Source organism: Abrus precatorius, unplaced genomic scaffold, assembly GCF_003935025.1.
Source record: "Abrus precatorius isolate BTA unplaced genomic scaffold, Abrus_2018 Scaffold11, whole genome shotgun sequence".
In the NCBI taxonomy this organism is placed as follows: domain Eukaryota; kingdom Viridiplantae; phylum Streptophyta; class Magnoliopsida; order Fabales; family Fabaceae; genus Abrus; species Abrus precatorius.
The window spans coordinates 22,768,269-22,827,203 of record NW_020874303.1 but is presented as its reverse complement, the minus strand read 5'-3'; the positions used below and the strand labels follow the sequence as shown (position 1 = coordinate 22,827,203).

Genomic DNA, 58,935 nt, shown 5'->3' with positions numbered 1-58,935 from the left:
TTTTGTTTTTGTAGTTAATTACAATATAGGAGTTGTTTGAATAAAAAAATATTTTTTTTATAATTTTATTAGAAAAAATTATAGCCACCTAAAAAATGTATTATTTTAAGAAAATTATTAATATATGCTTTTATTTTGTTTATTACATTTTATAATTTTTTTAAAAGCCTTAATTTCCTATTTTGCTTAAGGTCCCAAAAAGGTCAAGAACGGCCTTGTATATCCATATATTATATAACTAAATGGTTAAATTTATTAAATTTGTTAAACGAAATAATAGTTTTAATTTTTCTCATTAATAGATTCTTGTCCATAGATATAAATGAAATGTAAGATTAAAAGAAAACATGAAAATATAGTACATTATTCTCTTTTCATTTCTAAAATATTGTACTATCCTAACCTCATTATTCATAATTTCTTTAATGTCGAGAACAGTGTAATTGTCATTATTTAAACAGTGGATACATGCATGACTGGATTAAATTATACAAATTTTGAAAAGTGATTCCTTTCAATTGGTTTTGCTGGTTACTGGTAAGTGACATGCAACATGGGAGAGTATCTTATAATATGATTCCACGATGAGAAAAGGTAAAATCGTTGGTAGTTTCTTAAGCAAACATAAGAAACTGTTTCTTAAGGCCTTTGCATATGAAAGGTAGAAAAACCTTCATCATGCATGTCCACGGCGCAGAATATCAAAAGCAAGTCAAAGCTTGCATTTCTCTCATATCATTAGTCTTCCAACTTTTTGTTCTTTTATTTCTTCCCTTGCATAAATTTATTCTTTCGGTTGAAATGTCAACATGGTCGTACATAGCATATAATCACAATTTTCAACATTTAAAGAAAAACTAAAAAAAGTAGCCGTTCAATGTAGCAAGAAAAATACTAACAATATATTGTTTTAAATATACTATTTAACATACTTTATATTATTGATTGTTTTAAAATATGTTAAACAATCCATCTAAAAGAATGTATTATTAAGGTACATTGTGATCTCTTCAAAACTATCCCCACAGGTTCATGTTCAACGTTACATTGGTACAAAGGTTGGCGTGCCATTCATGATCAATCACCAAAAGCTAGCTTCTGGCCCCATTTACATCTTCTCATATACCAGAAAAAGAAGATGCACCACCATCTACCCTACATGATTCCTCAAGCTAATCCATTCATGAATCGTATGCCTATATCCTACCATGCCTCTACCCTTTACAATGCTGTTGGTTAATCTTGCATATAGAATGTGCTCTTTCTTCATTGTGGCATGAAGTGCATGTGCTTTATCAATGATTATTAGGTGGTCTCCACAGTCGTGATTTTAGGTATTGATTTTACAGCTATAGTTTGAGCACCATTGCTTCGAGTGTGCATGTTAATTTCCAGATTTCAATTGAAATTTCAGAACTTTATATGCATTATATATTTTATTATGTATTAGTGGAAAGTTATATTTTTAATGAGTGCACTAATTATCTCACATAAATATGTGAAGTGGGGGAGTGCACTTAACCTTTTTATAACAAATTAAATTATATAGGCTCTTCTGTTAAGACTTGAGAGTAACTCATCTTAATAATTTAAAGTTGACTATGAGAAAGCATATAATTTTATTGAATGGAGCTATCTTGAGAAGATTTGAATTTAATGACAAATAGTGTAAATAGATTAAAGTTTGTGTGTGTGAGGGTGATCTTTCGGTGTTGGTGAATGAGAGTACGTCAAAGGAAATTAGTATCGGTAGAGGACTCAAACAAAGAGATCCACTAGCACTGTTCCTCTTTGTGATGGCGGCCAAGGGATTGGGTGGCTTAATGAAACAAGTCGTGGATAAAGGTGCATTCAAAGGGTTCACTATTAATGATGGACCTATGATCTCACACTTACTATTTGCGAATGACACCATTTTGGTGGGTGAACCTTCAATGGAGAACCTTTGGGGAATAAAAAGGGTATTGAGGAGTTTTGAAGTGGTGTCAGGAATGAAGGTGAACTTCCATAAGAGTAAGATTATAGGAGTAAACATAGATCCTATTTTTATAGCACAAGCTTCAGAATTCCTAAATTGTAGAAAGGGTTCTATACCTTTTAAATTTTTGGAATTTCTGATTGGGTCCTCCCCACTCAAACTTGGAAGCATTGAAGAAGAGATTGGGGTCTTGGAAGCATAAACACATTTCCATAGAAGGACGAGTTACACTATTGAATTCGATATTGAATTCCATATCATTGCATTACTTGTCCTTCTATAACAAGCTAAAGACGATTGTGATAGAGGTAATAAGTATACAAAGTCGGTTCCTTTGGGGAGAAGGGGTCGATAATAAAAAGAAAATAGCGTGAGCGAAGTGGGAGGTTATGTGTAGTAAGAAAAGTGATAGAGGGCTTGGTGCTAAACATGTAGAGAGATTTAATTGGGCACTACTAGCAAAATGGCATTGGAGGACATTACTCAAAAAAGACTTGGTCTGGGGACAGGTTTTAGAAGCAAAGTACGTGCCAGATTTTGCTCATTAGGAAGTGTCACTGTAGGGGTCTAATGAGTTATTATGGTGGAAGCACATAAGAATAGTGGAAACTTTACCAAATTCTTAGTTTCCTCAAGGAGTCAAGTAAAAGCTAGGAAAAGGTGACACTATTAAATTCTAGCAGCATGTATTGTGCGAGACTTCCACTTTTGCCTCCCAATTCCCTCAATTATTCTTGCTGGCCTAAGATAAGAAAGCTACAGTGGCTGCTTGTGGAGAATGAAGTAACGGTGATTGAAGGTGGAGTTTAAGGTGGAGAAGAAGGAGATTAAGAGAGTAGGAGAGAGAACTTTTAGCTGACTCTCTTTCTGTTTTGCAGGTTTGTCATCCACAACAAGATTACAATGACAAATGGTGTTGGCTTAGTGACCCTATTTGTGGTTTCTTTGTCAAGTTGGCATATCAACTCATTCAAGCAGAAATTGGACAGTAAGTGCAGATTGAAGAGCTGGCGAAGAAGGTGCTCATCAAGAATTGGAAATCTTGGTCACCACATAAATTAATGGTGTTTATCTGGCAAGTGATGCTTGACACTTTTCCAACTAAAGAAAACTTATCCAGGAGAGGTTGCACAGCATTAATAGGAGATGAAACGTGTGTCATATATGGGCTTCATATGGAATCAATTGAACACTTATTTCTTAATTGCAACTTTACTAAGAGGATTTGGAAAGAGATTATGAGCTGGTTGGATTGTAGTATATGCCGCAATATACTACTCTGGCTGAACACGCATTGAGCTTCTTAAAGTTAACAATGATCAAGAAAGGCTGGAAACCAATGTTTGTGATATGGTTAACGACAATTTGGAGTGTTTGGAGATATAGGAATGACATTATTTTTAAACAGAACACTACAGATGTTGATGACAACCACAAACCGTATCGTCGAATTAAACGATCTTGAATTGGATTTCACACAATAAAAACAAAATTATTAGGGCATAAATGGGAATTGAAACAAGAAGAAAATTAATAAAAAATGAAAATAGAATAGAGATGGAAAATGGCGCCACAATCACAAGATTGATAAGCCAAAAAATGATCGCCACAAGAGTCTTGGCCTCCTGATAAGATCAAAGAAAATTGGCTCACTCAAGAACCTAAAGTTACACGCTCTCACAAGAGTGTTCAATATTAAGTTGTATTCAAAACTAATTAAAAGTGTATTTACAAGAGCTTATATATGTCTAATGCTTATAAATCAATACTAACACAAACCCTAATGGGCCTTTTGTACTAACAAGTCTAAATTTAAATAAATTAAATAATGTAATAAGATTTTACCCTAAATAAAAATTTAAAATAAGTAATGACTAATATTAAAATAAATAAACTAAATATAATAATTAAATCCTAATAAAACTTATTAGAATCCAAATTTTCTAAGCATATGTAATTGACCATATTGGGCTTTTCTAACTCCAAATTAAATTCTCTTTCAATTAGAACAGTAACAATTTTTTCTAAGTCACTATTTATTTTCTTTGTTCTTATCTTTATCATTGGTCCTTGAAGTTCTTCTAATGTCTTCAAGTCTTTGTCTTCAATGGGTCTTTCTTGATTTTCATCATATGTGGACTTGATTGTGGAGGATATTAAAAGAAAATCATGAAATACTTTGTATAGCCATGCAACTTCATCGTGCCTCTCACTCAATGCATGGATTTTGGAACCCATTGTCTTTGTCCCTTGTATTGCCTAAATAAGTATTGAAAGGAATGTGGGGTTACGAACTATTAGATCCTCTACTTCATTCAAAGATGAGAAATTGTAATACATATTACTTAGGAGGTTATAATTTGTATGTTTTTTGTGGTTATCAAATGATACAAAAGGCATCAACCATTAGCTTTTAGTATAGAAGATATACTCTACTCTACTTGGTATCTCCTTCCTTTAGCGGTGACATTGATCTTAAGGGAGTGAATGTCTCATAATAGACTTTTGAGACCTGTAATCAGCATGTAAAAAGTTGTAATGTGAGTACAATTTGTGCTCAATTATTTATTATAATATATATTACATTTGCTTATAAAAAAAATTTTAATATTTAAATACATTTTTGGTTCAATTAATATGATTTTATGCAATTTTTTATTTTATTAAATTTTAATAAATAATTTTTATTATTAAATAACTACTATTATGTGAGTTAACATGATTATTTTTATATCTTCAATTAACTGTAACGACTACGTGACGCGAACTATTTTAAAGTGTTTTAAAATTTATGAAAATTGGAGTTAACACAAAAAATAAAAAATAAAAATTATATGAAATTATATTTATATTGAGTGAAAATACATTTAAGTCTATTCCACTTTATACTCTCTTTAACAATAATTATTATAGTAAAATTTTAAAAATGATATATTAACAAGTGAAAATAGAGTATTGGTTAAATATAAACGTTTTTCATAATTTCAATATAATTACTAATTAAAATTTGGCTTAAATACATTTTTTTTATTTCTTTTAATTTGGACTACATGCAATTTTGTTCCATCGCTTTTTGTTATCTAATTTAAATTCTTTTTTTCTTTCAAATTTAAACAAACTTTGTCCTTTTTCATAAACAGGCAAAATTTGTCCACTTGTCAATTTTTTCACTAAGTTTTTTATTTGTTTTTTTAATCAAAATTTTTTAAGACACTAATAATAAGATTTGAACTATAATTGATCCTATTAAAAAAAGTCATTGTGTAGATGAGCTTCTAGCAAATACTTACAAGATGAAAGCTTCTGTTTTTCAATCTATGATTGATTTTTATGTTTTGAATTGTAATCCTCAGCAATGGATTTGTTGGACATTTCCTCCTGAAGGTGTAGTGGCATAAGAGATGGATGCAGTGCTCATGGAAATTCTCACCTTGTAGGATTTGGAGGTATGCTACTTAACTTTTTAGCCTTTTGGTTGTGTGATTTTTCTAGTTATAAATTGACATTAAATAATACAAAGGCTGAACTTGTTACTTTTTATTATGATCTCTTAGCAATCTAGAATGAAAGTTATACCAATAAAAAAGTGTTATAGCGATTGTTTAAAAGAAAATTATTTGGTGCAGAATCATACTTCTCAATGCAATTTTATATTAGCTTTTTTTTCCTAGTTGAAATTAAATGGTATAGTGTTTATCATTTAATGTAAGTACCACATACTGTATACCATTTTTAGTGGGGTAATTAAAATTTTAATCCTGTAAAATATCGGTATTTTATATTAAATTGCACATATTATATCATTTTTTGACTGAAGAGAATCTGATCCCTCAATTAGATAAATATAATTCCATGATACCGAATGTTCATGACTTCCTTGCTAAAATGGAAGCTCTCAACATCAAAAGTTTCAAATATTTCGTTCTCCTCTTTATGGCTTCAGATTGATGTTGCTGATATTTCTTAATTGATATTATAATTGTTGTTTTCTTTTCTTTTTCCATAATTATTGATGAAATTATGGAAGTTGACCAACATTAAAAGATAAAAAAAAAAAAAGCTTTAAAAAAGTTTACGTATCCTTAGTAACTTATTATTGAAAAAAAGGTGTTGAGAACATATTTTTTTAATATATTTTAAATTCTTGACTCAGTTTTATTAAAAATTTAAAAACAAGTAAACTCAAATAATTTTAATTAATAATTAAATGTGTTTAAAAGAATGTATTGATAATATTTTTATTATAACTAGTCTTTGACAGGTAACAAAACCATGTGGGACCTCCATGTCAAGGAGTTCAAACGAGTCTAGACTAGTAACAAGCCACCACCCACTGCTTCAAGGAAGAGGATGCAAATTACAACTACTCTTCTTAGATGCATTAAGAATGCTAATATTCCAAACACTATAAATTAGGTGAATAATTTCACTTCATCACTCATTTTGGACATAATAGACATTTTTTAAAGGAGATATATTCTTTTTATAAGAGATCAATAAAATTACTTTTTCAGAAGAAAAATATTTCTCTTTTTTCTGTTATTTTTGTCTTCTCTTATTATTTATTCTCCTTCTTAATTTGGTGAAAATTGATTCATACAGTAGTTAGATATCAATATATTCATTATTTATTTGGAGCAAAGTTAAATCGAAAGATGTTAAATACTGTGCAAAGCAATTCCCCACGCCTTGAACATATTTTTTTTCTTTATTTTATTAATCAAACAGGGTATAATTAATATATACAATTGATTTATAAATACTCTTTCCATTTTTCTTTGATATTTTAGTATTTTTACTTTGTGTATTTTTTTATATCTTTATTCTGAATCATTAATGTGTATTTGGCAGAGAATAATAAATAAGATATAAATTAGTATATAGTTGAAAGTTATAGTAAAAAATTTAAACAATTTGTTTATAAAGTTTATATCACTAAATATTTTCTGAATTCAAACCTTAAAATATGAATAAAGTAATTATAAAATTTAATAATTTGTGCTGATTTGGTCTCCAAAATATTGTGTAGATAATTGAGTTCTTAAATTTATCAATTTCATAACAAATTTTAAGATAACTTATTTCTTGAGTGTTTCAACTTCATGGCATATTTAATTTTTTAATTGGTCAATTCATAGTGGAAAGACTAGTAGTCATAAAATTGACAAGTTACCATTTTCAGATATAAAATTTTACATTTACCCACTGATTTTTAAAAACTAGCAAAAGGTACGCACACTAAAATATTAAATTAAGTATAACTGTGTTATAAAGCACCGTTTAACTATTTGATATTTATGTTTAAGGAAGTAAATACTGACCAAAAAACTTTAAGTAGCATTTGATGAGTTTATCCAAGGTTATCTTATCTTTGACTTTTAATATAATATTCTATTTTGTTCTCCTTAATCCCTCCTTTTAAATGCCAAATATTCTATAAAATTTTATGTTATATATTGTTTTGGATAATATTTCTTATCATTGTCGATTGTCATTTTAATTAAAAAATATAAATTACTTTTATATAAAAAAAAATATATTTTAGACAAAAAAAAAATTAAACAAATGATAATAAACAAATAAGTGTAGTAATAAACATATTTTTTGTTTTATTATAAAAAATAATATAAAATAAATTTCACGTATTTTATTCTGTCTTAGTAACATAAAATCATAATTAAGAGATGATTTATTTATTTAAAATAATTAGCTGAAAACGTATTTAAAATTATTTTTGATTTTATTTCTTTAAAGAAAAACTTTAACAAATAAAAAAATAGTAAGAATAGAACGAAGGAAGAAAGCGAGTCTCCTTAGTCCTTTCTACGAATCTTCATTCCCTCCTTAGTTGATCCCCACTCAATTCAATTCTTCGTTTTCCAAACATTTCCACCGAACTGAACTAACGAAACCGTTTGCGAACGATAACCATGGAATCGGCATTGATATTTCTCGGAACTGGTTGTTCCGGTTCCGTTCCCCGCGTAAGTTGCCTCATCAACCCTTCACGTCCTCCATGCCCCGTCTGCGTTCACTCTCTCTCTCTCCCACCTCATCTCAACCCTAACTACAGGTTAACTTCACCTTCTCTCTCTGTCCCGCTCTGCATACTTTGAGAACTCGCGCGCTATTTTTTATTTTAAATAATAATAATTGGACTGGTAAAATGCATATTCAGAAACTTACGTGCTAATTTTGATTTTAATTTTTAATTATATCATGTATTATAGATTTTAACTTTGCAGGTGTAATACCTCTTTGTTAATCGATTATTACTGTGAAAACGATGGCGCTCACAAATATGTATTGATTGATGCTGGAAAGACGTTCAGGGAGACTGTGCTTAGGTGGTTTGTTTTCCATCACATCCCAAGAATTGATTCTGTTAGTCACTCACTTAATTTCCCTTTTTATTTACGTTTTTTTTTTTTTTTGTTATTATTTTCCGAATTTTGATTTATGAATGTAACCTTGTATGTGTTCAGCTGTGTTATTATTCTTGAAGCTTAATTTGGTAATTGTTATCTGGTGTGATGAATTGGCTATTTCTTGCTTGAATCATTGCAGATTGTTTTGACTCATGAACATGCTGATGCAGTCCTTGGATTGGATGATATGCGTTCTGTGCAGCCTTCTAGTCACACGAATGATATCGATCCTACGCCTGTGTACTTATCTCAACATTCAATGGATAGGTAAACTCGAGTCACCTTTCCCCTTTTTATTTGATTTAACTTGTTTGATTTGGCTGAAATTGCATGTATTCCTTCCTTTATTTTCTAGACAGACAGAATGACCAAATTTGGGTGCTTGTATGCTTGTAATTTTTTCTTTTTTTTTTCTGATTAGAATGAACATGTTGGCATTATTTCCCTTTCATTTGATTTTATGGATGCATTTTGCTTTAGAGTAGTTGATTTCTTGTTTTACATATTTACAACAGCATGGAAAAGAGGTTTCCTTATTTTGTTCAGAAAAAACACAAAGAAGGGCAAGAAATACGAAGGGTACCTCAGTTTTGCTGGAACATAATTGCCGATGATTGTAATCAGCCATTTTTTGCGTCAGGCTTAAAATTGATTCCTTTGCCGGTTAATCATCGCAAACCTTGTCTTTGATGGTAAGAATGCAATACCCCTTTTACTTTGTAAGGATTTCAGTGCTCATTTCTGGATGTAGGTAATGCATGGAGAAGATTACATTTGCCTGGGCTTTCTTTTTGGTGAGAAAAATAGGGTGGCGTATATATCTGATGTTTCACGGATTCCAGCCAGTACAGAGTACGGTGCGTTTTGAAGTCATTTCTTCCTGCTTGGACATTTGTGTTACTTCATTAATGCTATCTCATAAACTTTATTTGATTGGAGAGAATTTGGGGAGAAATAATGTGGAAAAAGAGAAAATGTAGATTTTGATGTTTTCTCTTGTTTGGATCCACCTGAAAGTTATCTTCTCACTTCTGGGAAGAAAATTTTTCTTTTCTTTTTTTTTTTTGGGGGGGGGGGGGGGAGGGAGATGATGTTATGTCATTTTATGAAATTACAATTTTGCCCAGAAAAACACATTCAGTTTCCTTTATAAAGGGAATATAGGTCATTTTATACAACTACATTTTCTTTCCTCTCACTTTCTAAAAAACCAAACAAGAAAAATATCATATATTCTTTTTTTCTCTTTAGCCAAACTTTAAGTTAGACCATTTAAGCTCAATAAGTGACTACTTATCTGTCTGTTTTAGTCAATTATTTTGAAATTAGAAGTTAAACTTCTCCAACTGTCTTTGGGTGCTTTGTGCAACATGTCACATTGTCTTTGTAAACAAAAGAGCAACATGACTGCATAGTTTATGCCACAAAGAACTATCCTGCTGAGAGAAAATATTAAGGTATTGCAATTTATGTTGAATACATTTAGGACAACCATGAAGTACCTTTGATTCCAAATTTCTTATGATGAGTACTGCCCTGCTTTTTCTTTGATGAGGAGGCTTCAGCTCTCCTTCGTTGTGTAACTTAATGTTCTCTGTAGTTAAGACCACTCTAAAGTTCTTTTGAAGAAGCTGCTGAAATAGTGTAACTTCAGCCAACTATTTTTACCTTCTATGCCCAATGTTATCCTTCTCTTTTTTCGGTCAAGTGATTTGTATGAGGTTCAAAATTGAGAGGATTTTGTTTTTCAACTATCTCCCATCTCATGCTAGTGACTGATAGGTAAAGAGGGAAGGTGTGATATTTACCACTAGGTTATATGAAAATAACATACAAGTTACTCATGTAAAGAAGTATTTCAATATTGATATTGATTTTTGCAACTCATCAATGATCAACCAGAATTTAGTTTTCAGACCTGAAAAATTAGCCTCAAAGTCTCAAGGATGTTATATCATATTACAACAAGCAGTAAGCAAGCATTATTTATTTCACCCTAAACAAAACCAGAGATACTGAGTAGCTTAAATTTTTAGCCTTGTCTTCCTCAATGAAACAATAGGTAGGCAGCTCACATATTTAGTAGTTTTTGAAGCATCTATACATCATTGTAAAACCCTCCACAGAAGTGTGCTTTTTAACATCTAAATATATTGGCAAAATGTTCTTTTTCTACAGTTATTTCAAAAAGTGGGGCTGGACAGTTGGATCTTCTTATATTGGATGCATTGCGTAAGGTCAGTGATTCCATTTTCAATTGTTTTTGGGGTGTGTGTGTGTAGTGTAAATATTGTATTCCAGGTGTATATGTGAATTCTGCTACAGAAGGTACATAATAATCATGACGTGTGACAGGATTTTAAACCGAACCTTTACACACAGTACACAAATGACAATCGAACAAATCTGGTAGATAAATTCCCTACCAGCATGAGCCAAGGATCTCCGCTCTCCTTTAGAGCAAAAATGATATTTAATTTACCTACTTGATAATAATTTATCAGGATTTCCTTTTCTTTAGTTTTCTCAAAAATGTTTTTGACATGTTTTTATTGTTCATATTTTAATATTGGCAAGTGATCATGATTGTGGAGCTTCACCTTATTTGATTAATTTTTCTTTGTCTTGCCTTTTCTGATATATATTTGTCAGTTCCATTTTTCAGTTTTCTTATTTCTTTATTTTCTCAGAGATAGTTGTTTCCTTCTTCATATTTCTCTTACTGTTTCCACAGACTGGATCACATAACGTTCACTTTTGTCTTCCACAGGTTAGTTCTGCATTTTACAAAATAAAGTTTTGGCCTACTATCTCTCTGATGGTGAAATCTTGTTATTTGTAATTTTACAGGCTCTTGAAGCTGTAAAGAGGTTATGTCCAAAGCGAACCCTATTGATTGGAATGAATCATGAGATTGATCACCACAAGGACAACGAATTTTTAAGGGAGTGGTCCAGAAGGTACAATTCCTGTCCGTTTCTCAAAATAGTCCAAACTTAACTGTTAAAAATACAATATGTAATATTTGATCCACAACACCCATGTTAACAGTACTACATGAATGGTGTTCAACAATTTACCTTTGTAGCTTGTACTCGGTGGTATGTTATGGATTACAGTTGATTCTTCTATATTTTCGCTTAGGGAAGGACTATCAGTGCAGCTTGCTCATGATGGTTTGAGAGTCCCCATAAACTTATAGTAAGGTAATACTTGTGGACCTGAATCTCCTTTCTTCTTATTTGAAGTAGTATATGTACTACCAGTACTATGAATTCTTCACCATGATCAGTAGCATGCATTAGCGTGTGAGGTCTCACCCTTCTTGGAGGGTGCGCTTCCTAAGTTATCACATTTCTGAATACCGTTTATCTTTTGTTTTTGGTTTTCTTTTCTTCTCTGCTTTGCAAAGTTTGCATTGATAAATTGTGGACTGAGAGAGCGTGCTTGTTTGGAAAGGTGAAAAATGAGTAGCTACAATGTTTGTTAGATGGGAAGTGAAAACAGAATGGTAATAGTACGGTCACTTTGAATTTGGAATCATTTAAATAGGAAATTATTTTATTTGATTTAAAAATAAAAAAACTCTCAAATCTGACCAAATTTCAGTGAATTTCTACAACAACTAAAATCAGAATGATTTCATTATCTAATTATTTCTAATTTTTTAACTTTCCAAACAAAGAAATTCATTTGTCAATTTGTATTTTTTGACATCTCAAGAAAAATGTTTCATTTATAAACAAAATCTATTCCCAAACTTTGAGGTTTCAAACAGATTGTCGTTGTTGCTTGATTTTTAAAAAATTACTTTCAGCTCACTTTCATAGGAATAATGACTTGCAATTTACATTCGACAGTCCCATATTTTCGTTATACTTGCTAAATTTGAAATAATTTCTATCTTAAATTTCCCAGCACTCCATAAACAAGTGTACTTTTTCTCCTCCCTGAGTAATCCTTTTTCCCGTGGTTCATATTTGTATTTCAATGAAAAATTGGTTCTCTTGTCCTAGCATGTTAAAGCATGAGGGAATATAACCTTACTGTTGATCTTGGTTAGGTTGGAGAAGACCGAAATAATTTTAAAGATTATCTTGTGCTCCTACCACACAGTCGGGAATCAATATTTTTACTAAAAGGAAAGGCACTTTTAATCCTATGTAAGAAAAGGATGATGACCCGTTGTGATGGATTCCTTCTTGTTCTAATTGAATTCTTGAACGTTGTATACGAAGAGCAAAATCTGCACCTAGATGCAGTTCTTCAATATAGTTGGGTTGAGGTGATATTTTATTGTTTGGTCTTTTTAGTGGAAATGGTGGCGGGCTTGTGGATAACTATTCTCCTTCAAACTGGCGTTATGTGTGTAATGAGGGAGAATAATTTTTCTTTCATTTTTTCAAAAAAAAAATCAATTATTACTTTCAAAATTATTTTTTGAAAAATAATTGAAAAATTTTGAAAATTAAATGTATATATTGTTTTTTAATTTAATATTTGAAACCTTCTAAAATTAACTTTCAGATAAGAGGGTTACAGAATTAAATTTTGGAATAAGTTATGAAGCAAACTAAAATGTGGTGGCCGGAGATTTTGTGGTGTCTATTATGCGCTTTGGCTGATTTTGGATGGCATGGTATGTGACCAGTGACCTATTATTTCCATAGCGTTAACACGTAACACGTGACCAATTGTTGTGCCTACAGTGATGAGCAAAGTTTGTGACTCCTTTAAAAGCTATCGATGGTCTTCCGATTCATTTTGCCATGGAGTTTCCTCGATGGCAAATTTACAATTTTTTCTTAATTATATTTAAAGAGAGAGAGAGAGAAATAAGACTAAGGGCATGCTAAAAAATTTAAAAGTTATAGGTAGTAAAACAAAGTTGTAAATTTATAACTTCGAAATTAGCTGAAAGTTTACAATTGTACAGATAAGTTAAAGAATTAAAATTATTTGAAAAACTAATTAGTTTATTTATGTTAAGTAAATTAAAATACATAAAATTATAATTATTTATTTATTTATTTATTTAATTTATGATCAATTAATTAGATAATTATATAGAAAAATAAAATTTCTTTTCATAAAATGAAATATTCTACGTCATATTTTTTTAATATAAAATATATTTGGATAGAAAAGATATGAGAGCAAAATAATAGAGAAAAGAAAAAGAATGAAATTGTTATAATGGTAAAGAGAATAAAAGATAATAAGATTAATTATATAAATGAAATTTAAATTGTGTAATAGATAAATTGTTTTATAAAAAAATAAAAAGTAAAAATACAATAAAACTATTGATAGCTAACTTTAAAAACTAAACATTAGTTTAGATAATTTCAAATGCTATAGTTTGTCAAACAACTTTATAAGTTTATTGACTAAGTTAATTAGTACGAACTTCTAAATAAGTTACAAATTACATTTATCAAACATAACCTTAATAAAGAATGAAGAAAAAAAATTATTTTTCTTAATTTGTGTTATAGTTTTAAATAACAAATAAAAATGCATGGATTGAGTATTAAATAAATAAATGTTAACTTTTTTATTTTGAAAATATTATATGTATTTAATTTCAACGTGATTTGTTATATAAAAATGTTAATAGAAAATTATTTTTCTTTGTGATTGTCTTTCACTCAACCAAAAAAGCATTACGCATTCAAGTTAGATTTGACCCGCTAGCTTTTAATTGGTTGCCTTTCGTATTTATCGTTAAAGAGCATGAGTATGGAATAGCTTAAGAGGTTCACGTGGATCAGAATGTGTCAAAAAGCTACATATTCGTTCAAACTTCAAACAAAAAGGTTCAATTTTTTTTTACAAATAAACAACCGCGAGCTATCCATTCGACGTAAATTACTTCTCACATAAATTAATATTTACTAACCGTATAAATTGATTAAGATCTTGACTTGCTTTTATTTTTATAAAAAAAAATTGATTTTAAGTAAAAAAAAAGTGAAGGATATAATTTAAATTTGTTAAGATTTTAAAATATTTTACACAATCAACAAATTATGTATTGCTATATGCTTAAATTAATTATTACAAGTGTCGTTATTTTTAGTTACATGACAACCTATGATTTAAAGACCCTGTAAAGTGTATTTTGATTAAATTTTAATATAAATGAACAACCTAATTAAATTAAGAGTTTTGTTAATAAGTATCATAAAGATAAAAAATGAAACTTAGAAAAAAACGGTAACTTATTTTGGAGAGGTTGTACCTACTACTTCAGCTATTATTTCATTAGAAAAAAATAGTTTGACTGTCGATGGAAGGAAATCTTAGTGTACCCAAAAATAAGCATTTAATATGTTGAAAAAATTTTAAATGTAATAAATGTAGTGCTTTTTCATATGATAGTTTCTATATGTGATTCCATACAAATATCCTTAAATTAAATTTCAACTCTAATTAAAAACAACAACAATCTTTAAAAAAATTCTTAGTAAGTTAGAGGCTAACATCTGGTGTTGTTTTTCGGTACAATAATGTAAGCATCTTGAATGAGTCAAATACCCGTGAATGTCTAATTCCAAGTTCCAAGTTCCAAGTCACTTTTTATTTATATATTCGGTCGTTTACTAGCAAGACAAAACGAAATGGCCAATTGAACTGCTCTACACCAAAATTCAATATTTGGAACAATTCTAAGAAGCAACCTTAGGATTGATGGAAGTTTTGAGTACGCGTGTGTTGTGGTTCACGACTCATATTTGACAAATTTCAGACAACATAGTTTTAGTATTTGTAGCCTTTCCAATAAAACATAAATAGCATTTGTAAGCAGAAAGAAAGGAACAATATATAAAGAAGAGGATCATGACATGCTCTGTGGATTTTAACAGCAAAGATTTGGATATAAGCTTCTTTGTTTTCAAGCCAACTGTTGTAATTGTTGACCATCTTGTTCATGGACTCCAAGAGTTTTCTTTACTAACTGAAAACCTTGGTTGCTTACAAAGCTCAATATTTAGAAGCATCCATGGAAATATGGTAAGTGTTTCTCTCCTTTCTCTTAAATTTTCTCAATTATTTTTTTTACTAATTTCTCTTGAATTTTCTGTAATCTATAGTGTATACTTTTTGTATTCCTTCTGAAATCTGTATGCTCGAAATTGTGCTGATTAATCTGTGAAACCCATCTTTCCTTCTGCTAAATTACAATGCATGCTGACTTGGATGACCATATCTGGAAGATTGTACCATTTCAGATATAACTGGCTTCATGGTAGACAATACAATGCCAAAATATATAGCATCAATTCTTGTTTTTATCTTTCTTATTCCTTTTTCACATCATTTGTTTTTGTATTTCTATCATTTTGTGGATGATATTTTCTTTATTTCAGTGATTGACAACACAAGTGTCATAGCACCTTGGTGGATTTGGATCCTCTTTTGTTCTTTAGGTAACAAAAAAATGGTCATGATACAGAGAGAAATAAAATATAATTAATGAGTGTTATTATTTTATTGCGTGTTTCTCTCTTCAATGGGACCATCTTGTTAAAGTAGAGGATCCAAATCCCTCCTTGGTAGTGTAGCATCTGTGATGGTTGAATATGTCTTCATTCAACTGAGTCTTGGATAATTAGCTTAACATCTTGTAGTTGTGTTAAATTAATTATGTATTTTTTTCCCTAAGCATATCATGTTTTCTTTTCTTTTATGATCATTGTGTTAAATATTTGTGTCCTGTAATCAGATCATATGGTATGGAGCATGGCATAAACGGTCCAGTGATGAAAAAGATGAGTTGACCGCAAATCTTGTAAGTTTGACCCCTAACTACTGACCTAGTTTCTTGGATCAATAAATAGGCTTTGAAATACTTCAATAGGATAACATAATAATATTTTGACGCCTATAAGAGAAAAACAAGACAATTCTGATGAAACCTTGATGGGAAGAAAAATTAATCATATAAGTGAACCACAATTATGTGTGTGTGATTGTGTTTTGATAAAAGGAATTATTTGAAAAGAAGTGAAATACAAAGCCCGAGGATGAAGATTCTTCTTAAAAGCATAAACAAAAGGAAACAAGATAAATAAAAAAATATAAGCTTAAAAGAGTCCAGCAAAGAAACTCCTTTTAAATACTGCCGACATAAACCCACAAAAACGAAGACTGGTAGCTGAAAATTACAAAATTTTGCTAACACCAAATCAACTATGTGTCCACAAAGATTCCAAAACCCTCCACAAAACCTTGGCTTCCATGTCCCATTACCTTGATAACTAGTAGATAGAGAAGACATCCCAAGAATGAGAGGCAAAATCCAATGCACCCGAAAAAACCTTAGCAGAATTAATCACAATGCAAAAAACCATTAACTAGAAGCCTTATGTTGTTTATGCAGTTGCAACAGATAATAACAATTATTCCCTTAATGTGTTGCTGACCCAACCTTCGACCTTTCAAAAAGGAGTTAGAGAAGTATTATAAGTTGATGAATGCCATAAACTCACTATTTGACACTTTCTTTTTAACATTATCTCTGTTATTGGATGAAATTCCATAACTATTCCCATTAATTGTCCTGGGCACACCCTCTTCATGAGGAAGAACTCTGGAACAAAATGTAGATAAAAATATATTTACAAGCACCTGATCATGAAGTGCCCAAGGCTCATTTATATGTATGTTTTCAAAATTCAACTAAATAAATGTTATTTTTGGAACAGGAAGTCTAGGATTTGACTCACGGAATTCGCTTTCATACCAAATCTCAATGATGAGACGTGTGTCATAAATACAAGAATTATAGATACCCAAAATAACGTGATTACATGATAATCAATCACAAGGATTACTGTTTAATTAACGTAGCTAAATAATAATATACAGCACACAATTACCCTATTTACATTACTTCTAAGTAACACACATGGAATTACAACAATTTGAACCTTCTGATCTTTAAAACAACATGACACAAAACCACGGAAAATAAGTCATGAATTTATTATCTGATCCAAAGTAAACAAATTATTACATTTTTATGCTCCTTATCTACTGATCTGAAGAAAATGGTTTATTATGTTGAGACATTATATGACTGATCAATTTACATCTTCGAAATTTTTGTGCCAAATAATTATCTTACATTGAAATTTCTTTCTTTGTTCTCTAATTAACTCATCACATGCACTTATTGTTTTTTAAAATTTCCCTTTTACAGCAATCAATGCTAACTAATGTAACAAGAATGGCAGTTTTTGTTGAACATAATTTCCTTGATGCATATGCTGGAGAATCAAGAGATGGTTCTTCAACTGTGAAATTCAGTACTGGTGACATAATCTCCATAAACTCAGTAGTCACAAGTACTAAAGATCTTAATGACCTGTGCTATGCAGTCCTAGCTATTTTCAAGTCTCGTTTTTCCAAAATAGAAGGCATAAGTGCAGGGCTTTGCATGAAAGGCCAAAGATTACCTAGAGTGGTATGCATTCATGTGTGGAAGTCCCTACAATTTTGTTACTCATGGGTTCTCAATTCAGACCATAGAAAGTGGATGATGCCATATCTTGAACGCTTCTCCACTGACATGAAGTATGATATTTACCGAGTAGTCTTTGTTAGTGGTGACAATTTAGTGAACCTTCCCTATATTTCTCCTCATCAAATGTTAGAAAATGAGGAAGAAAGTAGACAGGGACAGCTTATGCAAAACTGACAATACTACCCGCTTGTTGCAAAGATTTGTATATTACTTTTGTAATAACAATTTGTGGATGAAAATTGAAAACTCAAAACAAAAATAACTGTAAATCATTTTCTTCTTTGACTAAAATATGAAATGTTTTTTAGTTGGCCAATCTAGAATTTGGATCTTTTCATGTTCATTTTGATCATGTTATGGAATAAGTTAGATGCAAATTGAAGTTATACATAAATTGATATATATATATATATATATATATATATATGAAATAAGTTAGATAGATGCATGGCTACGTGCGATAATACACAAGAAAATCGTCCAGGGGAACATATGCTTCACCGCTATGAATTGGGAGGTAAATCTGAACACAAGCTAACCTGCAATCTTTATCCTTTTTTCCTTCTGTCCTTTTTATCTATTTACATGAGTTAAACGATTCGAAGTAAAATCGTTTATACCTAGAAATTTTACTGTGATGATTTAGGATTCATTTAGTCTTCAAGTCACTCTATTAAGTATTAAACTCGGAGGAGTGTATTCTTTGTTATTGTTTATAATTTATTAAAAATTACATAAATATGAGTAAAACAAATTACTAAATTACGAGTAAAATTCACATAATTTATATATTTTAATGAATTTTAATGAATAACAAAATATATATTTAAAAAATGTTACTAATCTTTCTTTCTTTTGGTTAGATTACTAAATTTCTCTTAAATTCTAAGAGAGAGTCGAGCAAATTGCTACCTGGCCCAGAAGTTACCTTGTATTGTTTTGGGTCAAGACCCATGGGCTTGTATAAACAAGACATATGACATTATGATGCCTTTGAATGGGAACTTATTGTCAGATAAAAAAAGAATGGTAAGTTGTGCTTTTTCAGCTGTTGGGTCAGTGACCCTCAATTCATTTAATAGAAGCCTCTGACCCCAAAAAAGAAAGTAATTGCAGCTTGCCCACTTGACCAAGGGCCCAAAAGAACATGGAAGCAAAGGAAGCTTTTCTTCACCCACGTTCAATTTTATTAGGATTTTAGGGTAAATTAAATGCGGTGAACCACATCATCATGAAAAACAAACTTCTAAAAGATTCTTTTTAGATAAATAATAAAGTTAAAACAACGTAGCTACCATTAAAAGAAAATATTTTAGCCTTTGTCATGTTGAGCTTAAGATTTTCGTCTTTAGTTAAAAGCTAATTCTAGGTATACATTTGAAGGTTATGACCGCCATTATTTAAAGCACACAGGCAATGATCTTTCCAATCATGTTAACCCATGGCTAGTTTAATTCCTTGAAGCATTATAATCAAATGCAACACTATCAAAGGCACTTTTAAATTGGTGGCATTGGTCTTCATTCTCTTTAGAAGTAAAGTTTATTTCTATTAAATATAGTAGGGGCCATCATGATGATGATTCTGATTTTAAAACTTTGCCTAGTGTAGAGTTTAGATTTGCCATATCGTTAAATGCTTCCAAAAGTTTGTAAACCATCATTGACTTCAAAGCCAAGGCAAGCCAAAATCCTCATTACTTGACAAAAGGGGAATTAGTTAAAGCATGAGGAAGCAACTTTCCACACCTAAACTGTTTGATTTTTCAAAGATTGGCAATCAAAGGGACCCAAAATCAGAAAGCTGCAACTCCTTTTTCCCAGTCAAAGCTCATTAGGGTCCCATCAAATTTAGCATTCTGTCTTGTAAAATTTATTCCCACAAAGGTCCCCACATTAATTCTTTCTTTTTGTGGAAATTAATTTTGACAGCAATATGCCACTACATCAGCAAAGATTACATTTTCTTTTCTTTGTTATGCTATCTACATAAACTGTTAGTCATTTTTAAAAACAAATAATATTCTCTAAGTGCAATTGATTTAAAGAAGTGAGAGTGGAGAGAAGATAAAGGAGAGGTAAGAAATTAGTTTTTTTTTTCAGGGGAAGAGAAAAAGGAAAATATAATTATTATATTCTTGAAAATGTTTGCATTAATTGTTCAATTGCTGTTGGGTATTATATTTATTAACAGGAACAAGATTAACCAGTGTCCAACAAATTCCATTCCACTCTAGCATAAGGTATCGCCCCTCAATATTTCTTGTTCTTGTTTTTTTATCATTTCTGGAATGTTAGATCATCTATAAATGTTCATTCTTGCAAATTTTGGTTCTAAATGTGACAGGGTATTAAAATATCACACGTTGGGTAAAATTGATAAAGTACAATCAAAACCTTTGTTTATTAGAAAGTTAATTATTTGGAAGATAAACGAAAAGTTAAAGGGAATTTAACAAAAAAGAATCTGTACTACGTATCAAAAGGTTACGAAAAAGCCCCGATACCATATTAGAACCTACGATTCTAAGTACATAAGAAGGTGGAAATTGGAGTATTCGGGTCATTATTTTGTACCAAATAAAGCTTATTGAATTGAATTCAATGAATATACGTATTTGAAGGGCATCTACAAAAATAATCGTTCTTCGAGTATTTTTAAATTTGAATTTTATAAAAAAATTCCTTTTCTGACTCTCTTTTGGTGAAAAACGAATATTTTGTAATTTTAGCATAAATTGAAGAGTCTGTAATATATTTTTGCATTATTTGGTATTAAACTTTAATAATTACAAAAAAAAAATACACATATTATGCAGGTGGGTTTTTTATATTAATTTTTTCTTCATGAATTAGATTTATTGTTTTCAATTAAATGTCAACAATTTATAGAAATTATTGTCACTACAAATTATGTGTCAAGTTAGGTGGCCATTTTGTTAGGAAAAAAAGGATATTATTTATTTAAAAAATAAAAGCTCAAGTTAAAAAATAGAAAAAGGAATAGTTAAGGTAGGTTTTGCAAAGTAACGAGTAAGCAGAATGAAGGCTACGAAATGGGCAGAGCATGTGGCTGTGAATCTAATGTGAGAAAAGGACTTGGCTTTGTAATTTGATAGTACTGACAAGTTTGCATTGCTTTACGATAAGAAACACAGTATATGGAAAGATACTCAACATTTTTCATCAAACTAAGTACAACCCTCGCTCTCTACTGTACGGTTCATTCTAACCTACTTGTAAGGATTTTCGTACTTTTAATTAATGCCACAAAATTAAAATTAAACCATTTCATATATCAAAAAACATCTTTTATTCTTTGTTAGTAGTAAAGCTCTTAATCAATTACGTTATTTTACAAGTAATTAAATGAATAATTGGATTTTTCTTTTGATATAACTTTGATTAAATTAAAGGATGGTGTAATAGGCCTAAAAGGGTATTTTTGTTTTGACTTAGAGATAGAAGCACGTCTATCCCACAAGCTGGAATTGGCGACCATACAAACAAGACTTTAGGCAGATGATGACCCACTCATGTTTTTTCTACTCATTACCTCTCGTTAATTTTTGCTTCGTTTTTATCATTGGTCATTCTCATCGTAAAGCAATTCAAAATTCCAGTGCATGGTTTTATCTCTCATATTATGATATTGGCTTGAGGGCAAATTATGTGCATTTGTTGTTTAACTAAAATTTATTTTCGTACTTTTTTATATAAAAAATACATTTCAATAAAAATCTATGACTATAATTTATTTTATCACATATTGTAATTACTGTTTGATAAATTAATTTAATTTTATTAAAACAGTTTTATTTAACTTTATAATAAACAAACTTATTTAAATTCACGGTAGCAAAAGATAAGCAAATATATATAAGAATAAATGTTGTTATCTTTTTTATTTTTTTATGTATTTTAAATATGGATCTTTTCTAATTGTAGTGAAAATTTGACATTCAATTTTTTTTTTAAATAAAAATAATTTTGCTTAAGTGAAAATATATAAAATGATATTTTTTTTTAATATAAAATTAACTTAAACAAATTTTACAAATCTATTTAAATGAATTATTTTGACTTAAACGAATTTTGTGCATTTGATAAGATAGAGGTCAAGTGTGGGAAAAGAAAGGGGTGAAGATAGGTGAAGATAAGAAGAGTGGATAGTATAAGAGTGGTGGTGGAGGAAGAGAATGCTGGAGAGTTGGTTGTAGAGGAAAGAATGAGAGATAAGTATGGGATAGAGTGAGAATGGAAAGAGAATGAGAGGAGTTGAACATAGAGTAAAAGTAAGAGAGAATTAGGAGAGAAAGAGAGAAGTTGAGTATGAAAAAAGAAATAAAGTTAAATTTAAAGACTAAAGAAAGTTTAATATAGAATTTGAATAGTAAGTATTAGACATAAGAAGAAGAAAAAGAGAAGATTAAAAAAGAAGACACAAAATTTGTTTAAACAAAAATAATTCAGTTAAGCGAAACTGTAAAATTCTTTTAAGCAAAAAAAAATTATGCTTAAACTAATTTTGAGTAATTATTTTTTTTTATTTTATATAATTTCACTTAAATAAATATAATTTTACTTAAACAAAAATAAAATTAGATGTCGAGTTTTTGTTACAACTAGAAAGAATATGAATCAAGTCTTTTCTTATTTACTTTTTAAGTAAGTTAAAATAAGATACATGCCTAGTGGTAAGTGTCTTAATTATTCTAAGATGTAATCAAGATGTTATCAAATAAATTTCTTAAAAGATAATGGTGCAACCTTTAAAGGATAAAAATCAAATAAAAAATCCAAAAATATTATAAAATGCAACCAAGATGTTATCAAATATTTCTCTTGTATTTTAACACATTCATTTCCTAAAAGTTCAAATGAATGGATCATGACAAAACTACATATCAACCAATAAAAAGTTTAAATAAAAATACATATGATTTTATTAGCTTGTTATTATATAAAAATCTATTAGGTTTTTCATCCCTGTTGGTAGAAGTACAAAATAAAAGAAGTGACTATGATTTTTAATTTAAAAGTATTTTTGAACACGTTAACAACATATTTCATTGAAAGAAAAGTGAAGAGACGTTCTTCCCTTCAACAGAAAATAAGGAGTAAAATAGAAGACGACCTTAACATGGAGCCATTCGTTGTATCTGTAGGCACGTGTAGAAGGTGGTCAAACATGTGGGCGAATCACCACTTCACATACCAAATGGAATGAGAAAGAAGACCAATTGGTCAAAACAATAGTAATGAAGAAAGTGCACACACCATTGATGATACACTTCATACCCAAATTCCCTGAAATGGGAACACACCATGTGAAGTAGTAGACCTCTACGATCACCATTCTCTCATGTTACTTTTGCCAATGAATTTATGTAATAAACGGTAATAAAAGAATGTTTCTTGGGCTCCTAAAATGAACAAATAGTATAAAAATGCAACATAAATTAAATACAAGGAAATTGTCTTGGACCATGTACCTCAATGAAAAGCAAACATAAAATAGATAACATCCATGATTTTCATATTGGCTTTTGAGCTTTTAAAGTATGATTTAGATGACAGATAAGATTAAACATGTATTATTGGCGAGATTTGAGCAATCAATAATTTATATCTTTTGAATATTGATAATTATTAATTGAAAAGTGAAGTATTTATTATGAATTTGAATATTGATTTCATGGGAGCATATTTGGGGGTATTTGAATTGGTTGGTCCCATAAAATGAAAGTGTGTAGAGAGTGGTCAAATAGAAATAGAAGAAGGAGAGGTCGAGTCACATTATGGAATTCCGAACCCTTTCCCTTCTCTCTTCTGATTCTGACACACTCTTTTTTTTTATTCAATTCATATTCCTCTCATCAAATTAATTAACCTGCGTTCGTTCCCAGAAGTATCTTTGACCCACCAAGGAATATATTCATCACTTTCTGTCAATTTTATTATTATTTTTATGCTTAATAATACATTTACATGTATAAACATTTTTTAGTTAAATAGTTATTACTCCCAATAATAATCGTTTTTCACTATTACGAAAGCTATTTGGAGCCGAGATTATCGGAATAATTGCCACCAAAGTCTTTTGTTCATTTTGATTTGATTTGAACTTTGGGATGCCTATATCGTTTTAAGATGCTAACACGAAACATGTCTCAAGTTTCAACCAAAATTTAATACTTATAAGTTATTGCCAACAGGAAATAAATTTAGAGTTTAGTTTCAGTGTATTATCGATGAAAAGTTTTTTTTATATTATTAAAATTAAATGCATTATTAATGTAATTTTTATAAATTAATATAAAATTAAGTTGTAACAGTTAATAATGCTGTTATCATAGGTTAATACGATGTTACGAAAAAGAAAAAATCATATTAGTTGGGAATGACCCCGATATAAAAAGGGTTAGCATTTTCTTGATCTCATTTTTCACTTGAACAGGTATTGTAACCTAACCCCTTCATAAAAATAAAAATCGTTTTATAATTTATTACTTTTACTTTTGTAGTAGTTTTTCGTGATTGATTGATTAAGACCTACTTGCATAAACAGTTTCTATGCAGAGGAAATTCAAAATCCAAACTTTTGATCATGCCTACTATTTCCATCTCCAAGACTGATCTAAATTCACTTATCTACCCTTTCCCCTTAAAAAACATATAATTTAACAATATTCATTCACTATTAATACAATGATTTTTAATATAAAAAAGTTTTTGCATTGAATTTTTAATTTCACCAATAATTATATGAATAATATAAATTAACAATGAAAAAAATCACTGTTATTAATTCATTTTTTATATTTTAAATCTTTTAAAATATTAATTTTTTTATCTACCCTCCGTATATCAATCAACTAATTATTTTCATCTCTTAAATCACATGTTGAATGGTTTAAAATTTTTTCATTTAAATATAAAGGATACACTATTAAATAAGATTTGATCAATGTAATTTTTTTGAGTTATCCCGCGAGCGTAAAATAAACAAATATAACTATGTGTTGTTTTATATACTTTAACCTTGTTATTTTTTCAAAAGAAATTTGTTGTAAATTTTATTAAAAAAGAGAGAATAAAAAATATAAAGCATTAAAGAAAAACAATTTACACGCTCGTAATTCATGTTTAACACTTTAATTAATTTGATTTATGCGACATTTTGTATTTGTTTAATTTAAACCTAAATAAAATTTATTTTAATTTATTTATAATTAAATTTTTGTTTAATTTTTTAATTATATATTTTGATTAAAAGGTGTATCAATGTGAAAATTAATTTTATACTTTTATAATAAACAGTAGTTTAACAAGTTATTAACATTGAAAACAAAATTTTATTAATAAATAAATTTTTATTTTAACTAATACCCTAAAATAGTGATTAACATTGACTTAATATTTTTATTTTTAATGTATTTTAAGAATATTAATTAAGATAAAGTGTTAAGAGAAAAGAGGTAAATCCTGAATGGAAGGGGGTAAAACAGTAAAAGTAAAAGCAGTGAGATGCTTGAGCAAAAGTGGGCCCAGTCTGATGGCGTGGCGAGATCATAGTTAGATACAGCATCTCTCGTACTGCAGGGGAACCCAAACTTAAAAACACTTTCTTTAGAAAACAAAAACATCTTTTGTTGTTCTTGCTCTTGTTCCTGTTCTTCCTCCATCACATTCATAATCTCACTCTCTCTCTCATCTCTCTCTCATCTCTTTTTCTTGCCATTCCTTCACAACTCGCTACTCCTAACTTACAACCCAAGCTCCAAATTTTAACTCTTTTGCCATCCACTCTTGCATGAGCTAGCTTCCAACTTTCACAGCTCAGACAGAGATCTAATGGAGTACGAGAGGATAGAGAAAGTTCAGGTTTGACATTTAGCTCCATTTCTCTCTCTTATAACTCTACCTGTTTTGCTTTTCGTGGTTGGTTAAGGGGAGCTATGCATCTTGGGGGGGTGTTCTATTTAAGCTTATGCTTTTTGTTTATCAAAATTTAATCTTTATTTTGTTTTCCAACCTGGGTTGGTGGGAAATTGGTCCATTCTTGCCTGAAATTTTGTTTATTTATTTTTTATCATTCAGGGTTCTGTTTTAGGAGTTAAGAATAGTCATTTCATCTGTTTTGTTGCTTAATGGGTTTCGTTACATTGATTCCCTCCAACTGAATTTTTAACACGGTTTCAAAAATTATGCTCTTGCTTTTTTTTGCTACTTTTGTAATGGATTGAAAGCTTGGATTTGTCATAATTGTTTAGTGGGTGCGTGGGGAAGGGAGTGAGAGAAAAGGCTGAAAAAAAGGGAAAGAAAGAAAAAAGAAAAAAAGAGAGCAGGATTCAATTACCCTTGTTTTTCTTCCCAGGAAAGAAAAAAGGTGTGGGTTAAAATGGTGTGGTGGGGTGGGGCTTTTGGTGGAAAGAGAGTGGTCATGTAGTGGGTATCATTCATTGTTTATGTAGTGTTTTGCAAGTTGGGTTCTGTTTGAAATTAGCTAATTCTGTTCTTCTAGGCTTTTGTTGAGAATAAGTATGGCATTTGTTCTATTTTTCACATCTGCAGACTGGAATAATTTCTCCCAGTAAACTGAGGATGAAGTTATTAGGGCCTCACCATCATAGGAAGAAGGATGGATCCAACAGTAACTCATCCAGAACCTCCCCTTCAAGGCTTGAGGATGCTGAATTTCTGAATAGCTTACTTGCTTCAAAAAATGACAATCTTGATGATGAAGGTCTGCAATTGCAATTTATTTATTTTTGCATGTACATTTTTACTATGTGTTAGTTATCATTTATAACGTCTTTTTTGGGTATGTTTTTCTATGGAATAATGTAAGTAATGATGTAGTGATGCCATATATATGAATTTTGTATTTTGGTTTTTGCCTCTTTGCAACTAATTTAGAAACCTATGCCTTCTAGTTACATCTCCAAGCTTAGAAATTCTATCATTAAAGCCATCCAGTGATGCCGCCCCGGACAGGAAACAGAGTGATCCAACTTCTTATGAGCCAAAAGATACAATGCCCAAGGAAAATGGCGACATGGCACGAGTAAAGATGCAGCATTTTCAGAAGGTTGACACTGGAAGTTCGAGCACAATTCACCCGGTGAGGACAACAGAAGATGAAAATCTTGATTATGACAGCAATGCTAGCTCATCTAGTTTTGAGTTTGACAAAGGAGAGAGACCAGTGAACAACCCCGCGACTAGATCCCTATTGAGACCTATGTCTTCTAAGTGGAATGATGCTGAGAAATGGATAATGAATAGACAATATATTCAAGCCAGTCACTCCAAAAAGAATACAGTACATAATAACCCTGCAAATCGCTTGCAAACAAGTATGGTGAGGGTCGTTCCCGAGTCTGGTAATTACGATCATAAGCTTACAACAGGCAAGGTGACAGAAACAAAGCGAGTTGATTTCTGTCAACCAACATCACATATGGGATTTGAGAAATTCTCTTTTGTTCCCTCTGATACTCATTCAGTATCTGGTCAAGCACATGGAAGAAATCCAGTGGTAGGGTCTTTTCCCCAAAGCAAAGATTTAAAGGAAGTAAATGAATTGGGTTTACCTTCCTCAAGAAGTACAGATGATCAGACAGGTATTTGAAGACCTCTTTCTATCACTACAATAATGAAATATATATATATATATATATGTCATCTTTTAGGAAAAATGAAAATAAAGGAAGCATTTCTGTAACTATTTGCTGTTTATGTATTTACAGTAGATTGAATTTGTCTATGCCATATGCCACAAATATTGGAAGTGTTTAATCTTCAGAATAAGCAAATATGGGCACATTATGGGCTGGCCTAAATTTATTATACTAGCATGTTTATCGGAGTACTTGAATATGCATGTGTGTGCTATGCTCTAGACCAAGATTCTTAATCTTAATATCCATAGACAAAATGTTTATGCAATTAGCAGATGAATGGTCTGAGTGAATACTAAAAGGTGTCATTTGGATATCCGGGTGCATGTGTACATCTTTTCATAGGGGACGTCTTCAGAGTGTAGATTGTCTGATTAACTTGTTCTTATCATACAGTGATTCCTGGGATCAGATCTGTTGCTATGAGAGATATGGGAACTGAAATGACCCCTGTGCCAAGTCAAGAACCTTCGCGGACTGCTACTCCTGTTGGGTCTGCAACTCCACTACGTAGTCCAACTTCCTCAATGCCTTCGACTCCTAGGAGAGGTGCACCTGCTCCAACACCTTTGGACAACACAACTGATGATGATTCAGAGTTTCCAGTTGACAACAGCAAAAAACATTTGTCTGAAGAAGAAATGAAGCTCAAAACTAGGAGAGAGATTGCAGCCCTTGGTGTACAGCTTGGTAAGATGAATATTGCTGCGTGGGCAAACAAAGAGGAACAGGAAAAGAAAAAATCTTCTCCTCGGGACACAAACACGCGAGAACAGGAGAAGATTGAATTTGAAAAACGTGCTGCACTTTGGGAGGAAGCCGAGAAATCTAAACATACTGCAAGGTTTTAATTTTACTCATTCTCTGTAGAATAATGTAAATCGTGAATTTTTAAATTAATTATAGAACCATGTAATGTGTTCATCTTTTCTAACGCAATTATAATATTTTAAAATTTGCAGATTTAAGCGTGAGGAAATCAAAATTCAAGCATGGGAAAGTCAGCAAAAGGCAAAATTAGAAGCCGAAATGAGAAAAATTGAGGTAGTTATTCTTTTACATGGAAACAAAGCTATTGCATGCTTAATACCTTAATCTAAATGTGATTTAAAGAGATTAAAAGCATTTAGTGATTGGCATAATAAATGTTTTTATCATTATTATTGATATATCTACTTGAATAGATTACATAAAGATATAACTTGGAAACTGTCTGTCTATCTGAAATAATAACAATGTCTCTTTCATTATGTAAGATTTGATCAAATAATAATATCATAAACTACATAAGAGCAAATCCATATGGTTCTCTGGCCAATATTTAACTGCAATATATCCTTAATACATAAGTTGAACTCTTTCCACCACTTTGCCATTAATTGAAAATACATACATTTTAGGCTAAAGTTGAGCAAATGAGAGCCCAGACACATGCAAAAATGGTGAAAAAGATTGCTATGGCCAGGCAAAGATCAGAAGAAAAACGTGCAGCAGCTGAAGCTAGAAAGAATCGAGAAGCAGAAAGAACTGCTGCTCAAGCCGAATGCATACGCCAAACAGGACGATTACCCTCTTCCAATTTCATTTGTTGTGGTTGGCTGTGATATAATACCGTTGAACTTCAAGACATTGCACTTAGAAGAACATGCAATTACCTCCCAAGATTGCTTACCCTTTTTACAGTGGAAGATATGCCTCATCAAAATGGGCACATCATCTTATACGTTACTTGAAACCTTGCAATTTTCAAGTATCTGAGTGCAAGTTCCTTCATTAAAGCGATTGATGAGTGATGATGTTTACAAGTTACAAAAATGTGTTTTCTTTTTTTATAAAAATTAAATGTTTGCTTTATGTACCTGGCCTTATTTACTCTATTAATGTAAATTTCCTCATGATTTTGCATATCCAACTATTTTCTTTTGGTTCCAAAAAAAAAATTCTAATGGTTGAGTGATGCTATTTCTTACAAATTTTTATTAACAAAGTGCAAGCTTGTGTGAGAACCCTAACAGTATATCACTATTTGAGTGTTGGTGCTTACAGACGTGCATTTCTTCACACTTTCTCGAGGTTTTACTATAGTTACTAAAGCATTGTTAAGAATATAAACTTGTATAGCACCCAATAAAGTGATTCATAGACTTCATTACAAAAGTGGTATTTGCGCTCGAGTTAGACTTGGGCTAGTAAAAGCTTGTTGGCACTTTTTCTCCAATTTTCAAAAGCATGTGTTTGACCCTTTTTGGAGCTTTATTGTGTAATGTAACCGGGAGTCATATCTGCGTGGAACATGCTATAAACAATAAAGTTGGCTACGCCTCTTTATTATGACCTGAACAGTCAAGTTTGTACAAACCACGCTCTCTTTTAATATGAATACAACATTAGCCTTTAAAACTTGCATAATTAAAAAAATTATTAACTAAAGTGTTAAATAAATAAGCAAAAGTAGCCCTTCATAATTCATAACACAATAAAGTGCTAGTCAATTTCTGCTCGCGTAACAAGTTGTATAATCTGAGATGTCATTAAGATTTGATTGGAGTCGTACATGTTACATGGGTAAATTTCGGCTCTTTAAAATCCCATGATGGACTTGCTTGGTGTTGAACCACATTCATGAGACTGACAAGGATTTAAAAAAGATGGGCACAAGTTTGATGATGATTCAGGGAGTGTGTGATGTCCTGAGGACTGGACCAGTAAGCATGGACTTGTTTTCTTATTGACTCGACCCTTTCAGTAGCCACTAACCTAAGTAATGGGCCAAATAAAGGTTTTGGGCTAAGTTTTGGTATGATGCAAGTTTCCACAAGGCTGTAAAAGTGATTCTCATTGAAGTAGTATATGTGAAAACGCCACCAAATGCATTTCAAAAGTTTGAACTTGCCTCTTCTTAGTAAAAAGAGAATTCGGGGACCACAATCAGCTTCTCACTAGGTTAGGAGTTAGGACCTTGAACTAGCTAAGAACCGCATTAAAACTCAGGAAATCTGCACCAGAGCAAAATCCCCTACGAATATAGTGGGGCATTTGGTTCAGTCCTATGGACCATTATCAACATTCAACAACGTTCCAAAAAAAAATTGGATCTAAATGACCTTTTCTTTTTATTTTTCTGTTTTCTTTAGTGTGAACTAAGAATTTTCTTTAGTCAATAGCGGAAGACTAATGCTTTTCAGTTGTAGAGATTATCCAAGTGAGTTTCATCTTAACTCTTTTCCATGTATATAATCAGGAATTAAAGTATTAAACCACTGTCACACACTTATCAACTTGCCTCTTTTTCAAGGATAGAATATGAAAATCAGATAAAAAGATAATATAACAAACCGGGTGGAAGAGATTGCTTCAATTCATTAGCTTTCTGAGGGTCAAAGACAGAAAGTGTACAAACACTGATGAATACATCGTACAAACATCAAGCGTTCAATTTCAATTCATTCTGCCAATAAACATCATACATAAAACCAAATTGCAATTACCATAGTGCTTCGCGAGACAAGTGTCCAACCCAATTTCTCTTTTACCCCGAATACTTATCGTTGTTTTTAGGGCTTAGTCTCATGTTTTTCTTTTTATAGAATCTAAAGGACTTGAAGTATTTTTCATAAGACAAATTTATTCATAGTAAATCAAAATATCGTTACTCTCTTCTGCCCCGAATACTTATGCTAATAATAATTATTATGAAAATAAAAAGTATAGACGAAAAGGTTGTAGGTATTTCTATATATTAAATTTTAAATGTTTCGATAGGTGCCAATTAAGGGTCCTTTTCATATTTATGCACCAAACTACTTCAGGCCACTTAAGCAAGATGTGACCTGAATATCTTAACATTTATGTCTAAACTTGTAAAATTATTCTGATTTAAAGATATTGCTAACACATTTTATTTGATTGCATTAATGTGTAAACTTATTAACACACTCATTTGTCTATTCACGCTTCTTATTAATAACTTGTTAGTATGCCAAGTTGTCAACCAATAGGGTGCTTTCATTTTCACTTTGCTGAAAATCAGGTTAAACCATTAGAAGGAAACTTTGAGTAGTTGGGCTGTTGTTTTAACCAAAACTCCATCCATGTCTTAAACAATAAAAGCTAAATGTTAATCAGTGCACAGATTAATAAAATGTCAATATAACAGTTATATCTGAATGATAAAAAATAAAAGTTAATTAATAATCACATAATTATGTAAAAATGTGCATTTTAATTTTGATAATTCTAGTAAGATTTAATTAATGATCTATATTTATTAGTTTTTACTTGAATAATTTTCTATAGTTAAATAAATAGATACTTATAGAGACTTACATGTAGCTCCATTCGTGAATGGTTCATGCTACATGATTATTGGCTCTCTTCAAAATAGAAATAAATAAGTTGAATTAGAACAAGGACAATATATACCTGTTTATCACTATTCAGAACCCACGGAGATTTCTTTTTGATGGAATAATACTCGTACAGATTGATTTCATGTCATAATTAAAGAAACAATTACCCATAAATTTTAATGAAAGAACCTACTATAAATTGACAAGTGTCGTTGTTAATTACCCAATCACAATTAAGAAGTGTATTAATTGGTAAATCAAGTTCAACACCAGCAGTTTTAGTAGTAATATCGAAATTTCAAATTCATTAAAAATCGGGGGAGATCGATGCTTAGACATGATGCTAAATATTTCATAATAACAGGAAAATTAGGCAATAATGCAAAATGCTTTTGGAGGAACATGCTTACTGTTTACGACAAAATAGTGGAGATGGGCGTCAATATCTACAGTGGAAACAACAAGAGACACGGTCCATGCACGTGTTTAACGAGGTTCCAGTTTGCTACAACCTTTTGGGTCGTGTTGTGGGTGACAGAGAAAATGCCAGATACCATGGTACGCAAGAAAAATAGAAGAGAGAGAGAGAGATTAGAAAATGAAATTAAGATAGAATGTAAGTTATCTTCAACAATAAAGGTGTGGGCTAGGGTTGTTGGGTTGCCTACCCTACCCTTTTTTTAATTGATATTATATGTTATGGTGATAGTGCCTTACCTTGTCATCATTCCATACCCATTAAAATAAAGCTCATAACTAATTAGGTAACCCCACAACATGCATCGAAAATTTGCAGAATTGAACCTACACTCAACTCCAACTTTATCCACCCATTCCTGTAGATATAGCTATTGCTGTATTGCCACAGACCTCCATTGCCCCACTTCTTCATGCAAAGACAAAACTCTTAGATTTTAACTTTTTCACTGCCTATCCCTTAAGTTTAACCGTATTTTTGAATGTGTTTATAATAATCTCCATCGTTTATTTGCTTAAGACTGAGCCACAATGAGCTTAGCAAACAAATGTAGGCTAAGCTACTAGACTTTACTTCTTTTAAACTTGTTTACCTCTTTAAAAATTTGATCTTACGATTTAAAAAGAGTTTTGAGGTCTAGTTATTATTAGCCTAATCTCTCCTAATTTGTTTTAGAAACAATAGAATAATCCGCCTTACATTTGTATATGCATACAACATTCTCACCTGTCAAAAAGTAATAAACCATAAGATGGCAAAAAGAGATATTATTTTACTTCATGAAGAATTGTATATTTCTATTAATTCAATCCTATTCGTAAAAAATGGCAACACTAGAATTTTTACACGGTAAGTTACTGTCAAATTATTAGGGATTGGGACTAGTTTATAATCTAGCATTATATAATAATATTAGTAACTAGCACACAACTCCCTAAACTGTAACGTCAAATATGTGCAATTGTGCATATTGTTCACTGCCTATTATGTATACATCCTACACCCCTTAAATTTTGCAATATTTACCCATATCCAAACCTAAATCCGATAAAAAAATACTTATTCTACCCACTTTAAAATTACTTTGAAATTACCCAATATTTCATTGTGATCCTACTTTCAAACATGCCACACCATCTACCATCATTAAGAAACAAATACTACAATTTCTCTACCTTAGTGGTGGCACGGAATTGTGGTGTTTTGGAGAGTCCAAATACTTTTTACGTGAAGGAATTAGCAAAGATCGAAATGGACAAATGTACAGCTTCGGCTTTGCCATTGATTAAGCAAAGCCATCACAACTAAAGTGAAAGGGTGCATGCCCAAAACCAACAAAGAATACAAAGACCTCACTTTCACATTTATGGAAGCAAGAAGTGATTTGTTCACCGTCCTTGTATTTTTAGAGAGACACATCACATGGTTTTGGTGTCCTCTTCACGTTCCAACTGTCACATCAACCTTTCCCAAAATGTTTAGTTATCAAAAAGATCAATAAGTCCAACATCATCTCCAATGTCCTTTCTTATCTTGATCTTCATACATGAAATAAACAGTTACCAAAGCACTCATCAAAGGTCCAGTAAGTCCTATGTATCACCTTCAATTGTCTAGTAACAATGATAGCTGAGAGAGAGTTCTCTTCAGGCATCGAGTTCCTAACAGAATAAGTAATCAATATATTGTAGATAGCACAATGACAAAATGCCATATAGTTACACTGTTTAGCTTATGAATGGTCCTAAGCAGCAAAAACAGGAAAACAAAACAAAAACAAAAGGTTTATAAGTAGCCTATAAACTACAACTAGACAGTACTTCCACCATTCACAAAGGGTTAAGAAGTACGCTAATAATACAAGAGAGAAGAAATTCATAGTATTGATTGTCACATCATTCAGTAGTTTAAAGACCCCACAGTTGTTACCCCAGTGCTTAAATTTCTTGGGTCCTCACGGCCGGTGTAGTCATCGCAAATGCCATCAGAGAGCCTCTGAATTGGAACTGAGTTCAGAAGCTCGAGGCCATTGTGGCCCATTTGCTGCACTTCCTGTGGGGAAAGTATCTTGATACACCATACACTATTTACAAATTCCCTGCCACACCAAATATCATGAAAACCATAAGTATAAGAATGGCTGGTAAAGAAAGGATTAAGTAACTCGGTTATTTCTGAAGTGACATTGGATTTCATTAAAGAGAGAAGGAACAAAGAATACTTACGGCCAAGGGCCATCGCCAAGGAGAAGAACATCATTCTCTTGGTCAACGAATACAAGCTGCCAGCCTGATCTCACAGGGTCCTCCAACTCACCTTCAAGGCCAAACATACGAGCAAGCTCGCTGCGTAGCTCATGGTAGCTGGTGAATTTAGTGATATCTAACGATCTCCCGAAGGACCCTGACTTATAAACCTGTAAAAAAATCATTACATAAAAATGCAAGACTTGAATAAGCCATCTTTTATTGTGTATCACAACAAAGTGGTAATGAGAAAAAAATTTAAGTTTCAAATTGATAGAGAACACACCAACTGGAAAAGCTCACCTTAACAAAGGTTTTGGTTGGTGGGTTTCCTTGGCCCCCGTTATCAGGAGTTGGCAGGAAGCCCAATTCACCAATATTGGGTGTCATTCCAGGATTCAATGAAGAATCTGTACCTGTGGTGTTTAGGTAATTAGATGATTGAAAAGGTATGGTTGGTGAGTCACTGTTACTGCTGACTCCCTTAAGGCTAGACATCCCATTATGCACAAGAAGCGACGATGGCTCTATATTAACACCAAACAAAAGATGGTTTTGTGGATCATTGCTCCCTTCTATTGCACACTCCCTTCCAGGAAAGGGTGGCAATGTAATGGCATTTTGAGATATGGTGCTCTGTGGCTGCCCCAACTGCTCCACTTGAGGCAGAACACATTGAGATGCTCCAGAAGAGAGGAGAGGATCCAAGGCAATGCGCTTGGAGGGCCATGCACCTGAAGGTTGAACAGGAACCCAAGAGCTAGTTCTAGGAAGGTTGAGAAGGTGAGATGGTTCATCCTGGGGAAATGAACTCAATATACTATGCAAGGGAGAAACAATAGCAGTAGTAGCAGGGTTCCCATTTGAATCTGAAAAACTTTGTTGATGGCCCAATGAAGAGATAGCTTGCATGGGTGGGGATTGAGATTGAGGTGCTGAAACAAACTGAGACATTGTAGAGACAGCACTTGAAATCTGCTGGTGATCTATCACTTGTTGTGGTTGTGGCTGCTGTTGTTGCTGCAGAAGATGATGCTGATTCTGATTATTGAATGAGTGCTGATGCTGTAGATGCTGCTGAAAATGTGTGTGAGTTTGAGCCTGAGATTGGGATGGATGTGGATTTTCTTGACTATTTGGAAAAGCTTGCTGATGTTGAGACTGCTGCAACATTTGGGTCTGCATTAAAGCAGAAGTCCTGTTGGGGAAGTTCTGTGGTTGCTGAAATTGAAGTAAGGAAGTAGCATGCTGCTTCGAAGGATCTAAAGTTCTCATATCCTGAAGTGCAGCAGCAGCCATAGCTTGGTACATATCGGTTTGCAAATTCACCATGGAGGGATGCCTTGGCTGCATCCAAGGACTAACACCAACGCCCTGAAAGGGAAGAGACTGAAGCCCTCGGTCTGGGTCTCGAAGCCACAATAGAGGAGAATTTATACCAAAATCATCATCCTTCAAGCCTGCTATGATTCATTGGAGAGGGTCAATGAAAATGAGTTTACATTTATGTATAAATGAAATTGGCTTAGAAATATAACTGAACTCAACATTGAAAATAGATCAGGTAGCTAGAAAGTTCATGAATATATTCAACTCAAAGGTGGCAAGAAGTATACCATGGAATGAAGGCATTCCTGGAGGCCATGGCCTTTTAAGCCTAAAGGGGAACGGAGATGGATACATTGGAAATGTTGTTAATGGCTCAATTTCCCATAAAGACACACGAGGTTGCCTCTCTCCTGCCGTGGATTCATCCCAGCCAACCTGCAACTCAAGTCAAAGACAGATTAAAATCCTTTCTCAGTCCTTAATGAGACGAATTGCTTCCTGAGAAAGATACTATTGATCTTACTTCTAAAGATACATGTAACATTCAATTTAATTATAGAGCATCAATGAAAAATCAAAAATGTTTCCACACAAACCTTGACTGAGCGCCAATGGGAATTTGGCCACCGAACAGAATCTAAGTCACTAATGCCAGTTATTGTGCCCATGTATCTGCAGGTGTATGTATATATTAGTAGCACAAACATGTAAAAATTTATACTGTCAACGAGGAATTTTATTCAACTTTATCGATGATATGCTACTGCATTATTCAGGATCAGAATAAGAATATATTCAAATCCAAGTCTCTACATTTTCATTGCAACAAATTATAGACCAGCAAAATTAAAACAAACAAAACCAAACTTGTGCTCAGGCAATTGATTTATGACATGTCTAGATAAATAAATTAAAAATGTATATTCATTTTGTATTGAATTTAAGCGCTGATATTTTATCATCATATTTATGCTGCCATGCACCTAGATTGCATACGTTGGGGGAAACAAGACCCGCATATCAACTTACTTTTAGAGTCAAATCTTAGACATGTAGTGCTATACTTAGTTACTTACAATAAACTGACTATCTGTTAAATAAAAAAAGCACAAACCAAGCACAACATGAAATTCACAAATATTTATGAGTTATGACACAAGTGCACAATGACCAGATTAATGTTTTCTATAGCACCTAGAATATTTTGGGACCATCATGCACAACAGCATGAGAGATTTGGAGAGATTTGAAGAACTTAAGAGAAAATCATAACCATCATTGAACACAAGCCAAGAATGCTTCTACAAATTTAGGCAATGGCTTACAGCAACTTCGAAATTTACCCATGTTTGATTTCTAAAATCATTGCATATTGACCTTAATATACCAAAATGTCAAACATAAAAGAGGAAAGCATATCCAGCATCATTTTCAACAAGTTTCAAAACCTACCGCCGCACACTAGATTCCTCTGTTTCAAACAGCATCCTGAAGCGCATACCAACTGAAACTCGAGTATGATACACTGCTTTAACATACTTTGCCAACGATATGACAAATTCTGATGGGCTAGCACTGAATTGAAAGGAAAAAAAAAAAAGTCAATTTACATAATACATCATAACTTGAAACTATAAAAATGTCTGACAGTTATACCGTGGGTTATAAAAGATGGTGAAACGACTATTTGTTGCAGCTGCGTGAGCTGCAGCAGCAAGAAGCCCCAAGTGCATGCTATCACTTGACAACACTGATGAAGGCATCACAGGTTGAGGTCGATTAGCACGTCGAATGCCAAGAAGCAATTGATTCTTTTCATTCCTGTTGAAGAAAATACACATTTATTAGACCAATGATTAGATATAAAAAAATTACCAATGATATTAACTATGTTCAATACTATCACTAAAGCCTAGATGAAAAAGCATATAGCAAGGAGAAATAGGCAGAAGCAACTCTCATGAAGCTTGAACCATACATACACTACAGAACAATAAACAGGAAGAACATGCTTCAATTGCAACCCAATTACAGATCCATGGCTTAAAATATAAATGACATCCAGGTGCTAAAATTCTGAATGGCTAAATGATATAACAAATCACGCGGCTTGGTTCAGGAAGAGAAGTCAATCAACCACATAACTGCCAAAGGCCAATTTCAATATACATGATGAAAAACTTGGTAGTGAGAGCAGAAAATTACTTACCAGATAAACAGCACTGAATCACCAGCAACAAGTCTTTTAGCACTCACAAAGACACTCCATCCTGTTGTAAGTAGATGCCTCTTAGGCTGGCCTGCAGAGAAAGAAAAAACGAATTAAAAAATTGTAGATGGAAACTTAACTTTTATCAGCACCCAGGAATAAATAAACTAAAGTAAAAATTAATTAATTAATTAAAAAATTCCTACATTTGCAACTAATATGACAGAAAAGATCACAGCTTTATAACTCACCCCGGAATATATGTCTGAATTTCCATTCATTACCATGCAAATCTCTTGCAATTAACTCTTGAGCGGGAGGCTGTTGTGAAAAGTCCTGCAGGTCACAATTATGAAGTTAACATTTTTAGAGATTTAATGAACAAGTTGAATTTTCAAAGCAAAAGACTAACAAAATTTTACCAATGGAGGGAAAACTTTTTCAGCTGCCCTGCGAGGAACAGAGAATCCCCCATGAGTGCTAGTATCACTGGCTGTCAAAATTTTGCAAAAGTAGTTTGTTGGCTGTTTACTCGGAGTGCCCAACTCTGCTGGAAGGTATGCCTCCTTTTGCTCTTGCTGAAAAGCATGGTCACGGTCAAAAGTTGAAATTTGAATATAAAAATAAAACACACACAAGTAATTATCAGTTAGGAAAGAGAATCATACAGGACTCAGAGGTTGCAAGGTCATCTGTGCATACACTTCATCTGTCTCAGTATCTGCCTGAATCCAAAACAAATGAACAAATAATTAGAGTCAAAGAGAGTGCAGAAATCAGCATATAGAAGAATTTGAAACAACGACACCAAAATAAAAAGCATTACATGCATAGTCACGTTATGGAGTTGACAAATAAGCTGCGGGGGTAAGCTTGGATAGTTGGGTATATGGCCATCCACTTCTCTGTTGGTAGACACGGCAACCTAAGCAGAAAAATGTTGATACAGGTTATGCTTGCATGCAGCTTATGTAGAAAAAGAACAGACATGTTATTCAATAAAAAAAAGTTCATGTGCTGGTTGCAAGGTGGTAGGTGGAGATATTCCATTTCTGAAGGTTAATTAATTAAACTGCAACAGTACACTGCAGAATTGTGCTTAAGATTGAGTCAAGCATTAAAAGACACACGGGTCACCACAGTTAAAGAATAAAGCGAGCTCTCCTGTAAGAGTGTTGAACTAACCCAACCCTTAGATCAGCATCCCACAGCGTTAGAGACCAAAGTGACAAGACAAAGAACCAATTTAAGTCAAAATACAGTAGCTAAAACAAATAGCATCTTCATGTCCAGGAACTGAAGATTCAAAGTATTATTTTATACATACTAGAAAATCCACAGATAACATCATATCTAACTCACCTGTTCACTGTGACCTTGTGGAAAATAGACCACGCGGCTTCCAACAGCTGGTAAAGAAACAAGAGGACCAGCACATGCATGCCAGAGTTCTGAATCTAGAACTCGTTTTTCTCCTGCAAAACCCCATCCCAATGTCATGAGTATGAAACAGAAAGTTCATAACTGCCTCCTAAATGCCTTAAAGGACAAAATGATTATGGCATAATCTTGACAGCACCAAGATCTTAAAGAAAATATGGTAAAGCCCCGAAGAGAAGAAGGTTCCTCGGAAAATTAAACCAAGTCACTTCCCAGAGTTCTCAGCTACAGCAGAAAGAATAGAAACTGTAGCCACAAGAGGTAAAACTTCCACATACAAAATGAGAATAACATTATAATCCCATGGGACTGAGGATGAAAGAACTTGTTTGTTCCACAGAAAAGAAACGGGAAATTAGAAGAGAGATGAAATGGAAGAAGAATAAGCAAACAAGAGTACACATACCTTCCTGTGGTGGAGGACTAAAACCAGCTGAAGAAAGTTTCATTTCAGTAAAGTTTCCGCAATTTCCAACTTTGAAGCCGAACCCAAAAATCAATTATTTAATAAGCTCTTAAGTAGACAAATTGAGCATCAACAAAATTCCCACAAGGTGAACCCCAAACCAAAAAACAATCCTTTTCGTCTCCTCCTTCCTACACCAGAATATCATTCTTCTTATCTTTATCCCCGTAACCAACCAAAACCCATTTGAATCTAAACAAAACTCAAACACCCCAGATACTGAATTGCCTCAACCATCAACGAGAAATGCTTAGAGGCTCAGAAGATTCCCACCGTTTCAATCCTCAACCAAAACCAGTTTCACTACAAAAGACAATTGTTTTACCCCTACCCTTCATTCGCTTCCAATCCTCCAAAACCCCACCACCCCAAGTTCCAATCTTCAACCCAAAACTTCATGATACAACGTTTTCAAACCCAAGAGCAAGTAACCCACTCCAGTATCTTACTTTTGCTCACCTCCGAATTTAGCAACAAACTGAAAAACCAAGCACGACCCAGAAACCAGATAACCTCAGAAACTTCGAAACCAAACAGATCTCAGCAAAAGGAGCAACGAATCCCAAAGAGTAGCGGATCTCAAAAACAGCGAAGCAAACAAGAACCAGAAAAGAAGACCAAAATGGACTAGGGAATCAGCACAACCACTCCCTGCAGAGCCAGAAACTGAAGCAAACGTTGCAACGGAAAACGACTACGGTTACAAACGATGGTACTAGTTCTTTTTTTGCGGAGGGGACAAGAAAACAGTGTGCTTACGCCTCCTTTAGAAAAAAGAAACCGGGTCGGTTCGGGTTCCTTCCTTTTCGATAAGTGGAAAATGGGTTGCAGTTCCGGCGGCGACTGTGACTGTGCTGCTACTATTGCTTTACCCTTTTTTTTTCTCTCTCTCTCTCTCTCTATGTTTGAGTGAATGAAGACAGAACCGCCATTGTTTTTGGGTGTATTTTTTAAGGAGGAGAAAGAGAGTGTTCCTGTGTTAGATGATTTGTTTTTAGGGAGAGAAAGAGATGGTTTCACAATTTCACATTTTGCTGATATTTATATTTCTAATTTTTTTTTTTAGAGAACACGTATTAACAAATATTAAATAAATGCTATTAAATAGTTTTAATTATTATAAAAAAAATATAGTGATTCTTTTTATAACTTAAAAATGAATATATTTTTATTTTGTATCATGTGCTTTTAATACGCAGTAAAATAATCATTTATATAAATAAATATTAACAGTATTCTTATTGAAACAAAATATTATTAATATAATTTTACTATAATTTTTAATACATTTACCACATAAATTTTAGTAAAAAATTAGTACTATTCTTTATTATTGGTACTTAAGTTATCAATACCTCATAGATATGATATGACCTTTTTGGTGCCCAGGATTGAATACAATCAAGGAGGGAAAAGAAATTAATGAAAACAATAAATTCAGCATTAAGTTTTTCTACTAAAGCTGCCCCGCCCCCTTATGCAGTCACTTTTCCTTTTTTTCCCAACATAAAAAATAACGGTTGTTATTTTAATAAATAAACATTGTACAAAAAACAACAATATTTTTGAATAAATATAAAACTTTATATTTAAAATATATTTTATTTATTTTTCATTTAAAAAAAATTTTTTTGTATTATTTAATTTTTTAACATGGTAATTTTTTATTTTTAGATAAAATATAAGTAAAATAGACCAAATTGCAAGCTAAATTGAACTAATATGTACTTAAATAAGCTTGTAAAAGACTAAAATATAAATAATTTAATAGTTGTCAAATAACCTGTACAAATTAAAAAATTATGATTAAAGTAAATAAAACATCACTTTCAAACATCAAGTTATGCATTTATTCCAAAGTTTTTATGTATAAAAAAAGCATTATTGTTGTAAGACTCAATTTTTCTATAATTTTGAAATTTGGAAATGTTTATTGTTTTATTTGAAAACTTAAATAAAACTCATAATCTCGTGTCAAGAAGACAAAAACAGAATGGGAATTTGCTCATGCCATCAGCTCTCGCGTTTAGCATATTAATAAAACCAAATTAAGTCAATTAAGGGTATGTTTAGTAACGATGTAATAATTTGAAAGTTTATTTTTATTTGTTAATAAATTTTCAATCTAAGACCATAGATATCATTTGCGGAAGACGCCCAGTTAATCTACATGCTAGATTTTAGTTAAAAAATTTATTTAATAAAAATAATATAGTCTGATAAATAATTTAAATAGATAATTAATAATATTTTTTAAATATTATTTTAATTAATGTTTTATTTTTATTATATTTTTTATCTTTATCTTTAATATTTTCAATAACTTAGTTTTTTTATAATTTTAAATATAATTTTTTATAATTGTCATTTATAAAAAATATTTACAAATGACAATTAAATTAAAAATTATATTATTTTATTTGTAGATGACAAATAAAACTAAATAAATATAAATATAAATATCAAAGTTTATAATCATTTAAAATATATAATTACCAAATATTATATTTTAGTTTAACAACTAATTTTATAATGCACTTTAAATTGATTGATTAACTTGTTAAATTTCAACTTATAATTAACTCTTTAACTACCGTTTTCAACTTTTCATTAACTTATCTACTAATTTTGTCATAAACATTCTACATTTACGCAGTTATTTTATTTTTTTAATACTGTGAAGAGAAGTTATCATTGTTATGATGGCATTAATATTAATTATGACGGGAGAAGAAAAGTGGTAAGTGGCCACTAGGGGGTTTGAATTTACATGCATGGAAGGATAAGGGAGAGCATGTTGAAGATTTTGTAGCATCGTAAAATAATTGATGTGATGAAAATTTGAAAAAAAAATTATAAAAATTATACGAAACAGTGAAATAGAGGATCCGTTATGTATCTTTTAATTATGGGTTATGTGGATCTACCCACTACAAACATATTTTATATACATTAAAACTGTGCAAGGACATGTGATCCAGAAATTTGCTTTTTGTACTCTTCGGGGAGAACCATTGCAGAAACAAAAGCAATCTTTTTGTACTCAAGTTTTTCTTTTTTTATTACTTTTCATGTTTAATCATACACATAAAGATGTGAGAAATGCAAATAGAGAAAAATAACTCATTCAACAAAGGAGACATTAATTAGGACGTGTGACAAAAAAATACTCATAATCTTATGGTTAGCATGATCACATAGAGAACCATACACAACTAGTCCGTAACTAGCAATATCACAGTTTTCAATTCTTAATAAAAGGTTACGTGTAATGATGGGACAACGAAATCAATGTCCTATAACCTGCTAGCTTTTGAACTTTTTTTTATATGTACTAAGGCTTTAAACATTAAACAGCAAAAGCGAATTATATTGTACATATATAACTCAGATTGACATATTTACATTATAATAAGTATTAGGTTCAAAGAATCCTGAAAACAATAAATCTGTGCTAGCTATTTACTAATAAGAAATTCCTAAAAATACGAGTTCATGTGAGATTAAAAATTGAGGAAAGTATGTACATTTGAAGCAATTTTTCATTCATTAAAAGCATAATCACCTCGAGCACACATAGGGAACACAAATCTAACTATTAGGCTAAGCATTAAAGAAAATTGAGGTTATCTCCAATTCAACAGGATAACTTTACTGGCGAGAAAGTTATCCCCCTCAACACTCCACACAAAAAAAATCCAGCTAAACGATAACTAGTTCATACCAGATTATTAAATTCATTTATTTTAATTTGTCACTTGTTTATTTAATAATTTGCCTAAACCTTACCTACGGTACCTAATTATCTTTATTTAGATGAGGACTAATAATTTGCCACTAGGTCTAAGCCTAATGTGACATGAGCCTAATCCATAAGATTTCTAACTTTTTGAGTCATATTTATTTAACTATATTAAGTTGATTATCTCATTGTTTAGTTCACTTTAAAATTAACTTGAATTTTGACATAAATTAATTGACCAAATCACAATAAAAATAAGTTAAAGAAAAAAAAACAAACAGAGAACCAAATTAAAAAAAAATAAAGAATAAAAACAATGATTTTTATCTTTGGAGATAAAATACATATATATAATTTAACCGATTTTTAATCTATATTAAAGAGTATAGAATTTTAACATAATACAAAAAATATTTAGTATATTCATGATCAAAATATTTGAAGAAAAAAAAGGCTAAACAAATTCAGATAAAATTTAATATTATAAATTACAAAGATTACTTGAAATTAATTACATGATTTAGCTTTATTTAACCTATCATGCTACTAATGCTTTCAATTTGAATAAGAATATAGAGGATACTTATGTAAAAAAAAAAAAAGAAGTTATTTCAAACATTTTTTAAATACTGTAAAGCATGCATTACAAGAAAATCGTATTTGAAATTTATATGATTTATTTTAATTTAATTTGTTTGTTTTAAAATTGGGGAAAGGTTTTAATATAAATTCATATGCACAGTTTTTGTTATTTAAAGCATATAATTTGATTATTAGGGTACGTAATTTGTGGAAATTAAAGTAGGAAGGAAAACGCAGTGACGTAGAAACGGGAATCTGGACGATCCTACGGATAGAAAATGAATGCGCAGTGTACGACAACAGAGGATGAATTTCATCCATTGGGTGAAGGAAAAGGTAGGTCCCATAAGAAAAAAGAGTTCCTCGATGGGACCTAACAGCACTTTTTCTATTGCTCGCTCTCATTGTCGTACGCAGAGGAAAACGAGACACGAATAGCAAGCGTTTTATTGCTCTGACCCAGAACATTCAACAGTTTGTTGGTGGCATCCATGTAAATTCCTCCAATTGACAGCGACCATTGCTTACACAAACAAAGTTGGAGATACGCAAATGGTTACTTTCTTCCACTCTAGTTTCCATCTCTTTATATCTGTCTTTTTCTGCCTCTGTATGTTTGTATATCTTTTTTAAAATATATAATTTTAAATCAATTTATTTTCTATTATAAATAATGATAAAATAAATAAATAAATAAACAACATAAATGGAAATGTATATTTTTTACAATAATTGCTAAAAACAAGTTATTACAAAGATTAATAGGGCTAGCTAATTTATATATTTTTTACATATTATTTAGCATTAAAAACACTATAAAACATATCAATCGAATACACCATTCAAAAATTTTAAGTTGTTAGATGAGGTGAATAATATACTCTAACGAATTAATACATTGAATAATAACAAATGAATACGAACTCTTTTCCCCATGCAATTTAGCAAATATAACTTTAATTTAACCCGGTAATATTAATTAAATTCGCAAATTTTCTTTCTTTCTATGTATATTAGTTGTGAACCAATCGCTAAACATCAATTTTTTTTACTATCATTCAGATTGCCAGTATTAATCACAATCACAAAAATATCGATTTTTTTTATTTAAAATTAGACCTTAATATGCTTTTTTAATATTTTTTATAGTTGTTTAAAATCAGTTTTAAAGACTTATCAACGTGTAGTTGAATTGGTTTTTAGAATGTTAAAATACCGAATTCATGATCAATTAATCATTTTTAAATAAATCAATTATAAGTAATATATTAAAAATATATGTTTTTAAAAATGTGTTACTGAGCTTCTTCTTTCCGAAAAAATAATTAGAAGCTAATAAAAAACAAAAAATTGTGGAATCATCCTCGTCATATCATATACCTAGGTATATATATGATCGAGGGCCATTAGAAGCAACTGAATCATGATAATGTATATAATATCCATTATCAAGTACAAACTCCACATTTAATAGATAATCTATATAATAATATAGTCAATCATTATTAAGTGGAAAATGGATCAATGTCCATTTGCACATCCGCGTCTGCCATTGCCACGTGAAGGTATTTTTATTCACACATAAAAGGATAAGAGATGCTTTTTAACTATTTTACTTTAACAGTGGAAAGCAACAGAACAACACAATCCTTATCGTTAAAAGCAAAAGCTTTTGTCTAATGCATTAGTGCCGTTGGACATTTCGTAAAAACACATTTACCATAGAAAGTCCTTCACAATTCCGTTTTGCAATCAACATGGAAAGATCCTTGTGTACACGTAATTTGTTCAACCCTACGATTATAAATGGTGAATTGAATCAAGTGAACACTGGCTAGCTATAAGTGTATGCATGGTTGTGATTCCCATTCTTTTGCTGTGTTTTCCTGAATTGTTATGTAACGTGGACCAAATGTAGTTGATTCATATATAACATCTTAAGAAGTAGAGAGAATGCACGATAAACAAATAATCTGTTTGCAATTGATGCTTAGTAATACATTGTGATGTAGCTAAAAGAACCAATTTACATGCTAATATGAGAGGTTCAATTTGTGTCAATGCATAAGTTGGTATATAATGCTTTTAGGCTTGCTTGTGATCGATGTACACATGTCAGTGCTAATTAATATTCAAAGCCAATAAAAAGAGTCATTTGATACAAGATATTCTTGATTTTAAGATATATTAAATTTATGTTTATTCACTGTAGATCAATTAATACGAGATTATTTTAAGATAATGAGGATTTGACAGAACGCCACTCACCTCAAATAGGATGTTCTAAAACTTTTGACCGAATCACTAACACATGCACAATTGCACTAAAAGAACTATGATACATAGCATTATGCTTTCTAGCTACAGCTTCATGAAAGCATGTTTAACTTTAAATACTCAACCAAACGTTAAAACCCGAACGGCAGGAATAATTCCTTTTTCCATTTTAACAAATAAAAAGTGTGTTTCTCTTTTGATGAAAGATTCGGCTTGATTTCGATTCTACGACTTATTTGCTTTTAGTAAAATTAATTCTAAATTGTTATGCTTGATTGGAATATATATTTAATTGATTGATATTGAATTAAAACGGCCATTATAATAAAAGAAAATGTTTCTTATAATTTACTTAATGGATATTTAATAGTAAAAAAGTCTCATGTTTAAAGTTTCGTTTGGTATGCCTTTAATAGCAAGGCCTGTTTGTTTTTCTCTTCTAACCTCAGTTGGTTTACATTAAATATTTTTATTTTTAAAAAATGGATTACAATGGAAATTTATGCATTAAAATTTATGTACTTTCGTTTTGTTTATAAAATAAACAAGAATTGAATGATGTTAAAAAAAAAATTGACGATAAAAAAGGTGTTTTGAAAATAAAATGTTAATACTATATTTATAATAATATTTTCGATTGGATGATAATATAACTATAATATTTTTTTACAAAATTATGAATATTATACTTAAAAATATATTTTAGTCACTAAAAAGGCTAAATGCTTGTATTTTTTTTATCACAAAATTGGTTTTGAGAACAAAAAATTTGAATTTTGGGGGCCAAAAACGTCATTCTTGCTTCTGTCAAAATTCTTATCTGAAGACCTACTATCTATCTCGAGCAGGCTAAGAAAAGACAAATTAACATGTCCATCCTTATATGATACAGAATTTAAGCATGAAATTTGGGGAAAGTGCAATAAGATAATGTTATTTAATATAAAACAGGCTAACAACATATATAGGAGGTATATAAAATTTGAATAAATTAATATATTTTTAATCATCCTAAATACAGTAATTTTTATTTTAAAGGTTATATTTTTTTTAAAGAAGCATTTTTTCTCATATAATTTTTGTTTATTTTTCTATTAAACATTTATATGTCACTTAAAAATAAAAATAAATGCATTGTTTGCTGGAAGAGAAAGATCGTAGTATGGACTAGAAAAAGAGAATAATTACAGAAAAAAAAACAATAAAGAAATGTAAGAAAGGAGAGGGAGGAGATTTAAAGAGAGAGAGAGACAACATGTTTCATGTCTAGTTCATAAGAAGAAAGGTATGCAATAAATAAATAAATTATTATATATTTAGGTTATAATTGAGAGGAGATATATTTTAGCTCTCTTTAATTAATCAAAGGACTGTATAAGAAAACAATTACAAGAGATTAAACTGTAGCTTTTAAAAATGAATAACAAAACAATAAGTTAAACTTGCAATAAATAAGTATCTCTTTAACTTATTAAGTTCCTGTCACTTGTATATAATGACATGACAACTTTAGCCTCTATTATATATATATAAACAAATTCTAATGATAAAATTACATAGTTAAAACGCATTACACTAGGTTAGACTCAAGAATAACTTAACAACTCACTGTAGCGTATAATGTTCAAGAAATTGGAAAACATTGACCTGTGATTAGGTGATAGATACTGGGTTATATTTTCCTCAACAGTAGTCTCTGCTTTGCCATCATAACTAGGTTGAAGCATGCAAGTACTTGAAACCCATTGAACCTCTTTCTTTTGAAATACTTGTTTCCAATGATTACCTCGGCCCCTGATGCGAAATACTCCATCAACATCGTTGCATGGCTTGGTGGATGTCAGTGCATAATGACAGAGGCAGCATATAGAAAAGATACACATCTAATCTAATCATCTATGCAAAACAGATAACCAATTAAAATGATACACTTTCACACTAGTTATAGCTGAAAAAAACCCTTCCATGCTAGTTATAGCTTGTTAGCCTTTTGCTTATTATGATGAAGATGATTGTTGCGTTTTTTAATATTTAAAAATTTTGTGTGCTAATTCAAATAAATTACATATATTTAAAATATTTTTCAATTAATGTTGACGTGGTTAATTTTTTCATATTTATTTAATTTTATTTTTTAAATTTTCTTATTATTTATTGTGAGTAGTCTGTTTAATTTTTCTTAAAAATATGTTACATCTAAAATTTAAAGACATTCTTTTAGTGAAAAAGAAAGTGTGAATAATTTTTAGAAATTCCCTTTGATTAATCGATATTATTTTGTTGTGAAGATAGAAAAATATTTTTGTAATGTCATTGAAAAAAATCAATATACACAATCAAGACAAAAAAAAACTGTCAAAATCCTTAAAATAAAAAATTAATTAAAAGTCAAAAAAATTCGAACTACCATTTAAAATTATAACATAAATCACGTGCTATATTGTATTTTCGGTTTATAATTTTGTATTATTAAACCCAAAAAACTAATGCATCCCTCTCTTAATTCTTTCAAAGCTGATGATTAAAATACTCCATACGAGTTCTTAACTAAACATTTGTGTGTGATAATAAGCTTAGATTTGATTATGAGAGATCACTAGCTAGTTTATTTTCTTTCACTCGACGCATCTCGTAACCAGTGTTGTTTTTATTTGAACTTGGTTCTAATAACGGTAAAGCAATCATGCTTTAAACAGATGTTTGATTCACTGCATGTTCTTATTTTTCCTATTTAAGTCATCGATTGGAACGTGTGTTAACAGATAAATATTTTGTTGGTTGTGTGAAAAGAAGGAGAAAGAAGAGTTGAAAAGGTGAAAGGTATAAAAAAATGGAGCAGCTAATTCGTAATATATATCAAAGATTTGTGGGTCCTTTGAATTGAAAAATCTCTCTGTGACTCAGTGACTGACTCTGACTCTGTTTATAAGATTGATAGATTCCATAGTCTTACTTACGGAGTGGGACTCCGGCGTCAGACCACTCACTCACGTTCACCCCACCCTATTGGCCTTCCTCCGAGATACCCTTCTCCATAACTCTTTTCCAATAATTAATTACAGATAAATATATAATTAAAATTAAATTTAAATCATTTTAAATCAATATCACTTAATTTTAGTACATGTTTATATATATTAAATTAATTGAATATTTTTTGTCACTTTTTTGTTTACCTTTTTAATTGAAATTTATCCAATTATCTATGTTTAAATACAAGTTTCAAAGTAAGTTATCGTCAAGTGATTACCACATATTTGCCAAACGAAAATATTTTTAAAATTATTTGAAAGAAATATCTTTGAGTATTTTTTATATTTTATACTTATAAAATAAATAAGAAAATTAATATATTGGTGAATGAAATTAGGTTTATTTGTATACAGGTCATCATGCCTAACATTTTAGGAATTGTTTGTTTGGGTCGAATTAATTTCACCGAACGGACCATTCTAACTGAATCGATTGGCCACCAATTCAACTTTGGTTTCAATATGCAATTACTACTTTAGTGGTTGGACACGAATCAACCGTCAAAAATCAAGTTAGGCTCGTTTGAATCCAACACTTTTGTTGTGCAATGTCAATGGAATGAGTACAAGTTTTTAATTTTTGACAAAAAATAAGTTTATAAATGCATTTATATTTAAACTCAAACTTATTTAACTAAAATGTTTATTTAAATAGTTATCAAACAAGTTATTTTGTATAGTTCAGGATTAAAAAATATATTTAATATTTTTAATTATTTTAAAGTAAAAAATATACAAAGGTTAACAAGTAAAAAAATCTTTTAAGAAATAGGCTTAGCTAAATATTTAATTCTTATAAAATTTGTATACTTTAGATTTATTTTTTATAATTTTTGTAGAATATAATCTCTACTTTTTTCGTACTTTACTTTTAGTCATTAACGTGGGTGAATCAAAATTTAATATTTGACATTATCTCAATAAAATGCATTAGTTAAAAAAATAAAAAATAAAGTATAAAAGAAAATATATGCATGTCGGTGCATGAGGAATCCTTTGAAACAGAGTACGGAGCAATGTAGGGTAAATTGGCTAACATACATGCCTATCATTTTAAGATGAAAACAAGATTTTAAATACCTTATTCCCATGAAACTTTGTGCAATGTTTTACGTAAAAGATTTTAGGACAAAATTCAATTACAGTTTGATAGACATTTTTTTAATCAAAACTATATTTTTATTTTAATATTTTATAAAATATTAAATATTTAGAAAATTACACCAAAATTTGGCCCATTTAAAATTTAACTTTTCCTTTTTTGAATTACAACATCAAAAGAAATTGTAATGAATGAATGTTTAATATTTCCAAGCTAAACTGCACATCCAAGTAAGTCCAAAAGCGTTAGTCCCTTACAATAATTTATATCTCCGAGGATCTTTGCTCTTGGACTGAAGAAGTCACATCTCTTATATATAGGTAGGTTCATGGATTTTAGCGTACAAGTTCAATTAAATAGCTAGAAATACGGATGCACCAATCTAATGAACGTAAGATTTTGGAAAAAATAATGCAAATAGAGGTAGCTGGCATATGCATGTAAAGAAATTATCCTAAAAAACGTCAAACCCATGATAATAACCCTGGTGCCAATAATGTTTTGAAGATACTGATTATTGTATTTGAAGAAAAAGGATATGTTATAATTGAGGGACCTTTTCTCTGTGCAATAATTTTGAGGATCCTATAGAATTTGTGACTCAAATTTGACAACTCAGTTTCTTTCCTCTTCTGATATCTTGTCAGGTAGTTAGCATAGTTATCAAACCAGGCTACTGTAAAATCGTGCGTATTATCTTTAGTATTTATATTATCAAGAAAAATGATTTCTTCTGTTATCTTTTAACATTTTTTTTTATATTAATAGCTAGTGTTTTGGGTTTGTTATTTTTTAGAAATTAGTCTAATCACACATTTTACTTCACATAAAACTAGTTTCTCCACTCCTCGTGTGTTCTTTGTCCAGAGACAAAAAGCGAGAGCCATAAAAAAGGGAAACAAAGGCTAGTTTCCTTCACCCCTTTCAAATAATGGGTCTCACTCTGGCCATTTTATTTGTTTTTTAAGGGAAGGCTTAGTTTAGTTATTAAAGATTCTATGATTGTTGCTTTGAAGTTAAACTGTGTCAATGTTAGATAAGACAAGAGGCTTAGAATATTGAGAAAAAATTTATTAATAAGTTATAACAAGTTATATAAACAAATTTACATATTACATTTGATTAATTATTACTTATATATTATTTTATTATTTTTTTAATGTGACACTACTTTATTTACCTTCATTATCTCAATATGTATAAGAATAATTTTATATAAAAATTTTAATTTCAATAAAACTAACTGTAATAATTATTTTACGTGTAAAAGAATATGAAACACTCTCAATCATTAGAGGTACAATAGATTTTATTATGCTTTAAATCTCACTATTTTGTAGTAAGACAAATGATTTGATTATACGTTTTAGATGTAAATAAAAAACTTTTATCTAATTTTATTTTAAAATAAATGTTTTCTTTCTATGAAATCATTCATACATTTATTATAGAAATGTAATTTTTTTTTTGTCAAATGCAATGAAATCTTAAAACAAGGGTATATATAAATCATTCGTTAATATATTAAAATAAACAGTCAGAAGACAATTAAAAGCCAAAAAAGTCTTTACAAAATAATATTTTGGACAAATTAGTGGCGTTTACTAAGAAAGTAAAGGGGGGATCGTTAATATATTAATATTTGGATGGGATCATTTGTATGCATAGTTTTTTTACACACTTTCTAAAATCTATCCCTACTTCGGGGACAAGGAAAGTAAAGGGATACGTACAAAGCATGCTTTTCTTATTATTTTATTACTTAAAATTCAAATGGTGTTATTGAAATGATGTAAAGATATTATGAGCCTGGTTGAATAGGAGCATAGTTCTAATTTACAATAAGATTAGATTAGCGGCGTCAGCTGAATATTATTAATGTTCACTGTTAATTTACAAGCCATAACAATGTACAGCAGAAAGTTGAGGAGGCAACCCTAACAAAATATTAGCGTGGAGCCCATTTCTTAATCATGACGGAGTGTAACATGAATATGACTAATTAATGACAAAGAAAAGTCGAAAGGGTCACTAATCACAATTATTACTAAAGATCAAAAGGGTTTATCCTTAAGTGTCTTTTTTCAAAATATAACCAAACCAGTCCCATAGAATTAGAGCACAGCATTGCTAGAGAGAGACGAACACAGAATGAAACATGTTGACCAAATGTTTGTGTTTCACGCCATCTTTGTTTGCCATTTTTCAAAGGTATATTGGCAGCGAGGGGGCACAACAAGAAAGCATGCCAGCAACCCTATAGATTTTTTCTTGGCCATGTTTTGGGTGACATAGGGGATTCCAACAGATCATAACAAAAAATCCCATTAAGACTTGTGTTTCAATTTATAATACATGTTTGCTAATCACTAGACTTTCTAATCATTTCTATAATATATTGATTAGTGAAAATGGACCTACAACCCCTAGACTAAACATCTTGTCTTTCATGCATGTCAAATCTCTAATCCATATCATTTACATTAATAATTATATTTTGTTAAGCTCTAATAATCTCTGTATTTCTCTTTTTGTCTCTTTTAGATGAATATACACGTGGCAGCATTGCATTGGTCTACAGTTAGTATCCATGTGACCATGGAGCAAAGTCACCCATGGTGCATGAGATGTCAAACGTGTTCCCTCAAGACAGTCTCAGATGTGGTGCGGAAATTTTTGAGGTGCCTAAACTGAGATGTTTCTGCTTTGGGTTGCATATAAAATATTCTGTGTTACATGAAAAAGGAAAATATATTCCTCAGATGGGATGGTCAACATTTTTCCTCTTTGATTGTTGTTTTAAGAGGATATTGGTATTCTCGGACAGACCAAGAAATTAATCAACAGTACAGAAATTATGTTAAAAGATATTAATAACATATTTCAATAAAACATTTTACTTTTATATAATTGCTTAATGTCTAAAATAGATGATCAATAATATCACAAGTGATGTATAATATCCTAATATAATTTATAAATTTAATATTACTTCGTAAAATAAGAATAAAATTTGTTTGAAAAGTTCCTCTTTTTAAAATTGTATTTGAAAAGTCTTACAAGCACCCTATATTGGGGTTTTTTCTTCCACTGAGTACCGATTATTTGAATTTAATAATGCTATAAACCATGGTATTTTAATGTAAAAAGCACTTTAAGATCTAGCTGAGGAATCAACTAGATAGTGTAGGCCATACAGAATAAATTAAGGTCTGTGCACAGAGACGACCAACCTGGGCTGTAATCAGATTTCACTGGAATATATTAATATAATACTTTTAATTAAACCAATAAAAAATGTGACTTCTTTGTTCATTAGTTTAATTGTTAGTTAGCCTTCATAGATTAATATAATTTTAAAACCATAATACTAATAAATTAATATAATAATATATTAAGCATGATAATAATTATACATCAATAAAATCTTAACATCAAAAAATACTCTTAAAATAAATTTTGAAACAATGGATAATAATTAATCAAAATCATATTTTCTTCTATTTAGTTTTAAAACTTAAAAACTACATACCAATTCATTATAAAAAGTTTCTTTAAATTTCAGACTAATATAGTTTTTTTAGCTAATTCAGGCAGATATAATTCACTTTTGAAATATTCCATATCCATGGTTGTACACAACTGGAAAGAGACAAAGAGAAAAGAGTAAGAGCTGGGAAAATGTAATATAATACAATGTGGTGAGAGAAGAAAAGAAAACAGATATAAAGTGTGTGTACAAATTAAAATGTGAAAAACCTAAGAATTAATACTAGGAAGTGCTTTTATATCTTGTTTTCTAATTACAACTGTAGCTACTTTAACCATGTTTGTCATTTTCATGTGTCTACTATGATTTTTGTATCAAGTCCTTCTGGTGTCTTACGAGAAGATGCAATGAAGCTAGGCACAGTAAGGCTCAGTGTAGCTGCTATCTTTGGATGCTGGAATATCAACAAAGTGCTCATTTGGCCTACTACTTCCTTCATTGGCGTCCAGAGAAAGAGGAATTTCAATGTTGAGCAAAAGTGATTGGTATCTGCGCATGGTTTTGCTAGTCAAACATGAAATTATCACAATTAATAGCAGTAGAAAGAGTAGCCTATCTATAGTACCCAAAATCTCTCACGTCATAAAAAATTTTCCATAAATAAAAAATGAGACACTAAAAAAATATGTCATTTACAGCAACCAAAAATATTGAGTGTTAAATTAACAAGAAATTATCAAAACATGTTTAATTAAAGTAGTTGTGATTTTCCGTGCAAGTCAAATTTTTAGTCGCCCAAGTTCCATTACGACCCGTAATCACCATTTTTAATAGAGGAAAATGCTATTAATATATTACTTGACATTATTTTTTAATATTTTTATAACGAGTGAGGGTTAACGTGTAAGTTCATTTGATTTAATAACAAGGGAGAAAAGGGTGTGTTTTAAAGAGGAGATTGTTATGATATTTGTCTTTCATTTTAGTTATTTCTGTAGTTACTAAAGATTAAAATGTTTTAATTTTAGTGTTGTCAGAATAATAATTTTTATATTTTTAATCAATTGAAGTCACGGTAATAATTCAAGAAAGAATTTTAAAAAAATCCTAGTTAAATATTTACTTCTAAATTTTTTATTGAATGAAAAATTGATTCATAAAAATGACTGTGAAATTTACAAAAATAAGTTAAAAAAGAACTTATGATAATAAACCCCTTCATAACTTTTTTTTAGTTTTTGGTTAACACATTCATACCTTCAAATAAAGTATTCCATTCTATTACATTTGCGTGTTACTTTAAAGAATTTAAATATCCTGAGGCCCAAGAACCCATCATTCCCATTTTTATGTTGACCGTGTCCAGCCCATTTAATTTGTTTTGGGCCTAAAAATTGGACATGGCTGAATGGTAATGCGGTAGGGTTCACAGAGAGGCATGGATACTGTTATTTCTGGTTCTTCCTTATTTATTATTGATTTCATTTTTCTGGTGAATCACTCAAGAGAGCTTCATAATTCCGCTAAGCGTAAGTGTGAATCCTGTTTTATGCATTTCTAGTATTCAGTTTACACACTTCCATTTTTGTCACTCTTAAACTATATACGATGCGAATTGTTCTGTTTTTCGCACAATCCATAGCGATATTCTTCGTCTTGATTTGTTAAAACCTATTAGGTTCTATTTGCTTTGTATGGGAGCATGATTATTATTATTTTTTTATAATTAAATTCAGTTTTCTCTTTATTTGGATGGTACCTTTTTATAACGATACTGTGGCTAAATGTGAAAAAAAAAAATGAAGCATGTAACAGTGCTTCATTTGAAAAAAAAAAGAATGCCCGAGAGGTGTTTGTGAATTTGCCTGATTGATGAGTAATTGTTCTCATGTGTAGAGAGAAAGAGGTTGTTGTGTTATGGCGGGAAAAGGTGTTAGTTCTGTGGCAAAGGCAGTGGCAGAATATCAATATCCTTGGCGTGAGAAATTGGTGAAATATAAGGATGAACTTGCCAAGGGTGTGTGGGGATACTGGGAGCTTGGCGCATGGAAGCCACTCAGCATCAGTGCTCGGCGTCGAGCTAGGCTTCGCAAGGAAGTGCTTCTTGCTGGGGAAGATTGGGCATATGATCCTGAAAGGAAGGAGATGAAGACCAGGAGGAAGGGACACAAATGTGATAGGATTGCCGCTGAGAAACGGGAGAACACGGCAAGGTTGATGGAGAAGATGCCTGAGATGTTGCTGGATTACAAAAAGAGAAGGTGGCAGAAGAAGATGAAGGAAGAGGACAAGGCAAAGTTTTAATTTTGGAATGGTTTGTCTGCCTTTACAATTGGATTATTTACTTGTGCAATGTTAGTGAATGATTAAGTTTTATTATGCGTTTTAATCCATGATATTAATAACCCCTTTCAATAGCCTTGTGATTATCAGTGGGAAAGGGCTTACTCCTAAGGAAATTACTCTTATGGAGTTATTGTTCATGGATCTGTTTGGTTGAGTGCTAGGTACTTGTGATTGTTTATTGGCAATTGTTGCATGAATTAATCTTAAGCACTACCATTTCAATTAAATCACAATTATTTTCTTATAAGGTTCAAGTGGACATGTAATTTTTCATGTTTCAAGCTAAAGATTTTGTTGTGACGGGGCATGTTGAAGAGCTACTCATTGGCTTGAGAAGATGCAATTACCATTTTTTGTTGCTTCTCTATCTCGATTCCTTCTTCAGTTGTTGTTTCCATCTTAGATGATTCTCAATAGTTTGGAACTTTGTTGGGGTAAGAAACTAGGCAGTGTTTAACTCTATTAGCTTCTCATGTGACGTTAGACAGCATCGTCCTTTTCACAAATCAGAGTCAAGAACTCAAGGTTATTCGAATTAAAATCAATGGCAATTGTATTGAAGTCATTGATCGTTTAATGCGGAACATGATGGACGCACGCTGTGTTGTGTCCTGTACGTGAGTCCATACAAATGCTATTTTAAAACATTCACTGTGACTTCGTCAAATATTTGGGTTAGAGAAGTTTTCTCTGGGAATATCGTGTGCTAGTAGAAATGAGACTCAGTTAGATTTGGTAGTGTTATAATATCTATCTTATTATTCGAGCATATACTCACGGGAGTGGTAACCTCAAGATTCGAACTCAAATCCATTTCCTATATTTCAATTAACTTAGGTAGTCTCTCATTTATGTATTTATTTGACAAGTTAATAAAACATGGATATGATTACAGTATTAATATAATGATATAAATTCAATAAAAAATGATTAAAAGTGAAATGTGTAAATTAATTAAAGAAAATATTGAAAACATAATTTAATTCTTAACTATAAAATACTTCAAACTAACTTGTTTAACTTAAAAATAGATTGGAATAGAATTTGACCAAATTGTATTAATTGGACCGAAACTAATTTTTTTCCGAACCATTAAAATTAAAACCATGCAAAATATCTGACTCTAAATTAAAAATCAAGTTTAAGTTATCAACTGACTTCAAACTATTTTAGGTAAATTATAACCTTATGAATATGCTAACAAGAAAACGAGGGAGAAAATCCAGCTACTCGATATTTTTCATTACTTGCTTTGTTTGATGAAAAACTCATATATATCAAGAAAGGTAGCAAATGATGAGAACGTGGTTGCCTTAACTTATTAATTTGTTCTGTTGTTCTATAAACATATTGGAATGAAATGCTTTATAAAGAGTGCTTCATACACTGCCCTCCATTTACTATCCCCTTTTACCCGTGCAGGTTGACTTTGACAAAGGATGTGAAAGTTCATACTCACACACTCGTCTCTATTGTGGAAGACTTTGGGCATACTTTAGAGTTTCGTAGAAGGTGGAGAAATGAGATGTTTTCTGTGATCCTTCCAAAAAAATTTCTTTATTCATTTTACCTTGTGTTTGTATTAGTAATTCTACTTGGAATATCAAAAAATATTTTTAAAATTCAATTAAATAATTTTTATATCAAATAAAAAATTTAAATAACATATCAAGAAAGATATATATATTTTTATATTTATCATTTATAAATTTTTTAGTTAAAAAAGTTAAAACACTTATAATAACATATCAGCATATATATATATATAATGCTACTTATTTGAATTTTTAATCTATGCTTAAACTTTATTCTACAACTATATATTAAATTTTTGTATTATTATACTACTTACGCGAAATTATATAAAATTAATATAAAAATATATTCAGTAATTATCTAATATAATTTAATTATTATATAGTTGATATGAGATTAATATTTTTAAAAAAATTATTTATATATGACATACATACAAAATATTTCACATACAAATATTTTTTTATAAAATCATATTGATATTTAAATCATAAACTGAATGATAAATAATAAATGTATTCTAAATATTTTATAAATTTTACAATCATATACTATTATCGTGAGTTTATTATTTATTGATAATATTTAAATTTTATTTTTTATATTTTAATTTAAAATAATATTTTTTTATACAACATGTGTGTTGTAAACACAATTATAATCTATTAAAATCTAAATAATATTATTT

General features: G+C 30.8%; 5 protein-coding genes across 10 annotated transcripts; 4 read left to right on the top strand and 1 right to left on the bottom strand.

Annotated features, from left to right (window-relative positions):
• Nucleotides 1-7,818: 7,818 nt before the first annotated feature.
• Nucleotides 7,819-12,660, top strand: LOC113855427 (putative hydrolase C777.06c). The gene is made up of 10 exons (XM_027487067.1): nucleotides 7,819-8,051; nucleotides 8,224-8,362; nucleotides 8,546-8,673; nucleotides 8,922-9,069; nucleotides 9,158-9,263; nucleotides 10,585-10,643; nucleotides 11,141-11,176; nucleotides 11,257-11,366; nucleotides 11,551-11,612; nucleotides 12,470-12,660. The coding sequence occupies exons 1-9, from the start codon at nucleotides 7,909-7,911 to the stop codon at nucleotides 11,606-11,608; spliced, it is 927 nt and encodes a 308-aa protein (XP_027342868.1). The 5' UTR covers nucleotides 7,819-7,908; the 3' UTR covers nucleotides 11,609-11,612; nucleotides 12,470-12,660.
• A 2,589-nt stretch (nucleotides 12,661-15,249) lies between these two features.
• LOC113856575 lies at nucleotides 15,250-18,112 on the top strand. The gene is made up of 3 exons (XM_027488443.1): nucleotides 15,250-15,423; nucleotides 16,136-16,201; nucleotides 17,615-18,112. The coding sequence occupies exons 1-3, from the start codon at nucleotides 15,250-15,252 to the stop codon at nucleotides 18,110-18,112; spliced, it is 738 nt and encodes a 245-aa protein (XP_027344244.1).
• A 7,461-nt stretch (nucleotides 18,113-25,573) lies between these two features.
• Nucleotides 25,574-29,552, top strand: LOC113853546 (flocculation protein FLO11). Its single transcript, XM_027483963.1, has 6 exons — nucleotides 25,574-25,824; nucleotides 26,515-26,686; nucleotides 26,877-27,566; nucleotides 28,020-28,467; nucleotides 28,586-28,667; nucleotides 29,024-29,552. The coding sequence occupies exons 1-6, from the start codon at nucleotides 25,795-25,797 to the stop codon at nucleotides 29,225-29,227; spliced, it is 1,626 nt and encodes a 541-aa protein (XP_027339764.1). The 5' UTR covers nucleotides 25,574-25,794; the 3' UTR covers nucleotides 29,228-29,552.
• A 4,104-nt stretch (nucleotides 29,553-33,656) lies between these two features.
• On the bottom strand, nucleotides 33,657-41,152 carry LOC113853545 (auxin response factor 6-like). 5 transcript variants are annotated; one of them, XM_027483958.1, is made up of 14 exons: nucleotides 40,081-41,060; nucleotides 39,597-39,709; nucleotides 39,061-39,159; nucleotides 38,903-38,959; nucleotides 38,657-38,812; nucleotides 38,486-38,570; nucleotides 38,235-38,325; nucleotides 37,682-37,846; nucleotides 37,478-37,600; nucleotides 36,622-36,697; nucleotides 36,313-36,460; nucleotides 35,000-36,159; nucleotides 34,676-34,866; nucleotides 33,657-34,548 (listed from the first exon to the last, which is right to left on the bottom strand). In XM_027483958.1, exons 1-14 carry the CDS (start codon nucleotides 40,121-40,123, stop codon nucleotides 34,350-34,352), a joined length of 2,706 nt encoding a protein of 901 aa, XP_027339759.1. In that variant the 5' UTR covers nucleotides 40,124-41,060; the 3' UTR covers nucleotides 33,657-34,349. The 5 variants fall into 5 exon arrangements, with proteins under 5 accessions (XP_027339759.1, XP_027339760.1, XP_027339763.1 ...); XM_027483959.1 differs by having other exon boundaries at nucleotides 34,034-34,548; nucleotides 35,000-36,156; nucleotides 40,081-41,152; XM_027483962.1 differs by having other exon boundaries at nucleotides 34,034-34,548; nucleotides 35,000-36,156; nucleotides 38,903-38,955.
• Nucleotides 41,153-55,814: 14,662 nt separating this feature from the next.
• On the top strand, nucleotides 55,815-56,918 carry LOC113856197. 2 transcript variants are annotated; one of them, XM_027487918.1, is made up of 2 exons: nucleotides 55,815-55,894; nucleotides 56,262-56,917. In XM_027487918.1, exon 2 carries the CDS (start codon nucleotides 56,283-56,285, stop codon nucleotides 56,667-56,669), a length of 387 nt encoding a protein of 128 aa, XP_027343719.1. In that variant the 5' UTR covers nucleotides 55,815-55,894; nucleotides 56,262-56,282; the 3' UTR covers nucleotides 56,670-56,917. The 2 variants fall into 2 exon arrangements, with proteins under 2 accessions (XP_027343719.1, XP_027343720.1); XM_027487919.1 differs by having other exon boundaries at nucleotides 55,863-55,900; nucleotides 56,262-56,918.
• The last annotated feature ends 2,017 nt before the right edge of the window (nucleotides 56,919-58,935 follow it).

Excerpts from the sequence above, each read along its gene's own strand:
- LOC113853545 (XM_027483958.1), bottom strand. The coding sequence starts at position 40,123 with ATGAAACTTTCTTCAGCTGGTTTTAGTCCTCCACCACAGGAAG. Across the intron at positions 38,571-38,656 it reads AAAAAGTTTTCCCTCCATTG|GACTTTTCACAACAGCCTCC; the intron begins GTAAAATTTTGT and ends TGTGACCTGCAG. Across the intron at positions 36,461-36,621 it reads CCCATTGGCGCTCAGTCAAG|GTTGGCTGGGATGAATCCAC; the intron begins GTTTGTGTGGAA and ends CTTGAGTTGCAG.
- LOC113856197 (XM_027487919.1), top strand. The coding sequence starts at position 56,283 with ATGGCGGGAAAAGGTGTTAGTTCTGTGGCAAAGGCAGTGGCAGAATAT.
- LOC113856575 (XM_027488443.1), top strand. The coding sequence starts at position 15,250 with ATGACATGCTCTGTGGATTTTAACAGCAAAGATTTGGATATAAGCTTC. Across the intron at positions 15,424-16,135 it reads GAAGCATCCATGGAAATATG|ATCATATGGTATGGAGCATG; the intron begins GTAAGTGTTTCT and ends TCCTGTAATCAG. Across the intron at positions 16,202-17,614 it reads ATGAGTTGACCGCAAATCTT|CAATCAATGCTAACTAATGT; the intron begins GTAAGTTTGACC and ends TCCCTTTTACAG.
- LOC113855427 (XM_027487067.1), top strand. The coding sequence starts at position 7,909 with ATGGAATCGGCATTGATATTTCTCGGAACTGGTTGTTCCGGTTCCGTT. Across the intron at positions 11,177-11,256 it reads TTCACTTTTGTCTTCCACAG|GCTCTTGAAGCTGTAAAGAG; the intron begins GTTAGTTCTGCA and ends GTAATTTTACAG. Across the intron at positions 11,367-11,550 it reads TTAAGGGAGTGGTCCAGAAG|GGAAGGACTATCAGTGCAGC; the intron begins GTACAATTCCTG and ends ATTTTCGCTTAG.
- LOC113853546 (XM_027483963.1), top strand. The coding sequence starts at position 25,795 with ATGGAGTACGAGAGGATAGAGAAAGTTCAG. Across the intron at positions 27,567-28,019 it reads AAGTACAGATGATCAGACAG|TGATTCCTGGGATCAGATCT; the intron begins GTATTTGAAGAC and ends CTTATCATACAG. Across the intron at positions 28,668-29,023 it reads CCGAAATGAGAAAAATTGAG|GCTAAAGTTGAGCAAATGAG; the intron begins GTAGTTATTCTT and ends CATACATTTTAG.